Raw genomic sequence first — 72,089 nt, 5'->3', positions numbered from 1 at the left:
ATACTTAACCACTGAACCACACCCACAGCCCCTTTTTTGAATACATGGAGTTGACTTCAGGGGTATTGCCCACTGAGACACACTTAAAGCCCCATTTTGTATTTTATTTACAGACATGATCTCATTTGATTGCTTAGCCCCTAAATTTTGCTGTAGCTAGCTTTCAAATCTTGATCCTTGTATCTCAGCCTCTGGAGCTGCTCAGATAACAGGCATGGGCTACCAAACCTGGCTGACAGCCCTCTTTATATTATATTTTTGGACCACTCTTGCTAACTTCTATAGGGCCTTGCTAAATTTTGGAATTTGGCCTTAAACTCTTATTCATGAATTTTTGGATATCACTTCCATTTTTATTTTCCACAAAAATATGTTAGAAAGCAATTTCTGTATTTTAATACTTATTAACATTTGTTTTAACTTTGAACCTGGTCTTTGGGGATAATATTCCATAAACTATTGAGAAGATTGTTTATTATTTTGAATTGACTGGGATTATCCCCTGGTACTACTCTAGCAAGAAACATTCCATGATGAGTAGAAAAAAAATCACCTACATCATGTATTTGAGGATAACTTGTTGTGTAATGGTTCCTAAAATCCATTCTACACACTAGAAAAATTTATTCTTTTTAATATATCTCATCCTAGTAAAGCTTTGGTTCATATGTTGAAAATGTATGCAACTCAGTACTAAGGGGTGCTAAGCGTGGTGTCTTTGGTAAGAGGGATTATGAGGCTTCCAAATCATCAGGAAGTATGACAGTGGTGAAGGCCTATTATATTTCTGTTTTTCCTTTCTTACACACACACACACACACACACACACACACATGATCTATTGCATATAGTTAGTTATAGACATACCATATAATATATATACAATGTATGAAATTTATTAGTATAAGCTTTATATAAAACATTGTTTTATAAATGTTAAAATTCTTATCTTTATTTATTCCTGATAGTTGTTGTATATTCCCAAAACAATTAAATTAACAGTATAAATGATAATATAGAGTGTATCTTATTTAATAAATTTAGCATATCTTAAGCATCCTAGTGATTTGAACCTTCAACTAAGTGTTTTAAAAATAGGATCTGGCCAGCCATGGTGGTATATTTTAATAATCTAAGAAACTCAGGAAGCTAAGGAAGGAGGAAAACAAGTTTGAGATAAGACTCAGCAACTTGCCAAGACTAAATGTCAAAGTAAAACATAAAAAGGGCTGGGAATGTGGCACAGTGACTAACTATCCCTGTGTTTAATCCCTAGTATAAGAAAAATAAAAGAAAAAAAAACAATATATGAAAAAGTAAAATTTAATATTTATTGAGATAAATGAAAGCTTTGAAATAAAACTGAAAGAATGTACAACTTTTGGGATAAGTTATTAGAAGAAAATATTTCAAAACATAAGAATGAAATTAAAAATAAATTCAGGAGGCATGCAGTTGTCCAAATATGCAAAATCGCAACAAGCACACTTTAAGACAAATTATGATAAAAGTGCCTAATATACAGAATAACTATACAACACAATAACACTGGGTGACTAACAATAACACTGGGTGACTTTAACATAGAACCCTCATCACTAATAGATATTTCAAACAAAAACTAAATAACAAATCAACATAATTAAAATATACAATCAATGGTCTACATTTAACAGACACATATAAAATATTTCATCCATGAATAACTGCATACAATTTTTCTGAGCATCATATTGAACATTTTTGAAAATAGGCAACATGTTAAACCATGAAGTACCTCTTAGAAAATAGTGAAAACGGAAAAAAAAATAATAATAAGTAGCATTTTTTAGCAAAAGAGAGTCCAAAGCAACCCACCCAGGTAATTAGTGAAGAAAATAATCTAACATAGGTTTCTGTTTATTAGATATTGAGGTAAAGTCACATAAAAAGATAAGTTTTGATACTAATTTTAAAAAGTTACTGTCATTTTCTCAAAACTATTAATGATCTTTTACACATAAAAATGAATAGCACTAATTCAACAAAGGTCTGCATCTGTTTAAAAGTCGTCCAATAACTATAGGTTTACATTTGTGAAATCTTGGGTTCAACTACACTCTCTGTAAGAGAGAGGAAGTAAAATCCTCCTTTCCATCTTCTAATTTTCTGTCTGGGTTTCAAAACACCAATTAATTCACCAGCATTGCTTTTTGTCTGTAATTTCACATAATAACAGTGTGGGGTACCAAGCTTGCACAATTAAAAGTACTATATAATTTATTAAAATCCAGAGAAAATTCATGTTTTATTTATCTAGAAAATAAGAACTTCATGGAGATATTATAATTATTTTGGAGAAAACATAAGTTATGTATGATATATTAAGCAAGAAGTCTTTCTTCCAAATTATTAGAATTTATTCTTAAATTCTAATGTAAGAAATGCCCCAAATATAATTATATATCTTGAAATAGTCATCTTATTTTCTTTATGAAGATCCAAGTTAAAATACTGGTAAAATCAAATAATATGCAAAATCCAAGTGTATACCCAATTCCCTCTGAATATGAATTAGCATTTTTTGTCTGAAATAATAAGTGTAAGGAAGAGAGAAATGAATAACTGACAGATATCTAGAATAATATTTTATTATAGATAACTCAAAACAGATAAAATATCAGTATATTCATTAATTAAAATTCTATCATATCAAAGAACAAAATAGATACAACATTATTTCTGTTTTAACATGGCCCTTTAATTTTAATTTTCACAAAAATTTATGGTATGATGACTACTATAAATTTAATATACTCCATGTCTATCACAAAATGAAAAGAAAACAATGTGAAATACTTATGAGTATGAATAATTTTATCATTTTCATATGTCCAAATCTGAGAAACCTGAGATGGTACCAGTCAATAAAGTTTGGGATACATGTGGGCTCTGTAATTTTGGACTGTTTTCATCTGCACCACTTAACATTATGTTTAATCATCATGAACATAAGGTGTCATCTATGTGTTTTCACATTTCTCCTTCAATGAGAAATTTTAAAATTTATTGCTGGTCCTTGATTTCCTAGCCCTGTGTGTGACTTTCTTCTGCCTTGTAGGTGCACTCATTTACCCTAAACTAAATTTCCCCAGCTTTCAGGTTGACTTTTTCTCAGTTACTCATGCAGTTGGAAATCTAGGACCAAAAAAAGAGTAAATTTCACTTTCTTAATGTGTCCAGATTCCAAATAACAGTTTTTCTTTCCAGACAGTTATCAAAAATGAGGGCCCTAATCCCCTGAGGAAAAGAACAGAATGTAAAATGCTAAAATTCAATCAGCCAACTCTAAAACTACTTGGTGCCAGTGTTTGGAAGAAGGAAGAAAGCAGTAATGTAAAGGCCTTCACCACTGCCACTCCTCTGGATAGTTTGGACGTCCCATAATACCTGTGACCAAACACACAACATTTAGCACCCCTTAGTAGGCAAATGTACCCAGCCTGGACAACACCTGTCTCCCTCAGCATGGCCTGAGCATGGCAGTGCAGTTTGATGAAGGGATGAGAGCCTCCAGAGTCCTAGGCTAGGTATCTAGGGCTGAGCAACACAGGTCTAAAGACCTTCTTTCAAAATTCCTGGTGGATGCAAATCAGGGCCTGTCAGTTATTTCTAAAGTGAGCTTTGGGGACAAAAGAAAATATGGCTCCTTGGCTTCAAGCATGGAGCTAGGAAGGCTGGCTCTTAACCAGCTATAACATGTTGAGCTCCAGTCTTGCTACCATTTCTCAGCACAGTATGCTATGTAAATTGTGCAAACATTGACACTAATATAGATACAACACTGCCTTTCCACACTGCTAGGGTTTATTGAATACCAATACATTAAAAGGCCACATCACTTTCACTTGTGCCAGTTCCCTGAATATGTGAGGGTTATGGGTTTCCTGGTAGTTATAATCTAGGTAAATACAAGTTCTCTATTCCAATTTTAATTTTCAATGTCTATAACAATCATGTCACATATCATATTTAACACAATGATATGTAAGTAGGTTAAGGAACGCTGCAGGGCTACAGGATGCTGAGCCAACATTATATGTAGAAACATCTGAGAGCAGAGAGAGTCACTGTAGATGGTCAGATTGTACTTTAGACAACCAGTTGTGAAAAGTAGTCAAAATAGAGGGTCCAACAGTTTCAGTTTCAGAGCATCAGCTTAAAATGTCAGCCTGCAGTGGGCCATGTGCACTCACGACATGTGGAAGAAACAATTCTGTCATGCAATCCAAAGAGGACAGAAATTTAGAGATTTGTCACTGTCATGATTTTCCTGGGCAAGTTCATAATAACCAAGTGACAGGGTCAGAGTGATGATGAGTGGTTAGTCTCAGTGGAATCCTTTTTTTTTTTATGGATCTCGAGTGCACTGTGGCATCTACTGAGGTTCATAAGCTCCCATGTCTGAAGATTCTGATATGGTTTGAAATGTTTACATGCCAATGTGCTCCTGGATTTATTTTGATAAGGTGAGATGTAAGTGAGTTACAGGTTGTGCTTTATGGTTGTACTAGACAGGTGGTGGTTGTTTACTTGTATAAAGAAAGTATAGAGTCATTCTACCTTTTCACTTGTAGTCAAAATATAGTGGCTTGTGGAAAATTATTGCTTTATAAAATGCAGTAATTCAAGTTAAGTTGTAGTCTAAAAACTGCTGTACATATTAAAGTAACTCAGAGTGGGACATACCTGTCCTTCACATGCTACTAGTTGTTATCCTACTCAAGTTCCAATAGCAGACACCTGTAATATGATGCCAGGGAGAGGCTGAAGACAAGGTGTCAGGAAGTCACTTACACTGCTAAAGCCTGTCCTGCCTTGAGTCAGCCAACATTTCTCCTCCAAATTAAAAACAATTTTGTAGCGTTAATCAATAATCTTTTACTGTGGAATGGCAGAATAAACTGAAATGTGGGAATTGTCTGAAATTTTACATGGTCCTCTTCCAAACCACTTCAATAATTTCTTTCTTCTTTTAAATTAACATATAATTTAAACACCATCATATTCACCATATTAAAACATACAATTCAGAGCCAGGCAACAAGCTTCATTCCTATAATCCCAGCCACAATATACTTTCATTGGAGAATGGCAGAATAAACTGCAATGTTCCTGAGAAAGGAGGATTACAAGCAAAACCCTAGATTCATTTCCCAGTAACAGAAAAGTATTTTTAAATTAAATCAAATTAAAAATAAAGAACTTATTTTCTGTTATACTTGCATGATCATAAAATGTTACAAAAATTATTACAATCAAATTTTAGAATATTTTTATTACTCTTCATAAAAACTCATAGACTTAGTGGTCACTTTTCAATTCCTCATATGATCCATTCTCCGAAAACTGAATCTACACTTTCTTTCTGTAGTCTGGCCTCTTCTGTAATCATATGTGATTATGGACCTTTTCACCTAGTTTGTTTTCAAGTTTCATTCATATTGGAAAATTTAGCAATATTTTATTATTTTTATTGGAATAAATATATATGATATTAAATATATTTTAATCATATTTTGTCCATAACTAGGAATTGAATTCAGTGTCAGAATGACTCAGTTACATCCCGACTCATTTTAAGTTAATATTTTTGTTTTGAGATAGGTTCTCAAAAATTCTCCTTTCTTAGATACACAGCTCAGACTACAGGCATATATCTCCATGCCCAGCATTACCCTATTAACCATTTTTCCCTTTATACTATTATGAAGTATAATTAAGGACATTACACATGTTCACATCATTGTGCAACCATCATCACAGTTATCCATTTCTGGAAAATTTTCATCACCTCAAACTAAACACTGTAACCTGTAACTACTATCTTTAAATGTTCTCTACACCTAGTTTCTTGTAACAACCATGCTATTTTCTCTACATGTAGATTTGCTTATTCCAGGATTTTATTTAATTGGAGAGATACTATTTGCTCTCTCATGACTGACATCATTTACTTAGCATCTTTTTAAAATCAAACCTGTTTTATTGTGTATCAGAACTTGATTCCTATTAAGGTAAAAAAAGTACTCTATTGTACAGCTAGATCATAAAATTACATCTTGCCCCCAGTTTAACCGAGAGGATAGAAATAACTGTGGTATAAGCAACCAGGAAGTTTGTCCTCAGGGAACCAGCAGTGGTGTGTGTAAGTCTACACAAATGTGCCATCATGCCAAGGACAGGAAGTTGAGGATACCACACAGGGAAAATGGGCATAAAGTTGGGAATTTATCTGCGCAAGGTTAAGAATCCAGCAGAGAAGAGCTGTCTTCAGGGACTTATGCTAAGTATTTTCACTCTACACACTAGAATTCTTTCTTCCACTGAAGAGTGCTGTTTGCCTATACTTATATGTATAATTTAGTTGTTAATGTCATTTTCATCTACCAAATTGACAAAGAGAAAAATGATATTCATAATTGGTTAAGATAAACTGAAATGGACTCTCCAATTGGAATGCCATTTGGCATTGTTGATCAGGATCAAAAATGTAAACACTTCAACTAGAATATCAGTTCCAGGAATTTGTTTTTTACAAAAATGTGCTAGTGTACAAAGGATTTATGCAAAAGACTAAACAAAGAAGCAGTGTTTGGTGGCAAATGTGTCTCCTTCAATGATTTCATTTTACCGGGCAGCCATACAAAATTATACTCACTCTGGGCTTGCCATACAGACCCACACCACATCACAGGAGCCCTGGCACAGGAGCATTTACATAAAACTCATCACAAGTTTTCAGTAATTATCATCATTTTGACTTTTATTTTCATTGGTCAACTCCAATTGTCAAAGTGATATTTTACAATAAATACAAGATATAGAATCATGAAGTTTATAAATACTGGAACACCTCTGGTAAAAGAAGAAAATACAAAGAAAATTATTCTGCCACACAAGAACCCTTCCTTTACAGCCTCAAGCTTTATTTACTTTTGTTAAAGCTTTCACAACTGTACATCTTAAGTTACATTCTGTAAAAAAAAAAGTTTCCATTTAAATATCATTATGCAAAAATGCTTTGTCTACATTCTTCTGTCAGGTGTTTAAGACCAACTACTCTTTTCTTCTCTATTGTGAGAACTGAGATTTCTCAGAGATCACTTTTGGGGACATATGATAAACCTCTTGGTTTGATTAGATTTTCTCTACCAATGGTGCCAACAGCCAGTATGGATCAGGTCAGTCTTGATGACCAATATGGCTATGAGGCCATGCTGGGAAATGTAGCCACATCTTTTTAGAAGACAAACAGAAGACTGGTGAGATGCTAGTTATGATAACACTTGAGTGTAAAAAGTATCCTGAGAGGATAAGACTAGAAAATTTAAAAAAATACATCAATGTAGAAAACATAATGAGACTTTCTCATTTTATTAAAGTGGATTATAGATATAGCTCAATGGTAGAATAAGCACCACCATAGCCAACATTCACTAACCTACTAACTAAATAAATAAATAGACTAAAATTTAGAATGGGGGGGACTTATATTCATGTTAATTATTTAAGGACCATGAGAGGAAAAATAAATGTATTTTTAATGTTTTGTAACACCAAGATAGTTATATATATTTGAACTTCTACTTCACACTATAGACAAAATTAACATTAACTAAAAATGATAAAATTTGCAAATGTAAAGCTGAATTTATAATTTATTTTGCAGAAAATCTAGATGCAAATCTCATGATGTTGGAAAGGACGGCCATAGAAATGACACTTCTAACACATGCAAGGGAAGAAGTTGAACTTTATTAAATATTAACATGTGAAAGGTAGGAAATGAGTTTAGATTGCATACCTAAAAAAGCCTAGTATCAGATATATATTTGTAAAAATAAACTTTTAAGTCTCCATAATGAAAAGAAAAACAATAAAAAACAAAACAAAAGCTCAATTTTATAAAGTAAGACTTAAATGTAAATATTTATCCAAAGAAAACAAATAGCAAATAAGCCAATGGAAATATGCACATTTTACAATAAAACATCATGTCGTTGTACAAACAGATTAACTTACATAAAATTATACAAAGTGAAATATGCTACACCAGGAGTAACAATGAAGGTTCTTATGGGTAAATAAAACAAAATGTTGATCATTTAAGTAAATAGTGTACCTAAGTGTGGGGAGTGGAGAAGAGATTTTCAGAGGTAATAATAAAAATAGAAAAAGCAAGTTTTATGAATCTGTTACATATGAGAAAGACTATAGCTATTTATGATGTTCTATGTATTCCAAGATAACAAGAGAAAAGTATTCTTAACTTGTTTACCATACAAATGAGAATATTTAAGTTGAAGCACATGAAAATTACCAATTTGATTACATAATATATAAATACATTGACACTTCATCCTGTGCCTACATATCATATTTTTTGGTAAATTTTAAATAATACTTAAAATTAAAACACTCTCCAAAAATTTTCAAAATACACTATCTATATGCTTTACTAAAATGTCAGTCCACTAATAAAAATTTTTAAAAATAAATAAATATCCTGTAAGAATATTTGAGTTCATCAAAGTAAAAATGCTTAAGTCAAATAAAACAACAACAATAACCCTGGCAATAAAAAAGGGTTGTGTTGCTTTTGTAGCTGAAATTTGAAGATTCAATAAGAAATGAAAATAGTTAAAATAGTAAACTTTCTCTTAAATGCATACTTATTTGTGCAAAACTGCAAAAGAGTTTCTCAATCTAAAGGTTCTTTTTGGGTGTTTCATTCCCCACATGGAGCAATTAACTCATTCTACAAAAGTCCTCTTGACTAATGAAGCCTATGCAGGCTTTGCCTAAACATGTTGGCTAAATAAGTTGACTAAATTATAAGATGTTAAATAAATTATAGGAATAAATTTTAAATGACAAGAATTTCCAACAGATAAGAAACTGTACTTATAAAACTTATGTTATTCTCACTTTAAACCATTTTCAAACTACTTTTTTTATTCTTCCTATATCCATATTCTCTCATCCATTCACTCCCCTCTACCTCATCTAAAGTAATCATATTCTTCTCTAGTTCCTCCCCATGTTATTAGGATTTAGCATTTACATATTAGAGAAAACATTTGGGCTTTGATTTGGGGGGTTTTGCTTGCTTCACTGAAGATGATATTTTCCAAGTCCACCCATATATCAGCAAATTTCTTGATTTCATTCTTTTTTTAAGCTAAGAAATACTCCATTGAATATATATTCCACATTTTATTTATCCATTCATCTATTTAAGGACACCTAGATTGGTTCCATAGTTTAGCTACAGTAAATTGAGTTATATAAACTTTGACATGGCTGCATCACCATAGCATGTTGATTTTACATTGATTTGCTTTTGAAAAATAGTGCAATGGCTGGGTGAAATGATGATTTCATTCAGAGTATTCTGAAGCATCTCCATAGCGCTATCCAAAGTTATTGGGCCAATTTGCAGTTCCACCACCAATGCATGCATGTACATTTTCCTCCACATCCTTGTCAACATTTATGGTTGCCTGTATTCTTCATTATTGCCATTCTGAATGAAGTGAGATAAAATTTTAGGGTAGTTTTTATTTGCATTACTCTAATTGCTAAAGATGTTGAACCTTTCCATTGTATTTATTTTTCTGTGAAATCAAACTAATTACTGAATACCTTTTATTGTCATTAAAATCATTCTGAAATTCCCTGAACAGGTCATAAAAGCAATGCATTATAAACATCAAATAAGGAATTCATATATTCCACGATTAAATAGGAAGTAGAGACCACACAATTTTAAATCAAAAACCATGTATTTTGATGAAATTAGTTCAGTGCACCTCAAAGAGGCTTTTTAAGATATTTGAAAGAAAAGAGGCACAGGACTAATCACACACAAACCTGGGATAAGAAGCAGGTTTATTGTAAAGAGCTGCAAGTCTTCTCTGCAAAAAAAGACGGATAGCAACAGCAAGGAGAGAGAGAAACCTCAACTCCTCCTTGAGTGTTATATTTTATAGGCTAGAATCATGGTCATGCACTAATGGTAGCTTTGATCCTTATTGATATAGTAAGCATCTTTGCTGATATAGTAAGCAAGTTTGTTACTTGGGGAAAAAAGGCAGTTTTTCTCTCTCTCAGAGGAAGAACAGGAAAACTGGCATGTCTGTTTTCTCTTCTCAAGGAGAGAACAGGGAAACCAATATATACCCATCTCTGGGACTGGTAAATTTTCTCCTATCTATCAATGAGAGAACAAGGAGAGACCAGCACATCTGAATACTGGAAGGTTTTATCTTGGGCTACATTCTATTTCTTGGGAATAAAAACAGTATTCATGTAGTAGGGGTGTCGAAAAGAAATATGGCTGCAATTATGCTAACAATATTTGAGGTTTATGGTATACAGGTAACTCATGAAAATAATTTCAAAATTCTCTTAGCTAAATGAGCCCCTTTTTTCTAAAGAGAGGCATAAGCAAACACATCAATTTTCACACACAAACACACATATACATGAATAATTAAAACTCTCATGGTATTTAGCCCTAAAATATACTATTGATTGAAAAATTTTCATATTCAAGTCAATTTCAATCAAAACCAAAGTTTCTCAGATGAAGAAGTATGAACAAAATAGAGTAATTGAAGATTTAAAAATCTAGTGTTAATGTTGTCTTCCTATATATTCCCTATACCCATATTCATTTACCAGTAGGTACAAAAAAAGAAATAATTTAACTACAATTTAGGAAATTAATGGTCACAATGTAACTGGAAGTGTAATTACACTACTTGAAAAGATTCAGAGCAATGTCCCACTATTTACAAAATAGTATCCTTTTTTATCTGTTATCTACAAAATTTAGGAAAACTTAATACATGATAATGTTAAAAACATTTAGAAATATTCACTGTTGTATAGTATCAACTACAGAAAAAAATAATAGCTGAAGATATGACTCAGTGGCAGAGCATTTTCCCAGCATGGAGTAGCCCTGGTTTCAATCTCCTCCACCACCACAACAAAAATTCAGATTAAAAATTTTCTGGGGCCGCTGATGTGGTACAAGCAGTAGCACGCTTGCCTGGCATGTGCAGGGTGTTGGATTCGATCCTCAGCACCACATAAAAATGAAATAAAAATGTTATGTCCCCCAAAAACTTAAAAAATATATATTAAAAAATTCTCTATCTTTAAAAAAAATTTTATTAATGATACCTATATTATTGATAATATTACCTAGAGAAAAACTACATTTTTATCTAGTTTTCAAAACTTGAGTGTATTTTTTTAATTTGATATTTGTTACACTCAAATATCTTTTCAAGACTGACCTATCTGCATTATTCTTATATGTATTTCTTTCACATCAATTAAAAATCTTATTAAACTTTAAGCAACCATTAAGAAGTCCCTATAAATTCAGAAATTTTCTCATATAATTCTCATATTCAAGAAATATATGGACCATAAAGATGTCACTGTAGTTTTCATATGTGAACGTTTTACTCAATACAACATATTTTGCTGCAATTTAAGTTATGCATGTTACAGGATTCTCTACAGATAGTATACGGTTTAATACTGGATAGAGTATGATTTTTTAAATTTGAATAAAGTTCTGATATACTCTTGGCAAGTATAGAGCTTCTTTTTAATTCTAAATCTTTGGAGATTTGAAAGGTATGAACTTTCATAAAAAACTTTATCAAATTCTTTACATTTGTAGGGATTAAGCACTACTGTAATATCCTTGAAATTTTAAAAATATTGGACTTTGATTAAAAACTTTGCCATTTTTTTCTTTTGCAATTTGAACTCATCTTTCAGTATAAATTTTCTAGTGATTAATAAGGGATGACAACACAATAAGTTGTTTTTACATTATTCAGAGTTGTAAAGATTCTCTCAAGTATGAATCCTCTCATGCATAATAACACTTGAATTATAATAATAACCTTTGCCATATTCTTTACATTTGTATAACTTTTCCCATATAAGTATGACTTTCCTGGTGTTGGGTAAGGCCTTCTCTTCCAATAAAAGCTTTACTATATTCTTTACATTTTATGGGCTCTTTCCAGTATGAATTCTCTGGTGTCTACTAGGGTTTGATCTTACATGAAAAGCTTTGCCACATTCTTTACTTTTGTATTGTTTTTCTCCAGTATGAATTCTCTGGTGTTTAGTAATATGTGATCTTTGATTAAAAGCTTTGCCACAATCTTTACATTTGTATGGTTTCTCTGCAGTATGCAATCTCTGGTGCACAATAAGGTTTTGCCTAACAGTAAAAGCCTTGCCACATTCTTTACATATGTATGGTTTCTCTCCAGTGTGAGTTCTCTTGTGAACATTAAGGCTGTATGGAACAGTAAAAGCTTTGCCACATTTTTCACATTTCTATGGTTTCTCTCCATTGTGAGTTCTCTTGTGAACATTAAGACTGTATGCAACAATGAAAGCTTTGCCACATTCTTTACATTTATATGGTTTCTCTCCAGTATGAATTATTTGGTGTTGAGTAAAGTGTGATCTTCGATGAAAACCTTTGCCACATTCTTTACATTTGTATGGTTTCTCTCCAGTATGCAATCTCTGGTGCACAATAAGGTTTTGCCTAACAGTAAAAGCCTTGCCACATTCTTTACATATATATGGTTTCTCTCCAGTGTGAGTTCTCTTGTGAACATTAAGGCTGTATGGAACAGTAAAAGCTTTGCCACATTCTTCACATTTGTATGGTTTCTCTCCAGTATGAATTCTCTGGTGTTGAGTAAGGCGTGATCTTTGATTAAAAGCTTTGCCACATTCTTTACATTTGTATGGTTTCTCTGCAGTATGCAATCTCTGGTGCACAATAAGTTTTTGCCTAACAGTAAAAGCTTTGCCACATTCTTTACATATATATGGTTTCTCTCCAGTGTGAGATCTTTTGTGAACATTAAGGCTGGACAGAACAGTAAATGTTTTGCCACATTCTTTACATTTGTATGGTTTCTCTCCAGTGTGAGTTCTCTTGTGAACATTAAGGCTGTATAGAATAGTAAAAGCTTTGCCACATTCTTTACATTTATATGGTTTCTCTCCAGTATGAATTCTCTGGTGTTGAATAAGGCATGATCTTTTATTAAAAGCTTTGCCACATTCTTTACATTTGTATGGTTTCTCTGCAGTATGCAATCTTTCGTGCACAATAAGGTTTTGCCTAGCAGCAAAAGCCTTGCCACATTCTTTACATATATATGGTTTCTCTCCAGTGTGAGTTCTCTTGTGAACATTAAGGCTGGACAGATCATTGAATGCTTTGCCACATTCTTTACATTTGTATGGTTTCTCTCCAGTGTGAGTTCTCTTGTGAACATTAAATGTGTACGGAACAGTAAAAGCTTTGCCACATTCTTTACATTTATATGGTTTCTCTCCAGTATGAATTCTCTGGTGTTGAGTAAAGTGTGATCTTCGATGAAAACCTCTGCCACATTCTTTACATTTATATGGTTTCTCTCCAGTATGAATTTTCTGGTGTTGAGTAAAGTGTGATCTTCGATGAAAAGCTTTGCCACATTCTTTACATTTGTATGGTTTCTCTCCAGTGTGAGTTCTCTGGTGTTGAATAACATATGATTTTTGATTAAAAGCTTTGCCACATTCTTTACAGTTGTATGGTTTCTCTACAGTAAATTTTTTTTGTTGTATAGTAATACTTGTAGTTTTATTAACAGCTCCTTCATAATCCTTATATTTATATTTATTTTCTTGAATATGAGAACTTGAATTAATAAATTTTGAGCATGAATTAAAAATATTTTCACTTTTATCTTTATAAAGCTTCTTTAAATGATCACGAAGATGTTTCCTATGATTTAAAAAAAGATTTTTTATTATTATTTATAGAGAATTTATAGTTTTACAGTTAAAGAAATTATATATATATATTCATTCTATTACTTAGGTAGTGACCTGTCTGAAGGTTTAAAAGACTTTTCATAATGTAGAAGTCTCTCCAAGTATGTGTATGTGTGTGTGTGTGTGTGTGTGTGTGTGTGTGTGTGTATAAACATTTAGATTAAAAATAATAGGTAAATACAAATCATCTCATATTCTTTAAAAGTCTATGCATTGGCACAAGGAGAAACTATTCATTGCATCCTTCTTTGTAAAGTAACGATCAGACTGATTACAGTAAGAGATTTCTTTTTTACTTTTTAATCTCTAGTCAACAAAAATATTGGTGAATATTACTAAATGGTACATTTTGAAATATTCTTGTTACTCCCTAAGGAATAAAATGGACTCCAGAGCAAATTTTTCATTTTTTAGAAAAAGGATATAATTCCAAAAATGCTCTGCAGACAATTTAAAGGCTCATACTGGACCTCAAAATTGACTGGCATATGTGCAGCTGCCCATTACCATCTCAACTGATGCCCCCACATCCCTGAAGTGCCATGTCATCCCTTACATACTATCACCTGCTTTTAGTTGGCAGGGTCCTCTGCAGTTATGGGACCAAGGTTGTAGTACCAACATTCTGCAGCAGCCTCAATGAGGCTACATTGTGATCTGCATCTCAGCTGGGCTTCTCAAATTTTCAGCTAGATTAACTATCACAGTGACTCTTGGTAAAAAAAAAAATCTTTGTGGGTAACTAGGTCACTGAAGTGAGTAGATGACTCTAAATTTTTTCAATGAAATTTTTTTTTGGAATATCCTGGTAATTAGGACTAGGGCATCAGCATAATCTAAAGGTCACAGTACTAAGTTTACTGGAGATTTGTGTAGGATCCAGAAAGTCTCTGGGCCAGACACTTGAAGAAAATCATCCTGATATGAATAAGTACTTACTCTACCACACTCAAAACCACAAAAAGCACAAATGTTTTTGGATTTCATCTTGGAGTCCAATTACTATAGAATATGAGGCAGTTCAAGTCAGATAGAAGTGCTGAAAAATATCAGTGTACTGTGTGTGAAATTAAAAAAAAAATTATGGAAGCCATCTGGCAGAAAAGTCTGGTATTTGCGAACTCAGAGTGAAAATCTTGCTGGTTTGAGACTGCACATCACATGTGATATTCTACCTAGCTCTGTCTATGTTCACCACTACAGTGGAGATGGGATGATCTAATAGACCCACATAGCAACATATCTTCCCAGAGATGGGTGAGTCTTGTCCATATGTCAATTAATATGTCTGCAGCAGGTTTCCTGTCATTGAAATTGCACTTCTTTCAGGGGCTGGGGTTGTGCCTCAGTGGCAGAGTGCTCGCCTAGCATGCTTGAGGTACTGAGTTCAATCCTCAGTACCACATAAATGTAAAATAAAGATATTGTGTCCACTTAAATCTTAACAATATGTATTTAAAAAAATAAATTACACTTCTTTCTTTGATTTATTCTCCTTTAAATAAAAAATTAGCCATTTTCTAGCCATTGTGATTCAGCTCTATAAAATCTATCAGGCACTCCATATCAGGCACTCTGTTTGTGCACTAGAAAATCTATCAGGCACTCCATATTTCTGAAAATAATTTCTGGTTCTGTCTCTTATTTCTTTCATAATAATTTCAGACATTTATTTTCTCAGGTGAGTCATAACCTCCTAATCAAGAAAATACTGTTGCAGGGTGCTGCATGCAACATGACATTTAGTGATTCTGCTGGTGTATGAGCCTTAAATAGTGTTGAAAGTATACCAAGACTGCTTCCAGGGACACTAAAATTATAAATAAATATTCATATTAATAATCTGAAGACTTTTATCTAATGCACACTCATGTACAGATCATTAGAAGTTTCAAAGTACAACTAATTAATCAGTATTTGTTACTGGTTTTATTTCTTTTATTAAAATGCATATTTTCAGTCTAAACATATTTATACACCTGAGTAAACTGGTTGTGTGTTTCTTTTCCTGAAGGTTATTTTAAAAATACAGATTCATAATAGCCTGATGACAGTGTATTTTTATAAATAATCATCATTTATTTGTTTTGTTCATTAAGACAGATTTTTGAACTTCCCTCTCTCCACAATTTCAATTCCTTATTTAAAACTGAATATAGTTTCCATACCTTTCCTTAATGAATTTTTGCAAAAAATATTTTATTTTCTGCTCTATTGAAAATTCTTGGTTTTGATGAGAAGACATACCTGAAAGAAATTTAAATACCAAAAGTATCCATTACTACACTGTGTTGAATATACTTTGCAAATACATAAAACAGAATTGAGGGGATAGGAATAACCAAAGAACAGTATAATTCAAGGCCATTCTTACTCAAGAAATATATGAGCTTTAGATCAAAATTATGACAAAATTTTAAGAACTTTTAAAATTCGGCTGGGATGTGGCTTATGTGGTAGGGTGTTTGCCTGGCAAGCATGAGGCCCTGGGTTCAATCATCAGCCCCACATAAAAATAAAATAAAGATGTTGTGCCCACCTAAAACTAAAAAATAAATATTTTTTAAAAAGAACTTCAAAAATCATCTTAAAAAATCAAAAACAGAGGAGAACAAAACTGAAACTGACTAATGTTACCACAACAATGTTAAATTAAAACCTCCCAGTTTAATTTTTTCATATTCTGCATCTAACTAAAATGTGTCAGAAATATGCTGGAAATATAGCTCTGTTGGTATTGTAGTTGCTTCACATGCACAAAGCCATGGGTTTGATCCCTAGCAAAACACACACACACACACACACACACACACACACACACTCACTCACATCCACAAATCTTTCTATACGTATACTTTTTAAATAATTTGAGGCCAGATTTCTTAAAATTCTGAAGCTCATTTCAAAATTACAATTCCAATGCCACAGCTTTTAAATTATGCAGTTATATATCATTGCATCTGACCTATTATTGTTTATTTTCTAACATCCAAACATTTCCCAAAATTACCATAGTGAACTATTTCAAAGGAATTTTAAATGGAAAAAAATTCAAATGACAATAACAGCACATGCAAAAAAAGAAAAAAATTGACTCAAAGAAAATACATTGTTATTTGAGAATAAGAAAATTCAGAATTGTTAATTAAGCAATGCCAAATAACTGCCTGAAAAATGTTTAATGAAAGATTTAACAATGAAGAAAATTGAACGAAATTCAGAAAAAATAGCAATAGAAAAAGTAGAAATATTCTATACATATTTTTTTAAGAAACAATGTCTGATACATTAGAAATGTGTGGAGAAAAAGAAATCAAATGCTAGAAAATCAATTAAAAGATTTAACATGAAGCATTCATAATCAAACATCCAAAACTCTTCAGATTTGTTTTTGATAGGACTAAACAAATACATTTTATTTACAAAGATACTCATATATGGTTGAGGGTTAATTTCTTAGCAGAAGACTTCCAGAATGGAATTGGAGTATATAGTCATATGTGATGAAAAAAAAAGAAATCAACCTAGAATACTGTAAGATATATAAATGCTCAAGAATTCCCTCACTTTTAGATCTGGTCTAAAAGAAATACTAAACAAAATCCTTCCAATATAAGAAACTGGCAAAAAAAAAAAAAAAAAAGGTAATATTTGAAAGATTTTGTTGAAGAATCAAAAATATGAATATAAATTTCATTTTACTGTTATTATGGTAGATAAAATATATAATTCTTATAAAATTTGAAACAATAAAGCATAAAATTATCATAAATATCTGTGAATAGGTATAAAGTAGAAAAGCAGCTTGACATCAATAGAAAATCATGACAAGTCATGTAAACACACTGATCTATGAAACACAAGTTAAAGAAGTTTAGTTAATAGTAGACAAAACTATAAGACATCAATAAAATTTGCAAAGCTACAGTAGTAAGTTCTTCCTTATCAGGAATTTAAATATAAATAAACTATTATGAAACACTAATCACAACAAAAACATGAACAACAGGAGTAAACATAATAATATGGTAACAATGTCAGATCTAAATCAATGGAAGGTTCTGTTTAGATCTATGATCACAAATAGACTAAAAAAAGCAAAGAAAGGAATACTACACTTAAAGATTGCAAAAATGATAATAATATAAAATAATCAGAAGAAAATATTATATATGGATAAATATAGCTAATCTCTGGACTTAAAATAGTAGTAAATACATATGTAACTTATATTTCCGAAACATAGAACAGAAACACCGAAGAAATTCAGTATCATAAAAAGAAACACAGTAATAATAAAAGACATCTATCCCCAATTAATGTAAAAGAATAAAATAGAATTGGAATACTACTCAGGGATTAGAAAACTTCAAAAAATATTATAAACAAATGAGGGTTAATGAGGAAATTTTCTCAGTAGTTTATGGACCATTATCCAATGAAGACCAGTTTAACAACACAAAACAAATGTTAATAGAATTACATGAAAATTGAAATTTCTTTCTAACATAATTAGTTGAAAATTTAAAATGTAAGTAATAACTAAAAATTTATAAATATGAATTTAAATCCAGTTCCAACAATTTAGCAAGGCCATAAGTAACTTAGAAAGAGGTTTCAAGCTAAAATAAAATAAGGGCTGTTGGCCAGGAATGGTAGCACATGCTGTTAATCCCAGATGTGTGGGAGGCTAAGACAGGAGGATCTAAAGTTCAATGCCAGCCTCATCAAAAGCAAGAAACTCAAACAACAGATTGAGACCATGTCTCTGAATAAAATACAAAATAGGGCTTCAGATGAGGTTCAAGAGGTGAGTGCCCATGACATCAATCCACAGTAACCCAAAAAAGAAGAGCTATGGATTTGATTTAGAGGTAAAACTCCTGTAATACAAAAAAAAAGGCTGTAACACAAAACGTCGTCTAATAAGTCCATAAAATAATTATCAAATGCTCAATATTATTTTTGAAAAAACAAAGTAAGTTATTTTTTCTAAAGTTGTGTAGTATCCAGGGTACATAAATAATTTACATATTAAAAAATTTTTAAAACTGCTTCCAGATATAAAAATAATGAAACTATATTATTAAGCAGTTTTATGTTAACACAAATTTAGATGAACAAGCTACACATAACAAAACTGAAAGTACATCAATAAGACCTCAATTTGATGCTCAAATTAAAACTTATTATAGAACTATTCTTATTATGACAATATTTAATGGAGAAAATGTGGACAGCCAATCAAATGTTCTTTCACATGAGTGCATAAAGGCAATTTGGAATGAACTTGGAAAAATTTTCAAACTTAGCTGTGTACTGGAGACCACGCCTGAAATTCTAGCAGCTCAGGAGGCTAAGATCAGAGCATTACAAGATCAAAGCCAGCTTCAAATGCACGGTATTATGAAACTCAGTGGGACTCTCTCTCTCTAAATAAAATACAAAACATAGCTGTGGATGTGGCTCAGTGGTTGAAGTGTTCCTGAATTATAACCCCAGTTTTCCCTCCCAAAGAAAGTTTTCAAGCTTTACAAGGATAAGAAATTATGTGATACCTACAATGATCAACCTCTAGGATAGTATGCTAAGTGAAATAAGTCATTCTCAAAAACACAAATACCATATGATTCTACTTATGATATTTCTAATGTACCAAAAAAATAGGCCAAAAGGAATGACATCGGGAATGGAAAGATGAGAGCCAAATAAGTACTTTTTAGGGGAAGAAATGAATTTTACTTTTATGTGATACAAAATTTTTAGAAATATCCTACAAAATAATTTGAATCAATACTACTGAACAATAAATTTAAAACACATAAAGGTAATTTAAAGTAAGTTAATGGTTTTGATGAAAATTATAATTTTATAATATATAAAAGATAAAAAACATTGTAAAAATATTTATAATTAAATGCTAAAGTCTTACTCCTAGACAAAATAACAGATTTATCTATATACATATGATAAACTTTCTAGTAATTCTGGCTATTTGGAAGACTGAAGCAGGGAAATGCAAATTCAGCTTCAATAATTTGGCAGGAATTTTCCAAAATCAAAGGGTGCTGAAGATGTAGTTCAGTATTATAACACCCCTGAGTTCACTCCCAAATATACATACATATGTCTATATATGTATTTATATAATAAAATTTAGATGAATTATATGAATAATCACATGAACAGAGCAAACAATCAAGGCACAATATACAAATCATAAACAAAACAGGGGCAATATTTACACATGTAAGTAAAAGCATATATAACTTTATTGAAAATGGGCACATGGTTAACATGTGTTTTTATTTCAACTTTTATTGTCTTCAAGTAAAAAGTCAGGAGAATTTCTATTCAGTTATAGTCACTGATGTGAGAAAATCTACTGACCAACACCGCAGCTACTCTAAACAGTGGAACTCAAAAAGAGACAAGAATTAGAGAAAACATAATCCACAAAATTCTGAATAACTCTATTACTTTAGAAATCCTTTTTATAACACTTTTCTTGTTATAGATGGACAGAATCCTGTTATTTTGTAAGTCTGTTTTTAAGGGGTATGAAATATTAAACCCTGTGGCTCACTTGTACAAGAAAAGCCCTCAGCCACTGAGCTACAGCTCCAGCCCCATAAATCCTTCCTTAAACCACATTTATCAGCTATACTTATTTTATATAGTTACTAGGAGCAGATATTGTGAATCACTGCTATTTATTACATAGCAGAAAAAAATTTCATGTAAAATCCATATAAGTATTCATAAAAAGCTCTGATAAAAATTGAGTGAATAAATATTTAAATTATATTAAAGAAACTCTTCTGTGATATTGATATATTACAAAGCTTTAACCTACAGATATTCAAAAATTTGTGCAGATTTTTCTAGGGAGTCCCCCAAGATAAATAAATATCTGGCATTATGCAAATCCTCACAGGCATTAGAGAGTACTTTTTAAACTTTAATGTAGGGAGATCATTGGAGAAATAGAAGGAGATTAAAGAATTGAGAATCATGGTAGACATAGAGGAGGGTATGCTCTTTAATGAATACAAAAGAAAGAAACCTAGGTTTGGAAAAATAATTTGTTAGATTTTAGCTTCTCAATTAACATTTTAAAATGTGATTTGCTCTTTGACATATGGACATCTTATTCTTTGCTTCAATGATTTCTACATAGTTGGATATAGAGCTACTATCACTTTTCTCTTGAAATTACAAAATTACTCTTTTGAGGGCAAAAAAAAAAAAAAAACAGCCAAAGATGACTTAGAGAAAGCAAGACATGTTTGTTAAAAACAAAATATGGCTCATTTTGTCATTTTTTTGGTAACTGTGCCTGTTTCTTAATGCTATTCTAATTAGAAAAAAAGAAAAAGAAGATATTATAGAATATTCTATTCGATTATTTTTCTTTTTTTTTCTTTCTTTTGTTTTTTTAGAACGAAAGACTAATATACATTGAACGATTTTTATTCACCAGGTTGTGAGCACTATTTTGCAAACATAGGTTAAACATAAAAAGTAAAATTGTGGGGACAAATGCATGGAGTACTTCATACATGGCATACATTAAGGGCGTCTGAGTGGCAGGCCACTCTCCTCGTGCTAGAAATATGAGTGGCAGGCTGCTTAACCTGTAGGCACAGCCCTGGGAATGAGGCCATGTGTTGCAGTCCCTGCACTTGCTCCACAGCCCACTCCTCAATTGGTAGCTGCAAGGATAGTGAGCAAACATTTGATTGGTGTATTTGTGTTTATATATATGTGTGTGTGTGTGTATACACACACACACACACGCACACACACACACACACACACACACATCCATACACGGTTACTGCACAATAAAATCAGACCTGCTTCCTGCTTGGTCTCTGGAAGTCTGAATTAGCAACTCTGCAGCCACACTCTTCTATATCCTGTTCTGTGGACCTCCATGCTGGATGAGAGAGAGCCTACACAGCTGGCACCCAAGTAGGGGTCTTAGGTAAATTTATAAGACAGAGTGTGGCTGCTTACAGAGCAGTGAGGAAGGGGGAATGGAAAACCTACAGAGTTCCACCACAGACTCACAGCTGCAAGGGCTGCACACTCTCTTAAATACTAGAGGTTTAACCTGAATAACAGAGAAGCCCAGGAATTCTGAGATATAAACACTAACCCATGGATACATGCTACTGATGGATGTGATCCTCCTATATGGGACAAGATAATGGCAAATACATGACAAGCTGAAGTGAGACAGGGGAATACTTTACCACTACATTTTTTTCCTATTATGTCAGCCATTCAGCAAAGTATAGGGTGCCCTGCTATACACTCTTATCATATAAAGATGGCCCTGAGGGAAGATGATGCTGTGAAAGACAGGGAATAAAAGATGAGGGCAACAATCTACCTCAAAGCAAGCAACTACAGCAAGCATAGAAAAGCAGATATGAGAAACTACTTCAAAGCAAGAAACCTCAAAATCTGCAGGAGGAAGACAGATGGAAAATGGTACCTCTAGCCTTCATGGTGCAGAAAGAGGTGATGACAAGTAGTTCAAGTATATCTTCTTCTACAGACAGGCAAAGATTATATTTAACATTCAGTCAATGGCAACTGCCTCATTATGAGGCAATGCCAGAGCCAGCAAAAGACTATGACAGTTTAAAATGACCAGGCCACCAGACAGACCCCAGCAATCATCTTCCAGAAACCCATTCTTGGAGGCCAGAGATCCTTTTGAAGACCTATGTAAGACAAGAGATGAAGTGGCACCCACTTTCTCCACAGAAGAGTCTTAACTGGGCTTCTCTATAAATCTTCACCATGACTGATTTTAGGACTGTCAGCAAAAGAGTCTCTGGAAAAGAGTTCCATGTAGATAAACATCCTATTTTCATGTTGCCTCCTTTTACTTGGCCACTGGCCAAAAAGATACCAGCACTCCAAATGCTGGACACGCCCTTACTAGTTTTTACTAGTTTTTCACAAGCATATCCAGTATAATAGTCTGTAGAAATGTGCAAACAAGGCTGGCCTTGAGGTAAGGCTTCGCAGAGATGTCTACATTTTTAAGATAAGGTAAGAACTGGCAAGGGCAAAAGAAAGGGAAGAAGAAGCTCTCCTCTTCTCAGGTGTTGTACTTGAAGGGCTAACTTGCCCAAAACAGTGAAAAAAACCTGCTTTTATATGAACTTCTGAAGACTGTGAACATCTGAGCCTTTCCCCTTACATGCTGCGTATAAAACTCTGAAACTACCTGAACTTGAGTTTCAGGGGATTGATTAACTGAACTAAATGCTGTACTCTCTGAACCTGTCTGCAGCAAAATAAAACTGTTTCCTGTTATTTACACTGCATTGCCTCATTTGTCCCTACAACAAGGTAAGGGAATAAAAGCCTTTCCACTCAACATGGCACCCACAACACAGCACCTTGCAACTTGGTATCCACATGCATTGGGTGCCCTGAAGAAGTTAATGATGGACTAAAAAAGATTAGCCCCTTGCAGATCAAATACTGAAATCACTTAGTCTTGAACTTAGCTGCCCTCAAGACTGGAAAGACCAAGCCACAGTATCTCTTGAGCCTGCAACAGTTTTGATTTGTAAGGCATTTTTCTATGATGAATGTGAACAGCAGGAGGATCACAATCATATCATGAATGTTGACCTCCCAGTTAAAACTTGCAGGGAGAGGGAATCTAGAGTTCCCTTGTGGTACAGGCTAAAGGCCCACCAAATTATTTCTATCTGGTGTGCCTCTGTGTTCTGAGAGCCTCGAGAAAGTTACCAGTTGGGGGAGGTACAGCTTCTATACATGGCTTAAGGTAGAAAGCCACTGAGGACTTGCCACAGTTTATTGACAGGGCAAACAAGGAGGTAGAAGGTAAGGTGTCTCATGAAAGAGCTAGGGCAGCCTTATCCAAGGAATTTATCTGGGATTGACTAAATAAGGAACATAGGGCAGCAGTGACACTGGTATGCAATGACACAATGGATAAATGGATTTTGGCCACCCAGGATATAGGGACAAAAGAAGCTCAAGCATCTTTTCAGCCTCAGACATGGCAATGGCATAAAAGCAGGACTAAAAAAGTGTGTAAATAGCTAGTCAGGTACGGCAAAAAAAAAAAAATACTGCATCTTTTCTCCCTATTGGCCCTTTACAACCTGATGGAGTGAATCCCAAAGAGTTAAGATCTAATGTTTTATGGCAAATGGATCTCACCCATTTTTTTTTTTTTGCTCCTTTGGGAAAGTTACCAAATATTAATGTAATTATTGATGTCTATTCAGGCTGTGGAGTGGACACAGCCTCAACAGGAGAAACCACAAACAGGTCATTTCCCATCTACTTAAATGATTTGGAATCACAAATATCCCCATGTCTATTAAAACAGACAATGGGCCAACCTATACTAGCAAGACATTCAAGCAGTTTGCAATGATTGGCATATACAGCACTTAACTGGCATCCCCTAAAATACTTAGACTCAAGACATCATAGAAAGAACAAACAAGGAATCAAAGAGAATGCTACATAACAAAGGGGTGAAATTGTACCAAGTCACCTAGTGATGCCTTGAAAAGAATCTTATTTGCTTCAAATTTTCTTTCAACTTCAAATTTTTCTATAGAAATAGCAGCCCATAAGCATTGCCCCCTTCCCCACTTGAGGCCCTCCCATCTACCTAAGTTCTCATGAAATGATCCAACAACAAATTCAAGGGATGGTCCTGGGTCCCATCTAACCATGGGTCAAGGGTTTACATATGTTAACAGGAGCCTCACCCCACCTGTGTGCCTGCCAGAAAGTCAAGCCTTGGACTCCCATAGCCACTGACAAAGAAAATTAAGGAACTAACTCTGGAGGAAAAAAAAAACTAAAAAATAAAAGACTCAGTAACACAAATGGTCCTCAAGTAAAGTAAACTGGGGTGATAAGAATGTCTTGTTGAACAAGCCACCAGATTGCCTTTTTTGCCTGATGGTTACTCCATCCCTTTGCCTATGACAATGGTCCTAGTATGCTAAAGCTCACTAGTAACAGTGAAGCCTCTCATGAGGTAAATTGTGGTTTGGTCACTAGGCTACCACCTTTAGCAGTGGCTAATTGTTAAGGGGCTTTACTCAAGCTCTTCCCTAAGAATTCCAACATTATTGATGCTTAGTTATCCATTAAGGAGATAGCCATACCATGGAATACCAGCATTTCTATACCTACTTTGCCCATTTGTTTCTAAGTAGTAGATAATGAAACCTATACTCCAGGCAGTCCCCTCTGTTTTGCTCTTACCACTGAAACTATTGTTCATAAGTATGATAAGTCATATGTTGGGCTATCTCTCACTGAGCTTATAGTTATAGTTAATGCTATCTATACCTATGGCCTCCCCCATGGCAAATGTAAGAAAATCTTACTGCCAACATGGCCAAAAATACTGTTTGGAAAGCCCCCTTCAGATAATCTTAGCATCCCATGGAATCAATGTGTCACTGCCATATCTTATCTCCTTGATAAGAGGAATTTATCTCAGTTAGAAAAACATCTATGTGCCTGGGTGTGAATGTCTAGTGCGTTCAGGTCCCTGGGTAAGGGTCGTGAAGAACTCAGAACACAGGGGATGCAGAGCAAAGGCAGCAAATGCAACTGCATGCTGATGTTTATTTCATAGTTCCTTTTATACACTTCTTAACATAAGGCAAACAATTCTTCAATAACACTTTGCCCACACTGCCCAGGTAATACACTTTTATAAGTACACAAAGCTATATTCAGATTGTTCCTATTTATTTGCTCAGTAAAGCCAAGAGTTCCTTTATACACTTTATCTAATCATCTGAGGCTGCATGTGTTTCTTTTGTATGAACTGTTCCCATGCTAAGCATGCCAAGAGCCTCTCCCTGTTGGCCCAAGTATGCAGAACTTGTGACTTGAGGTAAGGGGAAGAGAACATATTCTCCTCCTAGCTTGGGCATGCCTCAGCTGACCTTTGTCTCAGCCACTGTTCTTACACAACCTTGGGCTTAGGGGGCTTCAATAAGCATACTAAACCTTAACACCTGGGCATGTGCAACTCTCTGGAATGTAACTGATGTGCCCCCAAACCAGATGGGCTACTGCAGCAACTGCTACATGGGACCAGTCATTACAATTTGTATGCAGAAAATCACTATGATATGATGGATATCACACCAATATTACTAGCTGCTAGACCAATCTAATGGGCAGCAGTCAGTTGGATGAATCAGTCTATATTGAGTTCAGACCCTGACCATTGATTTGCCTTTGTGCCAAATTATACCCATACCCACAATGCACAAGCTTCTGTAATGCCACTCTTTGCCATGCTAATAATCAATAATACTTATGGCATAAATATCACTCTTACAGAGATTCTTTGTGCAGCCAATACATCCTGCTGTTTCACAAATTGCCTAATCCCTGTTATGAAAGCTAAATATATATTTATCCTCAGAGTGCCCCAAGTAATCTGGCTTTCAGTGAATCTGTCCAGAGAATGGACGAGTCCATGGGACCTGGAGATGAAGAATCTTTTGAATGAGACCCACACTGGGCAAAGCATGCAATTAGCCTCATCATTGCTGGGATTATTGCCCTGGTAGCCTCCATTACCACCACAACTGCTGCCGCTGCTTTACTCACTCAGAGTATTGAGAATGCTCAGACTGTAAACAATTTGTTTACTGCCATGGCAGTAGTCTTTTCCATTCCAAATGACTTTGTTGCAGTCCCTGCACTGTTCCATGGCTCCGTGGCTCCATGGACCACTCCTCAATTGGTAGCTGCAAGAACAGTTAGCAGACATTGCATTGGTGTCTGCCTCTAATCTGCTTAGCTACTGCCTGAATATGTATATACATGATAACTGTGCAATCAAATCAGACTTGCTTTCTGCTTGGTCTCCAGAGGTATTGATTAGTGACTCCAGAGCCACACTGTCCTCTACCCTGTTCTGTAGACCTCCACATTGGATGAGAGAGCCCACATAGAAAATCTTAAACATTTTCTTTTCTACATCAACAAATTCTCAATCTTCATCATAAAATCAAGAATCTAAAATTATTCATGCAGAATACAAGCTGCCCAAAGACATTCTACAAATTAAATAAATAAATAATGACAGTGGATTAGAAATTCTGAAGGAAGTTTATGCTTACCCACAAAGACCAGGTTTCTATAGACCTCTAACATCACATCACCATATAAAGTCTGCTGATCTGGGTCCAAGCATTTCCACTCCTCTTCAGAAAAATCAATGATCACATCCTTGAATGTCAATGGTTCCTAAAATATAAATGAGTAAATATAGTTCATATCAACTATATTATCATTGACACAGTTTTTTAATATACAGAAGTTCTAATGAGATTTATAAGAGCAGGGTTTCACATAGAAGAGTGACATCAATCATTCAGTACGATACTTTTTATGCATTGCTGGGGATTGAAGTCAAGACTATATGCATGTAAGGCACGCACTATAACAACTGAGTTATATTCCCAGACCCAATAATTAGTTATCAGCAGTGGAATTGGTGAATAAATGTGTTATAATGAAACCCAGAGAGCAGAACCTGTGAAGCAAAATTCTGAAGCAAAAGAGGGTAAAGAAAAAAATTCCAACTTAATTCTAATGTATAAATAACAGTTGCAATAAGTAACTGTCTATTCAAAAAAGTACATAAAAACTAAAAAATGATACTTGAGATATGCATAGTAAACTTATAAGTAATAACAAGACTCATAGGACAGGGGTAACCTCTATGTGTAGAATATACATGAGATCAATTAGACACACAAAAAATTCTAACAGGCAACATATTACTTAAATGGCAGTGTTCAGAACTGTCTATATTCTTATTACTTAAGCAAGCCTTAAAACAAGTACTTAATTTATATATATATTTATACTTTATTTATATATATATATATATATATATATATATATATATATATATATATACTTTTTCAGACTACAATAACACAACTCATTTTAAAAGTAATAAAATTAAAGTTTTAAATATCAATCTATTATAAAACACTTAGGTATTTGGGCATGTTTAAATTACATGACACAGAGTTATAACAAAAGAAGCAATAAAAAAGCAAATCAAGTGAATATAGTATAAATCCCACAGTTCATAAGAAAATTGACACATTAGGTTAAATATTCGAAGATTTGGTGAACCACTCTCATTGTGCAAGTATAACCCCACAACTCATGAGTGAGAGAATACTAAGAAGGTGAGCAAAATATTCTGAAAGATTCTTGCACTTTAATCACCTCCCTGAGGATGTGAAAATAGTCCCTCTTCCAGGGTTTCAATTTTCACCAAAGAGTAAACACAGACCTAGAGTTAGTTTAAGGTTCTGATCTCTGATGTCTTTTTTCCTAAAAAGTTTTTTTTTTTCATATAATAATTTTTTTTATTGGTTGTTCACAACATTACAAAGCTCTTGACATAGCATATTTCATACTTTAGATTGAAGTGGGATATGAACTCCCAATTTTACTTCAAATGCAGATTGCAGAATCACGTCAGATATACATCCACAATTTTACATAATGTCCTATTAGTAATTGTTGTATTCTGCTACCTTTCCTATCCCCTACTATCCCCCCTCCCCTTCCCTCACATGTTCTCTCTCTACCCCATCTACTGTAATTCATTTCTCTTCTTGTTTATTTTCCCATTCCCCTCACAATCTCTTATATGTAATTTTGTATAGCAATGAGGGTCTCCCTTAATTTCCATGCAATTTCCCTTTTCTCTCCCTTTCCATCCCATCTCTTGTCTCTGTTTAAAGTTAATCTTCCTGCTCTTCCTCCTTGCTCTGTTCATAGTTGTTCTCATTATATCAAAGAAGACATTCGGTATTTGTTTTTTAGGGATTGGCTAGCTTCACTAAGCATAAACTGCTCTAGTGCCATCCATTTCCCTGCAAATTCTATGATTTTGTCATTTTTAAGTGCTGCGTAATGTTCCATGGTGTATAAATGCCACATTTTTTTTATCCATTCATCTATTGAAGGGCATCTGGGTTGGTTCCACAGTCTAGCTATTGTGAATTGTGCTTCTATGAAAATCGATGTGGCAGGATCCCTCTAAAGAGCTTTTTTTTAAAAAAAAAATTATGGATTTAAACCAGAGGCACTATAACACTGAGTTGCATTTCCAGAAGGTTTGATCTTTTTTTATTGAAATTTGAGACAGTGACTCACCAAGTTGCTTAGTTTATATCGAAATTACTGAGACTGCACTCAAATTGGCCATCTTTCTTCCTCATTCTTTCACATTTCTGGGATTAATTATAGGTGTGTACCACCACACCTTACTCTGCACCCACTTTTGATACAAAATATGCAAATTTGCACAGCAATCAATGTTCCAAAAACTAGTTATCCAACAATTTAATTCTGATGACCCTTAACAGATGCCAAAAGTTTAGGTTTATTACTATATAATTTCAATAAATTGGGGGTCTCTACAACTACACTTTGAAGTTACACAATCTGATAGAACTAATCATTGAACAAAAGAGCACAATTATGTATACAAGGTTCTTATAAAATCAATAAATCAGAAAGATGACAATAGAATACATGAATAGAAAATGAAAAAAGTCAGAGGAAGATGGGGCACTACATAGACCATTTTAGGAAACACCTGGTTGAAGATATTACCTTCAGTTTTGGTGTTCTGCTACAACAGTGAAGAGCCTAATTCCCATTATAATTTAGAAGGTCTTCACTATTTTAAATATGGTAATTCAGATACTCATTCTGCATATTCCTATTTTCTCATAGAAAATTAGTTGAACACGGTTTTTCATACCTTAATGAATTTATTTTATTTTTTTATTAGTTGTTCAAAACATTACATAGCTCTTGACATATCATATTTCATACATTTGATTAAAGTGGGTTATGAATTCCCATTTTTACCCCATATACAGATTGCAGAATCACATCTGTTATACATCTACGTTTTTACATACTGCCATACCAGTGTCTGTTGCATTCTGCTGCCTTTCCTATCCTATACTATCCCCCCCTCTCCTCCCCTCCCCTCCCCTCCCATCTTCTCTCTCTACCCCATCTACTGTAATTCATTTCTCTCCTTTGTTTTTTTCTCTTTCCCTTCACTTCCTCTTATATGTAATTTTGTATTACAATGAGGGTCTCCTTTCATTTCCATGCAATTTCCCTTTTCTCTCCCTTTCCCTCCCACCTCTCATTTAATGTTAATCTTCTTCTCATGCTCTTCCTCCCTACTCTGTTCTTAGTTTCTCTCCTTATATCAAAGCAGACATTTGGCATTTGATTTTTAGGGATTGGCTAGCTTCATTTAGCACAATCTGCTCTACTGCCATCCATTTCTCTGCAAATGCCATAATTTGGTCATTTTTTAGAGTGGAGGAATACTCCCTTGTGTATAAATGCCACTTTTTTTATCCATTCATCTATTGAAGGGCATCTAGGTTGGTTCTACAGACTAGCTATTGTGAATTGTGCTGCTATGAACATTGATGTAGTAGTATCCCTATAGTATGCTCTTTTAAAGTCATTAGGGAATATTCCAAGAAGGGGAATAGCTGGGTCAAATGGTGGTTCCATTCCCAGATTTCCCAGGAATCTCCATACTGCTTTCCAAATTGACAACACCAATATGCAGTCCCATGAGCAATGTACAAGTGTACCCTTTTCCCCACATCCTTGCTAGCACTTGTTGTTTGACTTCATAATGGCTGCCAAACTTACTGGAGTGGGATGGTATCTTAGGGTGGTTTTGATTTGCATTTCTCTGACTTCTAGAGGTGGTGAGCATTTTTTCATGTACTTGTTGATTGTTTGTATGTCCTCCTCTGAGAAGTGTCTATTCAGGTCATTGGCCCATTTATTGATTGGGTTATTTGTTTTCTTATTGTTTAATTTTTTGAGTTCTTTGTATACTCTAGATATTAGGGCTCTATCTGAAGTGTGAGGAGTAAAAATTTGTTCTCAGGATAGGAACTCTATTTACCTCTTTTATTGTTTCTCTTGCTGAGAAAAAACTTTTTAGTTTGAGTGAGTCCCATTTGTTGATTCTTCTTTTTAACTCTTGTGCTATGGGTGTCCTATTAAGGAATTTGGAGCCCGACCCCACAGTATGTAGATTGGAGCCAACTTTTTCTTCTATCAGATGCAGAGTCTCCGTTTTGATATCAAGCTCCTTGATCCATTTTGAGTTAACTTGTGCATGGTGAGAGAAAGGGTTTCAGATTCATTTTGTTGCATATGGATTTCCAGTTTTCCCAGCACCATTTGTTGAAGATGCTATTCTTCCTCCATTACATGCTTTTAGCCCCTTTGTCAAAACTAAGATAGTTGCAGTTTTGTGGATTAGTCTCTGTGTCCTCTATTCTGTACCATTGGTCCACCTGTCTGTTTTGGTACCAGTACCATGCTGTTTTTCTTAGTAATCTCTGTAGTATAGTTTGAAGTCTGGTAACACTATACCACCTGATTCACTCTTCCTGCTTAGAATTGCTTTTGCTATTCTGGGACTTTTATTTTTCCATATAAATTGCATGATTGCTTTATCTATTTCTACATTGCATTAAGCCTATAAAGAACTTTTGGGAATATCGCCATTTTGATCATGTTAGCTCTGCCTAGCCATGAACAGGGTATATTTTTCCATCTTCTGAGATCCTCTTCTATTTCTCTCTTTAGGATTCTGTAGTTTTCATTGTATAAATTTTTCACCTTTTTTGTTAGGTTGATTCCCAAGTATTTTATTTATTTTTTGAGGATATTATGAATGGGGTGGTTGTCCTCATTTCCATTTCAGAAAATTTGTTGCTGATTTACAGGAATGCCTTTGATTAATGCATGTTGATTTTATATCCTGCCACTTTGCTGAATTCATTTATTAGCTCTAGTAAATTCTTTGTAGAACCTTTTGGGACTTCTAGGTATAGGATCATGTCATCCACAAATAGTGATAATTTAAGTTCTTCTTTTCCTATCTTTATGCCTTTAATTTCTTTTGTCTAATTGCTCTGGCCAGTATTTTGAGAACTATATTGAATAGAAGTGGTGAGAGAGGGCATTTCTATCTTGTTCTGTATTATAGGAATACAGCTACATCAATGTTCATAGCAGCACAATTCACAATAGCTAGACTGTGGAACAAACCCAGATGCTCTTTAATAGATGAATGGATTAAAAAAAATGTGGCATTTATACACAATGGAGTATTACTCGTCACTAAAAAATGACAAAATCATGGCAAAAAAAATCAACTCTACCAGGAGATAAAGACTTAAAAAAAAATCAAACAGTAATCCTAGAAATGCAGCAAAACATAGAGCTAGTTGAACACTTTTACATTCAGTGGTCAGAACAAAATATTGTGACATAATGTAACTTAAAGGTCTCCTTTATGTACAACCCTTAGAACATTGAGCCATCTCATGTTCGCCTAAAAAAACATACACACTATTTTTCTAAAAAACTCTTAAGTATTGACTGCATTAAGGATAATAATTTTTTAATTTGGCATTTTGATTTATTTTTTTGATACTGGGGCACTCTACAAGTGAGGTACATTTATAGTCCTTTTAATTTATTTTTCATTTGAGACAGGGTATCACTAAGTTGCTCCACTAAGCTTCAATTTGTAATCTTTCCACATCAACCTCGAAGTAGTTGTAATTACTGGCAAGTTCTAATATGCCCATCAAGATATAAATTTTTGGGCTGGGGATGTGGCTCAAGCAGTATCGTGCTCACCTGGCATGTGTGCAGCCCAGGTTCGATCCTCAGTACCACATACCAACAAAGATGTTGTGTCTGCCGAAAACTAAAAAATAAATATCAAAATTCTCTCTCTCTCTCTCTCTCTCTCTCTCTCTCTCTCTCTCTCTCTCTCTTTCTCTCTCTTTAAGAAAAAAAAAGATATAAATTTTCTACCCTCCTTTTACTTCTGTATTTGTTCTTCCATCTAAAACCCAGCCATCCACATTCTAATATTTGAGATGCATCCATATCTTATATTTGTTGATTTTCCAGTATTGCAATATATATATTTAGAAAAAAAAGTGCCACTTATTACACATATCTGAATTTGTCCAATCTGATAGTCTAGAAACAGTTCCACAACAATGAAAATTATAACCATGGATAGAATTAAGAACTGACTTAATCATCAGTGGTATTCTTTTACAGTCTAAAAAATTGACGATAGTGTGAATATAATTTTACTCTAAAATTTGCCTGTATCTTTCCTGTTTGGAAACATTTTTTTAACTTTCAAATATTAGTGATACATTGTATTTCATAGCTAATGAGAATGTTAGATTAAAATCAGTCATTCTTCATTTACCATCCTATTTGCTTAAATACCCAAACTTGAGACATTGCACTATTCCTTACAATCGGCATTAAGTAAGTTTTCCCTTCAAAACTTCTGCACAAAATACAATAGGATGTTTTTTTTCCTATTATTTGGTATAATTCATTCTCCTTTCAAATTCTGACACATTATCATCTATATTCCTTAGATGAGTAAGAGGAAATAAGATACAGATCGTCTTTGCCTTTCTATTAAGTTCCAGAATCAATATGGCTGACAAGCAATGTGTTTCTGGGACCTGAATCTAACATTTGGGAACAATAATATTAACATTCCAATATATAATCTATTTAGATAAAACCTATTCAGAATATTCCTGTAATCTCTACAGTATCCACCCAGTCCAACAAGGTGCTTTATTCCCCAACCTCAAAATGCTGTATAGGAAGAGATTATTATACACAGGTTGGTAGTCTCTAGGTAAATCTAAAAACATGGCAGATATGGACTCCTTGAGTAAACTTCATGCAATTCTTACACCAAAGACCAGTCATAGACATGGTAGATATTAAAAAGATATCACAATCTAAAGTTTCTTAAGGAGGCCCTTAACTTACTGCTTATGCTGATGAAAGAAAGAGATGAGAGGTTAAAAGATTGTTTATTTTAGTACAAAGGATTGATCTCAGGAATGCTTAACCACAGAGTAACATTCTCCTTCCTCTTTTATTTTGTATCCTCAAACTTTTGAGCCTCCTACCTCAGCCTACAAAAATTCTAGAATTATTGATGTTCATCTTCACATGTATAATTATGTACAAATAGTTTTTAGAGAGTTTCATGTTATATTTTTTATCTAAAGTAAAAGTGTGCACACACACTTTTTTAAAACAAATTTCATCCATAACTCAGAGAAAAAGATTAATTAAAATCCTGTGTTATTTGAAATGTACCACAGGGAAACATGTTTCATGATATAGTGAATTAGCTGAAAAAAAATGACATTTAGAAAAATCATGCTTACCATACATTTGGAAATTGCACCAACAAAATAAAAAATACCTGGGAAGGAAAAAGAAACTGTAAACCCCATGGGCCACATCAGTTCCCAAATATCAATTATTTATATCAGTGAGAATTCTCATGCATGACCCTTTCTTTCTTTAACATCCACTGAAGGGGTTTGGGATAGTAAACACAGTTAGTTTGGGGCCAGGCTGAGGACATCAATTTTACACAGGACAAAAATGTAGTAACAGTAAACCCCACTATGTGTACCAGTGTTGATATGATATTGAGTTCTATCAAATTTGAACTAGGGTTAACAATTAACAAAGATGACCTAAGGAAAGCCCAGATTTCCACAATTAGTTCTAACTACTGTCACCCAGCTCCTATTATCTGTTTTTGTAATGCCCAGTCCTGTAGTCTTACCAATTCTACAACTAGTTTAGTCCCTGATGGTCAGAGTAAAAGAGCATGTGACAGAGGCCCCAAGGCATCACAAAACCTGAACATGAATTCAGAGATTTGCCTGAGACAGAGATAAATGTCTCCCAAATTTTGAAGCACATCCTCTATTTATTCGATGTTTTTCTGATTGAATAATTATCCCCTCAATCACTCCTGAATGAATAATTTTTACCTGAATAGAAAAAACTACCAAGCCAAGACCCCTCTGTTCTCGAGTGTCAGGTGAAAAAATTTAACTCAGGCTACAGGTCCCAAGATTGGCAGGATCTTGATTATATTCATTTTCAGAGATACCTTTCATTGTGCAAGAAGACCTGGACATATAAGAGGGTTATATGTATTTAATGTTGATTATAATGTTATATCAATTATCAATGACAATAAGATCAGTGACAGAATCACAATTGCAAATGATACAGTGAGATTTATTTTACATCTTTAAGTTGAATAATCTTCCATCCCTGGTTTCATTTTTAATTTTTTTTATGGTTACAGGCATAGACCCCATATATGCATTACTGAGCTATATCCCCAGTTGTTTTTAAATTTTATTTTTTTCATGGTCTCACTAAGTCATTGAATTTTGTCCTAGCTGGTGATGTACATTCTTTAGTCTCATGTGCCACTAGAATTACAGGTAAGCACCAATACACTGAGTTTGTATTTAGGAATTTTGAAGATGTAGGTAGATTTTAGAAAAAGCAGACAATCTTCTACAGAACCAAAGTTCATTGAAAACAAAATGAGAATTATATGTGGAACTACTTTTAGAGGTCATAAGTAAAATAACTGCAAAAAATGTAATAATTTGTAAGTAAATTACTATAATTCTTATAATTTATAAAGTCTCAAATAATTTTCATTAAATTTTCAAATCTCACACTGTTTTCCACTTATAATACTTCTCAATGAATATCAGCCACATTCAAAGAACTCATTAGCTACATGTGGCAAATTGCTGGCAAATTGCAAGTGTATAACTCAGGGCTCTGTTTTCTCTTACTGCAGGAAATTTAATAAATAAGAAAACTACATTTTTATCAGAAGTGAGAAAATATGTCTTTTTTTGCCAATACTCCTCCTTTGAAACAATAAAAAAGAAATGATTTCTATTAGACAAAGAAGGATGCTATGAGATGAGAATTAAAAAAGTCAGGACATACGTCACAACTACTACCTGGCAAGGTCACTAGACCTTTCAGATACTAGAGATTTAACAAATGATGTTACAACCAAGGGGGAAAGATTTACATGTCTTCACATTTCTACATACATTGACATCAAAATTTAGTTGTGAAAGAAAAGATACAAACTTTTTATTTTGCCATTGAGTTTTCACCCTACTGATCTGGCTATGGTTTTCTGGTTCATCTTTTGTCCTAGTATATGCTGTGATTTAAATAATAATAAATTTTTTAATTGTACATGAGTTTCTGTATAACACAAAATGATTTAATAAAACTTTCAACATTACATCAAAGGAAATAAAATCAGTTCTTCTTGCATGCTTACATCTATTCAGTTAACTTGAAATCAGAAAGTCTTAAATTCTGGCATGCTGTTTAAATTTGATATATTTGTTTATGAGCTATCAAGTATGACATACTAAACTGAAAGTGACTAATTCATAATTAAAATGATCAGTTTATGAGTAATCCCAATGTAGACTGGGTTTAGCCCAGCTAAACCCAGTGATTTCAGCAGGGATACTTCAAGAATATGTTCTGCTATTTGACATGGTATCCCTCCTACTGGAATAGAGATTACAGTCCACTGTGGCATTTTTATTCTCATTCACATGGTCTCTTCTCCTTCATAAGTCTAATGTGAGCTTCTTCTCTTTAAGATGGTTGGGTTTACAAAGACAAAAATGGAAAGAATTCATGACATTTTAGGCCAAAGAACAATATCAGTACATTTTCATATTTGATGTATTCTACAGGCTGTAATATATAAGCTATTTTTGATTCTTATCTTGGCAAAAATATTCTGCCTGTCAATAAGATTAGTTATAAATAAACATTGTCAATGTCCTAGATACAGAGAAGAATAAAGGAGTGGAGACATTTTGGCAATTCATACCCTTTTTCTTTGTTTTTTTTTTCAGATGAAATTTATAGGACTCTTCTAAGTTAATAAAATGTTACTAAACCACACATACAAAAAGGCTAGTCAAGTTTTAACTCAGAATCACGACTGCCTTCTTAAAAATTTCAAATTTTTTGCTAGGCCAAAATAATCATGCACCTTTTCTAGTTATTCAAGGAACTGAATAATGACACCTCTGCAATAGAAGCACAATTCTTTCTAGCTACATATATCCCTTCAGTGCATTTACTATTAAAATATTTTCAAGAGAAACACTTGAGTGTTTTTTTTTAAACAAGGGAATAATTTGGGAAAGTAGACACAGGCTATGTTTATGAAATAAAGGCTAAATGATTATTTTTTTCTCATCATAATAGTAAAATGTAAATAAATAGCAGTATATCTGTAACTTCTTCAATTTTGTGTGTGCATGTGTGTGTATATGTGTGTTTTGGTATTTGTAGTCTACTTATAATTTATAATCTAGATGAAACCTAGACCTTCTTTTCTTGAAACAATTTCTTAATATGAAACAAGAGACCCTGATAAATTTACTCAGAAGATATTTTTTTTCACCAACAGTTTGTCTAAATACCTAAGTATGTAAGAAAAATCATTCTTTTCATTTCTTTTATATTTTTTTTAAAATGTCAAGCCTGTTTTCTATAAACTCTCACCTTAAAGTATAAAGTGGACAAATACATAGCACATATGGAAACCACCAGAGGTAATTCATTTTCAACTGTGAACCAATGGTTTCCAGTTTTAGATAAAGTGCACAGTCACCTGTAAGGCTCTTTAATTTCCAAAATACAAATTACAATAAAACATTGTAATCCATATCCATAAAGAGGAAATCAGGCAACAGAGTCATTTTTTGTTTGTTTGTTTGTTTTGTTTTGTTAAGATTTTTTTTTAATTATGTGAAACCAAAAAAAAAACAAAAAGCTACTCTTTTAAATAAACAATGTTTGATGAATGAGTTATAAATAAGATATATGCTCATGACTTTACCCATTCGGGGTCACTCAATTTTCATTCAGGTTTATTTAACAATGAAAAGGCCTGTTATAATCACTTAACAAACATAAAAATCATATTTTGAATAAAAGTTCTGGAAATTGTTGTTGAGAAGTGATTAATATTGCAGCTTAATGCTTGAAATGAGCAAGCAGGAGCATATAGCAACAGAAAACTAAAAAAAAAAAAAAAAAAAAAAAAAGCACCAGGGGCCTACATACTCAAGAACATACTCTATAATGAACTAAACAATTCCCACTATGCTTTATTTAGATTCCACTAAATCCAACTCCTTGAAGTCCAAGCCTTTAGTACATGGATCATTATGAGATAGGTATTCAAACCAGAGCACCTAAATTGAATCATTATCATCCTTTGCATAAACTAAATTTTCATGTTATAACACGAATAAATGCCTGAGAATATTAAAATATTAAAATCTATCATATACAAATTTGGGATTTTTATCAACTCACAAATTTTTGCTCAGATTGTGAGATACATAATCATTTTAGAAAAATAAATTTTAAAATTTCCATTGAAGCATGATGCATATATAAAAACACAAAGCATTTATGTAAAGGATCAGAGATTACTCAAAAGTCAAAACAATTTTAATTAGCCTGGCTCAGAGCATACTAAATCACTTTCTCCATCTGTCATCTCCAAAAGCAAACAAGATCTTATGAACCAGCATAGGAATATTTCATTACCTAAATGTAGAATATATATACATAAAGTAAATATTATTCCAGTTATTCAGATTCAGTACCTGCTTATATTACATGCCATTTTAATTTTTTCTATGCTTTTACCCATTTCCCAACCTAGAACATCCTTTCTCCTCATATATTTATTTTTGGTGAAGTCATATGTACACATCTTGAATGTAACATATATTAATTATACAGTTTTGACAAATAGAATGATAAAAACCTTCACTGCTTTTAAGCACAAAATATATAAAGCATCCCAACAAAACTATTTCCTTTTACATGCAACTTTTTTATTCACAGAGCATGTTACTGCAATGGATATTTAACCATAATTTTATTTTGCCTGACATCATGTTTTATAATTTTAAATATAGCTGCTGAACTATAGAGTATCTGTGAGAGCCAATCAGGGTGTGTGCCTCTGTAATCTGTTTCTTTGTAGTGATGATTAATGTCATATTTTATGTGTGCAATACAAATTGTTCATTTCAACATTCAAGAACATTTGAGTTGTTTCTTATTTTGGACCATTAGCACTACTGGGGCTATTAATATTCTTAAAAAAAAAAAAAACCTAGATCCCTCAGTTTATTCTTCCCTAGTATTGCAATGACACAATATTCCACTTATACTGGTTGCTATGAAGATTATAATTTCTATCTTAAATTTAAATTTAATTAGAGTCAATATTATATGAGTTTACTAAATACAAAATATAATACCTTACCACAGACTGTTTAGTTTACCATATCTTTTTTGGCAACTACTATAAATGTTTATCTATGTATTATACATCTCAAAATACACTGTATAATTTTTGGTTCAAAGTAATTATAGATCATTTAAAAAACTAAGATAAAAAAGTATCATCATAAAATTGCTCATAAATGTCAACCATGGTGGCACACACCTATAATTCCAGTGACTTGGGAGGATGAGACAAGAGTATCCCAAGAACAAGCACTGACACGGCAACTTAGCAAAGTTCTCAGCAATTCAGAAAAACCTTTCTCTAATAAAGTATGAATAGGGTTTGGAAGCTTGAGATATGGCTCAGTGCTTAAGTGTCCCTGGGTTCCATAAAGGGTACCAAAATGGAAAAAAAAAAAGCAAATATGTGATAAAATTTAGGCAGTGAGTTATAATTGTGACAATGATATATCATGTACAGAAATTAACAGATAATACTAAAAAATTATAAAATATTATTAATAACATTTGCTGCAATATTCGAAGATACATTGTTTTGGCATATTTTCTTTTCTATGTGACACATACTCCTAATTATAAATTTTCAATGTCATTATTTATTGGCTCAGAAAACATTTAAAGAGTGGAATATATTATTAATTTTACTGACTGTTTTATTTTCTACAGATAGCTTGATCTTAGCTTTTTAAAGTTTCAGGAAAGAAAATTTAATTGTGGTTTTAATGTCACTGAACACTACACAATAATTTGTGTAGAGACCTAGTAATATAATACCCTGGATGGCAAAACAGACAAGTTAAAGATACAAAATGGTTCTATGTGGACATACTGAAATTAAATCTTGCCTCTCAAATTTTTATCTACACATATAACAAAACATCAAAGAGAACATTCAAGCAGAATCTCACCACATTATTCATATTAATCACCCTTCCAAGCACATATGCTTTGTTGGCTTTTCCATTTTATCTCTTTTTTTCTACTTTTACACAATTTATGTTTGGTTGCACTAAAAATATGCTCTTTAAAAACTTACTTCTCAATTGGGGAAAGAACAAAATTAAGACAGTAAAAGACACATGTAAGCTACAATAGCCCTTATTTCAACAACATTAACAACACTGGTGGGTTAGGGTTTGGAGGAGATTTAGATATAGCAAAGGGGAGGGAGGGAAATGAGTGGTTAGAAAAGATGTATAAATGAGATGGACATCATTACCCTAAGTACATGTAGGAAGACATGAAGGCTGTGACTCTACTCTGTGTACTAACAGAAACATAAAAAATTGTGCTCTGTGTATGTACTATGAATTGAAATGCATTCTGCTGTCATATATAATGAATTAGAATAAATAATAATAAAAAAACATTAGTGGTAATCTCACAAACACTTGTACCTACAAATCAGAAACAAAAAGACAAGATGACAAAACAGAGACAAACATATTCACTCATCACAAGATAAAAGAAACATGAACCAGAAAATGTCTTGTTTTCAATCAAGTATAAGAGAGTGCAGGGAGAGATATGCTAATCTTAAAAAAAAAAAAAAAACATGTCTGATGAGAAAATTTGTTAGAATCAATCCTACATTTTTTTAGAAAAAGTAGTGAGAAATTATATAAAAGATTGAGAGAATTTTTCCCCAGATCACACCACATAGGTCACATTCTCACAAAACAGCGGGTAGGAAAATATAAAAATACTGAAGAATTTGAAGAATTTGTCTTTCAAAGCTATTGCTGTTTCTGACAAGAAGGCAGGCATCTTGCAATTATAATTTATCCTTATGTCCACAACTGGGAAAAATGCTACTTATATTTAATAACTACTACTTTAGTAGCATTCAGTTTGGTCAAATAGTCAATTCAGCTTGCAAAGAAATCCTGGATTTCTATTATTACTATTGAAAATAATCACAAATATGACAACTAAAAATAATAGAAAATCATTCTTTTATAGATATGGGTGGTTTTTTATTATCATAATACAGTATTCATATCAACTTGTTAGCATAGCCACACTTCTTCTAGAAGCTCTAAAAGAGAATCATTCTATCTTCTAGTGGCTTATGATAATTTTTTCTGTGGTTATAAATATATCTCTTCTCTCCTTGTGGTGATGCAGCCTTCAAAAGCATAAACAGAGAAAAACTATTTTTTAATATATAGAACATGGTGCTGCATTCAAACACCACAGAATATGATGCACTATAGATGGCAGATACCCAAATGAGATAATGTTTATACTTCAACAGAGTATTTGAGATATTACAGAAAAGGAAATGTCATACACAGTGGATGAAAAAAAAAGATGTGACACTTGGCTAGCAGAATGAAGCAAGACATGTCAAAGACCCACAAAAGTGAGTGAGATGGATAGAGTGGCATCATATATTGTATCCAGGTGCAGAGCAGAAGACAGAGCTATGTCCATAGAGCAGGTCTTAAATATTTTTTCCAAGAACCTTAAAAACTCTTCCAATCCTGTGGAACTTTGGATTCTCTCAACTAATACTACTAATACTATATTCACTCTTTGTGCCTGTTCTTGATCATTCCCTAATAATTAATGTGCCTGGTGCTTTTTTGAGTACCAGCAAGAGAGAATCTACATGAATAGGTTTTCTCAGCCATTCAATTTTTAAGATATTTCCCTGTAAATTTCTATGGATTTATATACCTGAAGGCCATTTTTTAAAAATTTAGAAAAATGTACACCCAGAGATTCCAGCTACAACATGAAATGGAAGAAAATATTTGCAGAGTACATATTTTGTGGAAAGTGAATATAACAGAATGAATGAGATGTTATTGATAGACCCAACCTGATCTTTTCTTAAATTTGAGAGCCATCTCACCACAAAGCCAGGAAAAGATAATTTCGGCTTTACTATAAATTACTGCAAATTCTGAACCTGCTTGGAATGCATGCCTGTGCCTTGAACTCACCCATGCCTGGCTCTCTGACCAGATAGCAGCCATCTCTGAAACTTTAGTGATGCCTCACAAATTTTCGCCTTCCCTGGCCAGATAATGACCTTCTCTGAGGCTCTAATGACCTTCATAAATTCTGATATTGGGGCCAGCAAAAATATAAACTACCATTTGTGTTATGGTCATCAGAGTTTTGTTATCTGTAACCCCCGTTTGTGTAACTTTCTTGGCTATAAAGCTGGGCTGCAGGAAAGATGTGGCTGCTGTCTTGTTCCCATGGTTTGGGGTGGGAGAGGCAGCCTGGCCAGTCGATATAATAAGCTTGCTTTAATTTGATTTTAATTGGAGTCAATGGTCTTTTCTTTCATCCTGGACTAACAGTTATATTTGTGAAAAAAAAAAAAGACATACCAAAAGATTAAATCACAGTCAAAATATCTCTAAATGCACTTAACAAAAAATAAAATATTCAACTTTTGTAAGAGTTTAAATTCCTACCACTAAGGCAACTTAATATTAAAGCCAATTTACTATGGCATACCCACCAGGAAGAAAAACATAAAATAGAATGGCAAAACATCTAAAAAAGACTAAAAATTACCAACATCTAATGGATTAGAATTGTAAAACCCTTCCATTGGCCATGTAAAATCTTAGAGACACTTTGGATATTAGTTTCGTACTACCAACTTACGCATACATTCTACTCTTTGACACCAAATTATTCTTATAATGTTCCAATAGGTAGCTGCAACTGCTGCTTTCACCAAACTAGACTGCATCTGACACCTCCTTTTATCATCTAGGCCCCCAAAGTCAGGGCCCTGCAAAACCAAGATTCCAATGGGCCTATGCCCAGTTCCACAATAATTCCAGAGAAAAGCATAAAGTGGTATAATTGAGATTCAAAGATCTGAATGAAGAAAAAGTGTAAGAAAAGGTAAACTGAAAAGGACATAAGAAAAAGTGGTTAGGGGTAGGAGAATAGATCTGAGGAGAAAGAAGAAACTGCTGAGGATGTATAAGGTGCAGAGATGAGAAATTTTGGATCCTAAGTGGGAGAAGACAGGAAATACTGTGACAGCATAATACTTATGCCCTTGTTCTCATTTTTGGAAATTCCTAAAAACCAGAAGTTAATGGTGTAATTAAACAAGTATGCCACACACATGATTCTCTCCTTTTAGAGCTCTAGTAGAATGCCACAAAATTTTTTTTCTCTAGACTTGTAATTTCTTTCTCTCCAAGTACTGTTCATCCACCTTATATGTACTATGTCTCTACTTCCTGACCTGGTTTATCTGAGCTTCCTCAGATTTTCTCCAGTAACCCCTAACCACAATTTTTCCTTTGACCAATTCCACAAATTTTTATGCTCAGATAATTTCTCATAACTAAACTCCTAATGCCCCAACCCTGACATTCTGAGATGCATTGTTTTTGTATAATTAAATAAATTGTATAATTAAATAAATAAATGATCCTAGTTCTGTTTTTATTTTGTTTTGTTTTTCAAAAGAATAATACTTAAAAAATAGTTGGAAAAAAAGAATTGAATTTTCCACAAGGAAGATTGAAGGATATACTGAAAGTAAAAGGAAATGAAGATATTTTCTTAGCATCAATAATGTTCTATTTTTTGATAGAAATAATGATTATGTAGTATATTCCAATTGTTATAATTCATTGATCTGTATAATTTCAATGCTGATCCAGTATTGGCCTTGTTAAATAAGATCAGATTCATTTCATGAAGTGTGGTGGGAAACAGTATAAGAGAAAGACTATAAAAGGGTACTAGAGTGCTGGGGCTGTAGCTCAGTGAACTAGGTCTGTAGCTCAGTGGTAAAGCACAAGCCTTGCATATATGAGGCACTGGTTTTGAACCTCAGCACCACATAAAAATAAATAAAGATACTGTGTGTTCATCTACAACTAAAAAAACAAAAGGGCACTAGAAAATACTTTGGGGTAATGCATAAATTAATTGATAATTGATCTTGTTTTTTTGGATGTGTTTATATGTCAAAACATAAAAGTATACAGCTTAAATACACCTTAAATAGGACTGGGGATATAGCTTTATTGGTAAAGTGCTTGACTCACATACAAAAGGCCCTGGGTTCAATCCCCAGAACCACAGAAAAAAGAAATATGTGATATATTATGTCATTTAACCTGAAAAATGTGTATGAGTTGAGATTAAAAATAAATCAAACTATTAAATAATAACATTTAAAATAAAAGTAAGAATTACATAGCTAAATATCAATCTCAATATTTTGACAAAGGCAATTTTCTCAAAAAAAAAAAAAAAAAGAAAAAATACTAACCCAAGGAACAAAGTTTGTAACCATTAACAGTGAAATAGCATAAAATTACCAGTAATGTCAGATGTTGCATTTAGAAGTCAAATTAAATTAAAAGAGCTCTGAGAAGATTTATAAGTAAAAATTTTATATTATTTACAAATTTTATATTATTTGTAACTTGTATGGTACATATAATGATTTCTAAGTTAATGATGCAGATACATCATGGAATATGCATTGTATGGTGATTCTGATATTTTAAAAATGATACAGCATACTGACACTATCTTAGGTGCTATATACCACTACATGCATAGGTTATAATTTAGACATTAGTGCACATGAAAGCCATCATTAATAAAAACATTTTGGCACATATGACTATAGGATTAAACATTATAGCATTTAGTATAGACCTCATAATGAGATGAATAATTAGCCCTATACAACTAAAGGCAGAATCCTTTAAAAGAATCTGGTCATTTAGACAATAAAAGAAAAGAAAAAACACTTTAATGCAGTATAAAAGAATAAAAGGACATCCTTTCAAAAAAATAAAACTGCTGAAACAATGGGCTATCTTCCTAACAAATAATGCCATTTTATTCTTTTCTGGTATGAATTAATAAATGATTCACTGTAAAGAAATACTTTAATATAAATAAAAATATAAGATAAGTCAAAGTTTTTTTTAATAAGAAAGATATTTAAACACTGTATATAGTGGTGCATGACTCTAAAATGTTATATACTTGGAAAGAAAAAGTAGAATAATTGCAAGGCCAACATCAGCTTATGCAACTTAGTGATATGATTACACAAAATTTTAGAATAAAAAAAGTATGAATGTGGCTGAGTAGTATGGCACACCTTTCCTCAATCATTCAAAATAATAAAATAATAATAATAAAATAAGGATGAAAAGACAGAAATGTCATTATTTGCTTCCAAACTTAAATACTACCTTTAAAAAATGGGAAGTATTAAAATAAGACATATTTATGATATGATATATTTAAAGGGTACAAACTGAAGCTAGAAATTGGAAAAAACTAATTGCCTCCTCACCTATGAAAAAAATTCTTCAAATATAAAAAAGGATGGAAGGAGGCTAAGACGGGATGATTCCAAGTTTAAAGCTAGCCTTATCAACCAAAAACACAGATGTCAACGAACTACCAAAAACACAGATGTCAACGAAGAGAAGGTAAGAGCTATGCATGGTGGCACATGCCTATGCTCCCAGCTGCTTGGATCAATGAGGAAGTAGAATTGTGAGTTTCAAGCCAATCTTAGTAATGTAGAAATTTCCTAAAAATTAAGTGGGAACCTATCTTAAAGGAAAACATTAAAAAAGAACTAAGCATATGGTTCAGTGAGGAAATATCTCTGAACTCAATTTTAGTTTTAATAAAAAAAAATGGAAGTGAGTTCAACAGCCAGTTTATAAGGAGAAACATAAGGGTTTGATAATCATAGAATAGCTCAATAGCTTTAGATATTAGAAATGGCAAAATCAAAGCACATTGTGAGACAAAATTAAAAAGTGTCAATAAACACATGGAGCAAATAAATCTTCATGAAATAAAAAGAAAGTAAAATTTTAATTTCTTTGAAAAAACTGGATATTGAAAATACATGATCATTACCTAGCAGAAGAATATGATTATAAAAATTACTTCATATCTGAACCATGATAACATATAAGGAAATGGAATCATTGGTCAAAACAATTGAAAAATAGAACATGAAGAAAAGACAATAAACATTGAGTAAGATATAAGGAGAAAATAGGTGGGTTACAAAAAAGTTCAAAACCCATTTTTTATAATAATGTATCCAGTTAAAATTATATTGTGAATCATCAACTAGTTTTATGTAGATTTCACATATATATAATGTTTTACATACATATATTCAAAAATATGTAGAGTAAATCACAAAATATGCAAATAAATACAAAAAAGATCATGAAAAATTTGACCATGCACACCATTTGTGTACATGATAAAAATAATCATTAGCAAGATGTAAAATTCCCCCTAAATCTAAAATATAAACCCATTAAAGTGTTAGCATATTTTACTTTTAATGGAAGAAGAGATCAGAGCAAAATTTCTAAAATTTATATTAAATGTTTTATATATGTTTCACTCCCAAACTCTGAATTAAATGGGAAAAATATTTTGCAATAATAAAATGGAAGAAAACATAATTAAAAGCAAAATCCAATAGTTAATGTATATGTATATAAAATTTATGTATTTTTAACAAAAACTGAAAGGCCAACATAAGTCTAAACATCTCAAGAACAATATTACATGTGAATGAATGACATGGTCAAATGTAAAGGAAGACTGTCTTGGAGGCAGAATTCACTAGTGTAGTTTGTGTCTACAATCTACAAGGCCCTGGGGTTAAATCCAGCAACAAAATTAAAAGGCATATTTTAATTGAGAGTGATGTTGGGAATATACAAGAATAGGAGCTTCTGACTCTCTCTCAATCCATAGATATATTTAATACATATATTATGTTTCAAGTCACTCTAAGGCAAACTATTAAAAAAATAGTGGAGAGATTTATATATATGCATAAATGGAAACATATCTGCCAATCGATGATTTTAAAAAGCTAGCATAGACTTAGGCTTTAGTCCAGCATTAGAGAATATGCTATATAATCGAAATAAAAAGTCCAACAGCCAGTGTCACCCTGCAAAGAGTAAGACTGAGAGCATATATATGACACTCTAAATAGTTTTTCTATGTGTGCTTTCAGTCTTAATTTAGTTTTTTCTGAATATCTACACATTCATAAGTGCTAAGATGATTGAAAAAGTGATAGTTATCTATGTTCTGTCTAGGACATCCATGGGCTTTAACTCCTAGGATTAGGAGAAAGAAGTTAAAACTCAAAGAACTTGGTTTATGCCGTTATGAGTGTTGAGCAAACAAAGAGCTCCAATCTCAGGCTTGCCCCTGTAAAAATTCCAGAACTGCCAATTATTTCCAGAATAAAAAATTTTCAGCACTGAGTGTCTTATCTCTTATTATATTTCATTCAATGGAAGAAACTAATTTTCTCATGTATAATAAATACTCTGCAAAACAATGGCAAGAGGCTTATGCAGAAGGACCCCAAAGAGAAGGGAATAAAGTTTACTGATCACCTGCAAATCTCCCCTAGATCAAAACCCAGTAATTTTCGATTGATGTGCAAGATTCTTGATGGGCTGCTAAAATCCCAAGCAATAGTGCAGAGAAGAGGTTAATAAGAAAACATGTCTGTTAATCCCCAGGAAATGTTTGCAACACACAATCTCTGTTGCTTCATGACACACTGGACCCTGCAATCTTCAATCAGGGATTTGATTCACAAGTCAAACAGTGAACAATTGTATACAAACCACAACTTTTAGAATAGCTTTTATCACCAGGTGTGGTGGTGCATGACTATAATCCCAGCAGTTCAGGAGAATGAGGCAGGAGGATTGATAGGAAGCCAGCCTCAGCCACAGCAAGAAACTAAGGAACTAAGTGAGCAGGACTCTAAAGAAAATAAAAAATAGGCTTGGGGATGTGGCTTAGTGTTTGAGTGTTCCTGAGTTAAATCCCTAATTGCCATTCCCCAAAAAAGAGAGAAAGAACGGATTTTGTCAATAAGCTAATAATAAAAAAGACTCAAGAAACTAGAGGTACATAAAAAAAGAAAACTCTGTACACTTTTGGTGAGAATAAAAGTTTAGCAAATTTATTTTTTTTTAATTTTAAATGTTGTGTTTTAAATGCTTTAAGTTCTAAAGCATTTAAAATACAACTAACATATAACATGGTTAAGTTAATTCTGGGTATATTAATTCTGGGTTAAATTAATTTGGACCATGATTCTAATTCAAGGAGTTAGAATGAGGAAGTTAAAGAAAAAAACTGCATGCCCATTTTTATGTAGCAGTATTGTCAGTAGTTAAGAAAATAAATAAAGTGTCTTTAAATAAAGGATGTATCAGGAGATTTTTTTAATCTGCAGGATGTACCAGGAGATTTTTTTAAACTGCAGGATAACTTCTACACCAGATTTCAGACTTCTTTCTCTTGGAAAGACAGGACACAAAGACACAAATACACTCCAAAGTATACAGACATGAGAGCTGTGGGTACCTCAGAAACCCCTGAGCTAAGAGAAGGGATGAAAGTGACATGAGGACACATTATCCCGTCTAGTCTACAATGGGGAATCCCCACTGAAATACTTTCCAATAAGGTACCTGTATCAATGGGAGAAAAAGAAGGGCCAGGAATGAGCATTGTTTATTACACAGAGTCAAGTGAATCTTTTCTTTCTTTCTCTCATATAAAATACCCACCAACAGAATAAAAAAAAAAAATCTCATAAGCAGTACCATCCAGTGTTGGAAAATAGCTAAAAATAATGCATCTATTTGAAATATAATGAGAAACCGTTTATTATTTTGTTGAGTAATAAAGTTGGCATTGAGAATGTGAACAAAAAAAAATATATAGGATATGTTCTGAGACCTGAATAAAAAAAAAAAAAAGATAATTTCCCAAACTGTGAATTTGAGGCCCTGCTTCTCAGAAAGTTTTGGAAGGAAAAGCAACTCAGTCTCCTATATATCAGCAAAATTTTATGCAGATAAAATGAAAAAAAAAATACACCTGGATTTGGGATTCTCTCCTGATGATTACAGCAATCATTACCACACAATATGGGGAGGTATCAGGCTTTCAGAACAAATCTGTCCACTTGAGCCTCAGGCCATGATTGAAGATATCATGAATGAACAGAACAGAATTTCCAAAATGTCAGCTGCTGATATATTTCTAACTTGATTGGCCAGAAGAGACTTAGAAATGAACTGCTCCATAGAAGGATTCATTTTTGCAGTACTAGAGACTTTGCTGGGTAGTTCCCATGTATAAAAACCAGTTCCAGCCACAGCCATTGCTGTTTGAAACTTCTCCCAATTTGGCTGCAATTCCAATCTACAGATACAGTCTCAAAACTCTGCACAGCCACTATTCTCTGGCTTTCATTGTGCCTTACATTCTCTTTATAGATTTTGTATCCTCTATGTGGCAGCAGAATCTGGGTTTCCTAAGCATTGATGAGGAAGCCTACAAATGAATCCCTATGAATGCCAATCCCCAGAGATAAAAACTGGATCATATAGTAGAAGCCACACATTTCATACTCGTTGTATATTGGATTGAAGAGTTCTCACCCAAGAGCCTCTGGTTGTAAAAGTCCTGTCCTCTGAGTCTGAATCCACTGAGCCTACTATCCAAGTGACAGTACATAGCATCAACCCCAGAAATGAATGAGGCCACAATGAATTAGGATTGGCATTTTTTTGGGTGCATTTACTTTTCTTTTAAGGTGATTACATTTGAGTAGAGACAGCAGCTTTTATAAAAATAAGGTTTCCCTAAAGTGTTGGAATCTAGTCTGGCAGTAGGACATTTAAATTTAGCCTTGTATATAGGGTGATATCAATATGTATTATATGCATACATATTGTTAATTATTGAAAATAATAATAGGCAATATATATATTTTTAATTTAACTTTTCTGATCTATTTTTCTGAGAAGACAGCTCAAGCTATCAACGGGGAAGCAGTCCCCTAATATCCAATATAAGTAAAATGCGAGGCAAACGTAAAGTTTTAACTTTCTTAATATGTAAACTAAAAAAAAAATACAAGACACAGTTGAAATTTATTATAATCACAAAAATGAATATATCAGGAATACTATCATTACATGAGAAAAATAAAATTTCTAATTTCAAATATATATATTTTAACAACTACATCCTCACAACTAACTCTATTTGAAGCCTCCAGCACATCTGAGTTCAGAGTGGTCACATTCCATTTTCAGAGTTATAGTTCCTCTGATTTTGGGGAGTCAAAGAGCCTGGACCCCTGGATTCCATACAGGAGGTGTGGTAATACACTTCTTAATCAATATTTCTCTTTAAAACTAAAGGAGTGAAAGTGCCCTCAGGAAGAGCAGAGAGGTCAAACAAGGTAGTGTCCAAAAGGAGATGATTGTTTACCATCTGATGCTTGATCCAGATTTATTCCCATTTCAGATGTCAGACAACATAAAAGAGAAGAGAGAGTCTCAGGAGTTGAAGGCATCATGCCAATATATCTTTCCAAAGCCTTCACTGTAGAGCTCAAATAAATTAAAGACAAAGATCTTATTTTGCAACTTAACCCTTGACCTAATATCTAAGCTGTAATATCTGTTTCCTAATTTGGTGTAAGATCTGTGAAAGTTTTAGAACCAAACTAATGTGTACATGTCTGCACAAGTTAATACCATTTCAATAAAGATACAGAATTAAGTTAAAAGAAAATTAGTATCAATAAGATGACTGCTGTATTACAGAGAATTTCCTCACAAAATATGCAGAATTCTGATTTCCACTTATAATTGGTATATGCATCACTGTACAGCTTATTAGATCATGATTGGGCTGGCTTATCTATTCATGAGGGCTTATCTCTCTCTCTCTCTCTCTCTCTCTCTCTCTCTCTCTCTCTCTCTCTCTCTCTCTCGGAGTGTGTGTGTGTGTGTGTGTGTGTGTGTGTGTGTGTGTGTGTATGCGTGTGTGTGCATGCGCTTTGAGTTGTTGATAGATCTTTATTTATTTATTTATATGAGGCACTGATGATCAAACCCAGTTTCTCACACTGATAGGCAATCACTCTACCACTGAGCCACAACCTTAGCCCCCTTATCTCTGTTTTGTTTTGTTGTTGTTGTTCTTGTTGTTGTTGTTGTTTTCTGGTGGAAACAGTTACCTGGTGACTGCTGAAATTCAGAGTGTGAGATATCCTCATCACACAAAGCACCTTGATTCATCTGCCCCTCTAATATGGGCTTTATATTTTGGACATAGTAGTGTTTGAAAAGCAAAAGCAAAAGAAATATAGGTCTTTGGAATGTAGTTAGCAGACTAGATACTTCATAGTTACAGATTTCTACAACCCACAGAAATTAAAGAAATGTGAGGCATTGTGGAATATGCCTGTAATCCCAATGGCTCAGGGTAAAGCATGTGTGCATAACCTGCAGGGTTCTGAGTTACAACCTTAGCAACACACAAACAGGCAGATGTTAATGGAAGAAATGATACTTAAAAATGAAGCAGAATATTAAAACTTTGGATCATTCTTCCACCCATAAACACACTTAATATTATAAGGGTTTCTTTCTAAAGTCATAAATGAGTAGAAAGATTAAGATACATTGGACAACTTAGAAAATATCTACATTAAATCGGCAGGAAAATCTGAATTATACTAGGCAATAGTTCTGTCTTGAGCAAAGTACCATATTTGTGACCAAATATCTAATGGACAGAATGACTCTCACTAAAGAGAAATGTGGGAGAAGTGATACACATGTATCTAAGGCAAAGAAAATATGGTGATTTTCTAGGTATCAAAAATGTATTTCTAACTGTTTCATGAGCTGGGATCAATGCAAAGAAATAGACAAATATCAAAGGTGCAAGTTTATCTCAAGACATCAAGACATTTATCAGCATATTTTCTCAACTGTTTTTGCTGGCAGTATTGAAATGTGGAAGTAAAAGTGTAAAATACAGTAAATCATCAATACCCTGAGTGAGATTTTAACACTTCTGGAGAACTACCTCAACCCTGCTAATAACAGTAATAACTCCACAACTACCAATTGCTCCTAAAAGAAATTTGTTTGTGCACTGAGTGTTTCAAATTTAATAAATTTTGTTCAAGTTACTATGTTCTGAAGTTTCAAGCTTTAGTTGGACAGGTGACTGAGCATGTACAAATATCCGTAAATTGCAAACCAATGAATTTACATTGGTTTTTTTAGAACTTTTAAGGACTATGATTTCCAACTGTAATTTACAAAAGGGTTTAGAAAAAAACAAAAGATTCCTGTTTATTCCCATGAAATCTTTACACAACACTCCTACACGGGCTACGTCATATAAACTTGCCTCAGGGATTCAATGCATCAATCAAATAGATTTCCTGCAGCCTGTGCATTGCTGTTGGAATAGCTATTATAATAATCTAAAATTGTCACATGTGGTGACACATGCCTGAAATCCTAGAAGCTCAAGAAAATGAAGCAGGAGAATTGTTAATTAAAACACAGCCTCACTAACATAAAAAGCTCCAAGCAACTTAGTGAGAGTCTGTCTAAAAATGTAACATAAAAAGGACTGTGGATGTGTCACAGTTAGTTGTAAGCATGCCATGGGTTCATTACTCAGCACCAAACCAAACAAAATCAAGCAAATATCTGAAAAATAACAGGGATTCCAAAGTACACAAATATGTAAAAATGTTGGTGACAATATAAACTTAATAATTTTTTTTATAAAACTGTTAAGGTTTCTTAAAAGCCCCCCACCCCCAAATTTCACATAATCCACTAGTAATAATTTAGGGTAACAGTACAAGGTTGTACATGCCTGTACTCTCAGTAGCTTTGGAGGATAAGACAGGAGGACCTCAAATTAAAGACCAGTCACAAGAACTTGGCAAGGTCCTAAGCAACTCAGTAAAACCCTGCCTCCAAAATAAATAAATAAATAAAAGTGTTGGGGTCTGGGTATGCAGCACACAGGTAAAGTTCCCATGGGTTAATCTCCAGTATTTAAATAAATAAAAAATAAATAAATAAATAATTCTTGATTTAAAAAATGCCATACAATCCAGTAATAATAATTCTGGGTATGTATGTAAAGAAATTAGAATCCGTTTGCTAAATATATTGCTGCACTTCTATTTTTATTGTATCTTTATTCACAGTAATAAAAGGAAACATATGAAATGCCTTTTAGATAAAAAGTATATGAGAAAATGCTTTCCAGCTGCAGAGCATCCAACTAGTCCCTTCAGAAGCTACACACTTAAACTTCATACTGGTCCCTTACAAGGAAAGACTCACATACTGGTGTTTTCTAAATACTGCAAGAGATTTGGTGTTTGTGGGCACCTTGTGTTAGACTGTTATAAAACTCAGAACTAGGTACATATGTGAGGTCAGAATGAGAACACAACACACAGTAAATTCTTCAGTGGGGAATCTTAACTCAGACACTGTGATAATGGAAACTAGGGTTGGAGATTAAAACTTGATTCTCTATTTCACTGATTTCTAGGTCATGGATTCAATCCAAACATATATTAGAAAAGAGTTAAGGCTACTGTTTAAAATCTATGTAAAACAGGTATTAAAAATGTACCAGGGGCTGGTGTGTTGGTGCAGGTCTTTAATCCCAGTTGCTGGAGAGGCTGAGGCAGAAGGATCAAAATTTCAAATCCAGCCTCAGCAAAAGTGAGTTGCTAAGAAACTCAATGAGACTCTGTCTCTAAATAAAGTAAAAAATAACCCTGGGGATGTTTCTCAGTAGTCAAGTGGTCTTGAGTTCAATGCCCAGTATCCCCCTTAAAATGTACCAGGGGACTGGGGCTGTAGCTCAGTGGTAGCTCATTTGTCTTGCACAAGAGATGCACTGGGTTTGATTCTCAGCACCATATATAGTAAATAAAATAAACCTCTATCAACAATTAAAAAACTATTTTTCAGATAATGTACCAAGTTAATGACATGGCCTTTGACCTAATTTACTGTGTATTTTAGCCCTTGAAATTGAGTTGTCCAGGCATGGAGGTGCATGCTTGTAATCTCCTGAAAAGCCAGTATCAGCAATGGTGAGGTGCTAAGCAACTCAGTGAAAAACTCAGTGAAACCCTGTCTCTAAGTAAAATACAAAATAAGGGTGGAGATGTGGCTGAGTGGTAAAGTGCCCCTGATTTCAATCCCTGATTTCCTCCCCCCCCAAAAATGGAGCTGGGGATATAGATCAGCTAGTAGACTGTTTGCCTTATAAGCATGAGGCCCTGGGTTCAATCCCCAGTACCACAAACAAAAGAAAGAGAGAGAGAGAGAGAGAGAGAGAGAGAGAGAGAGAGAATATAAGAGAGAAAGATTAACCTTGCATGTAATTTTTTTTTTAATTTTAATATTTATTAATTTTTAGTTTTTGGCGGACACAACATCTTGGTTTGTATGTGGTGCTGAGGATTGAACCCAGGCCACACGAATGCCAGGCGAGCGGGCTACTGCTTGAGCCACATCCCCAGCCCCCTTGCATGTAATTTAAATTCAAGTTAGTCCTACTTTTATTTTCCTGCCACACCAGGAGAAAAAAGTTTACTGAAATGTTTGGAATGTTTCTATGGGTCATTTTAATAAAATTGTCTGAACAAAAAACAAACAAAAAACTCAATTGAGAACCAATTAAAGTGCTTAAAAATCCTTAATTGGGACACATAAATCTCATTTAACAGCGATTCATTCTTTTTAATGTCACCTAATTTTATTCTGCTTTCTTCTCATGTGAAGAGCTCAGAATGAAAAAAAAAATGTTTTTTAAATGCCCTCCAGTTCTTGATGAAAAACATTACAAATAATGCATCCATTCAAAATAAGACATGGTAAAATAATAATTGATAATGCTGAAAGTGGAGTTTGAGATAAACCAAAATTTCTCACTTTTCCAATTGCATTTGGGTGCTTATCTCACAAATTTTGAAAAATAGAACTCCAACCATGTGGGATGGGGAATGTTACCAGAAAAAAACTAATTTTGGTGTGTCATCTTAGAAGTTTACTGTTCGTTTTGGGCAGAACATGGAGCAAATTAGTTTAAAATAGGCGTTGGAAAAGGCATCTTGACTACTATATGGTTTCACTTTAATTCTTTCTGTGACCCATCCTCCTTTCTGCAACTTCAATCAGGAAAAAAGGATTTTGTTGAAGGTGTTTCCACAAGTGAGCTTCAAGGTATTTTGCATTTGAATTAGGCCTTAATGGTGCTCATTAATATATCTTCTAGTTAGCCTAATACATTTCCCTTAGCCTCCAGGTGTGCTTTAATGAGGCCCATTAACATGATTACACAGTCATTTTACTATCAATTCTATTTTATACTTATTCACTGTGAACAGAAAACCCTAGATTTGGATGTGTGAACAGAGAGCTAAAAAACTAGGGGTTTATTCTCACACCTAAGAAGAGCAAAGCTGAAGTTCTGGATTTCAGATTTTTGTTCTGGATTAGAGATACTGCTTCCCCTACATTTACAAAGCTCAGGAGTCATGAGGAGCTTGAGTTAAAAGCCAGCAGCAGCAACTTAGTGAGGCCCCAAGAAACTCAAAGGGACCTGTCTCTAAATAAAAATACAAAAAAAAGGGATGAACACCTCCACGTTGAAGTCCTGGTACCAAAAAAAAAAAAAAAAAAACCACACACACACACACACACACACAGAAACAAACAAAAAATCTCATGTGCAACAATCCCTAAAATACACAGCCTCTCTCATGCATAAATACAACAAATGGAGTTGGGGTTCTCTCCTGATAATTATCCCAGTCTTCACCACACAATCCAGGGACATGCTGGACTCATAGCACATAGATGCCCAAAAGGAGATTCAGAAAGAAGCTGAAAACACCATACAATTATGGAACAAAATGCCCAGGTTTTCAACTGCTGATCTAAGCTTCACAGGAGTAGTCAAAGGGGGGTGGGGTGGGGGGAGGGGAATGAAGACTTTAAAAAACAGCCTTTACCTCAGAGCAAAGCCTGTCCAATGAAGGGACATGACCTTTGTTTTTGGGAAGACCCACAGAGCACTCCTAGGCACATTCCCACCCGGCTAATTTGTTTATCTACAAATAACAGGAGAGATGTTCTGTGCCAAGTGTCCCAGACTCAGTCAGGCTAGGTGGGGATCCACAGTAATCCCCTAGCAGCCACCAGTCAGCATGAGACAGGGAAATACCTGGGATGCCAGATGACCCACCCAGTAGTTTATGGTGGTTGATAACATGTTAGGAAACCATGTAATTAAGCACGAACACCCCTCTTGGCTTAAACCAATCAGTTCAAATGAATCCCCCTCTTGTATTAACAAATTTTCCCTACCCAACTTGTTCCCACCAGTGAATTTGCTAATTATATTTTGTAAGGGTCCGGCGGAATGTCAGAGAAAGAGACCACACAAGAGACTGGCTTCATGCAATTGACAAAAGGGGATATTTATTGAGGATCTATTCCAGCGCGCTGGGAGTCTGTGCTCACTCAAGGAGGGAGAGCAGCCCAGAGCCCAGAGCAAAGGTCAAGCAGAGCTTAAATACACTTTTTGGAGAGGGCAGTGGGCTTTGCATACATCAGAACAAATCATCATAAGGGGGGGGGGGGGGGGATTGAACAACAACTCTGAGACGCGATTGGCACATTCAGGCGGGGGTGATCGGTCATTCGTAGGCAGGTTACACATTCAAACTGATTGGTTCAGGCCCTGTGATGACTGCACAGGGCCCTAGGCTAATTGGCCAGTAGGGCGTTGTTTTAACTACCTCAGGAATTTCAGGTTCTGGGCGTAACAGAGGAACTTAATAATACCTAATCTTTTACATTCAAGCTTTCCAGCTTAGAAACTTTACCCTTTCAGTTTTAGAGTTGTTTTTTGATTGTCCCACGGTGTGTGATGATTTGCTAAGAGATGCTATGATGTATGTGAAGTCCCTGCTTTCCCCAAAGAGTGTATAAAAGTGCTGCAAACCCTGAGCTCGCGGCATCTCAGCATCACCAGTTGCTGTGTTGCCATGGAGAACCGAGCTAGCTTGCAATAAACACCTCTTTGCTGCTTACATCCATCTTGGTCTCTGGTGGTTTTTTGGGGGTCTTGAATTCCAATATAACAGACTGAGCTCCACAGAGACACCCTCTGGCCACAAGACTCTTGAGAGGACCATGAGGAGTCTTTAGCCACAATTCCGCGTTTCTGCCATTGCCACTCCAGTCAGTTTCAAACAACCTTCCTACCCAGTCTGAAGATAACAAGGCACACTTACCATTTCCTGGTTTTCAGGATTCTCAGAGTTCTCCTGTGAGTTGTTTTCAGCTTCTGTGTAGCACAGAAACCTGGGCTCCTTATCCAAGATGGAAAGCCTACAAAAACACTGAAAGAATGGTGGGCTCCAGACACAAAGGGAACAGACGACTGTGGAAGCCCTCCTCCTGATCACTGGCTGTGTGAGGATTGGACAGTTCTCACCTAAGACACTGATTTGATGAGGCTTCAGGCACTTCCTCCAACCTGAGCCAATTGGGCACAGAATCAAAGTTTGAATGACAGACTGCTTCATTTTATTGTTAAAAGACTAAGAATAGGGGTGGTAATATAGCTTACTCAGTAGAGTTCTTGTTTTTCTTATATAAGGCCATGGATTCAATCTCCTGGACAACACACACACACACACACACACACACACAGAAGAATAAGTAAAGGACTTTGGGGACTGGAATTATGGTTCAGTGGTAGAGTGCTTCCCTAGCATATGTGAGGTACTGGCTTAAACACCCAGCACCGCATTAAAAAACCAACCAACAAACAAACTAATAATGGTATTGTGTCCATCTACAGCAAAAACTATTTTAAAAAAAAGGACTCTGTATTTGACTTGTGCACCCTTACTACAGAAACCCGTAAACACTTTTTAGTATATAATACATACATATATGTCTTCAAACAAGATAAAAATTCTCCTGTGATGGGTTTTCAAGTAAATTATATTACAGGTATGATTCACAACCCTGAAAAATCCCCACCATCTATTATTATTATTATTATTATTATTATTATTATTATTATTATTATTATTATTATTATTTGCCCATGCAAAATTATGATGAATTTACAGCTAAAGAGAAGTGTATATAAAAAATAAAATATTAATAATTCTTTTGTTTCATATTTTCTTACTTAGTTTGCAATAGTAGGAATTAAACTCATAAGCCTCTATCACTGAATTACATTCTCAGCACTTTTTCTTCTTTGTTTTACGATAATGTCTTTCTCAGTTGTCAAGGCTAATCTCAAACTTGTGATTCTCATTCCTCAGCAACCTGTATCACTGGTATTGAAGTTCATGACCCTTCGCCAGGCTATTTTGTAATTTCCTTAAAAGTACAGTTTACACCTAATGGTACATGTCTGTAAGTCTAGTGAGTCCCAAGAATGAGGTAATTTCATTTTATTTTTATTTTTTATTTTTTAACCCATAGTGACTAAGATGCAAATATTTGCTTTTAGAGATTACACAGCACAACCATTAAATCATATACTACAGGGTCTATTTCTAGTGAATGAAAAAAGCATCAGGTACATAATGTTGTGTTGCAAAATCACATAAAATTTGGTTTCTTAAGAGTAGCACAGTAATGAGTATGTAACATATTCAGTTATATATGTATTCTAGATCATGAAAATAATATTAGTATGACTTCAGCACATATGGTTTCTGAAGTTGCAACCACACAGCAACTGAACAATGATCATTTGCCAGAATGTTGAGCTTGTCTGGGTACCTACCACCTGGAGATGGCTTTTAGAAATCCTAGGCAGAGGTCTTGTGTTCTGTTCATATGACTTTGCAGCATACATTTTGCTAAGGCATAATTGCAGAAGACTTCAGATGTTTAGATTTTATGATGAGGGATCCTACAAGAGTGGATTTTGGACAGTCCCATGATGCCTACAGATATGCTGTCTTGCTAATGCTTCTAGCAGGTTGTTTTTTATTATGCATTCAAGGTTATAAACACCCTGAATCAGTATATATTCAAGGTCATAAATATTTGCTTTTCAGAATTTATTCATTATGTAAAATGGTTGTAATGATTTTTTCATAAATACACACTCTCTCTCTCTCTCTCTCTCTCTCTCTATATATATATATATATATATATATATATATATGTATATATATATATATATATACTTTTCAAGTAAATTATTTATATATATATATATATACTTTTCAAGTAAATTATATTACAGGTATGAGTATTATATGCAAGAGAACCCCTGACTGGTTTGTTTGTATCTCTGTATGGTTTATATGTATATAGTATGAGGCAGGATCTGAGAGCTGAAAGGTGTGTGCTGTCTGGGGATATGGCCACCTCAACATAAGCATGAATACTATGCCTTATATGTCTCATGTACTTCAAACACTAGTGACCCAACTCTTGCTTCCTGGATCTAATCTGCCTCAAACCAACTGACTTAGTCTGTAGGATCTTTTGCAGGTGAGAGATACCTGAGCCCTGATATATTAGTAATGATGGTTGGGGAATGGGGAGCACCTATGGCAATCAAGAAATATATAACACTGAGATGCCACAGTCCTATTAGAATGGACCCTATGAAGAGTTGAGATATGATGGGATGCATTTCCTTTAAACTTAAAGAAGGCTTCTGATTGCATTCTGGGTTTAACAAGAACCTATCAAGTTGAACTGTCAATGACAATTTGAAGCCTAGGCCTCAGCCCCTGGTTATGGAAAAAAGTAGTAGCAGTGGCACTGATGACTTGTACAAATAGCCTATGGAGTTATGTGCATCGTTTAGGGCCCCAGAGTGAATGATTTCTATTGATGTGACAGCAAAAACTAACACAAAGCTAGGTGTGGTGGTTCACACCTGTAATCCCACCTGCTCAGGAGGCTGAGGCAAGAAGAACCCGAGTTCAAAGCCACTACCAGTAAAAGTGAAGTGCTAAGAAACTCAGTGAGATTATGCTTCTATATAAAATACAAAAAAAGGCCTGGGGATGTGGCTCAGGGGTTAAATACCCTGAGTTCAATCTCCATTACCAAAAAAAAAAAATGACAAATGTGTATGAGAAACTGACAGAATTAGAAAATTTCAAGACAAACAAGAGGCCTACAAAGCCAGAAAGTAGAGGAGGATCTGTGTACTTTAAAAATACCCATCAAATATCCCCATAGTGCTGTTTTAGTCTAAGGAGGAGAAGAATTAAGTCCAGCAAATACAGTCAATGGTGATGCATAAAATGAAACAAGAGCAGTCAGTGGCTTCATTGAACTACTGGAAGGGCCGGCCCAGGTATCCAATTTCATCATATTTAACCTATCAAGTAGAATTTCTGTACTTATAAAAATAATTAACAGAGAGAGCAAGAGATCCCCTGACTGCTTTGTTAGTATGTCTGTATGGTTTAGAGATGAATAGCATTCTGTGTAGTGCCCTGAAAATGGAGAGGTCAGTACTGTTCCTTACAGCAAAAGTTATAAAATACTCAATGGAATGTTTTTATAGGGCCAAATGTGACTGAGTATATTAGAAGGTGGCAGGGTTTCCAGAGTGCTGAACAAGGTCATAAACACATTGATTCAGTGTATATACTCAAGGTTATAAACATTTCCTTGAGTTCATGCACTTACTTAGGTACAATGTTGGCAATGTGCCTTCTTTGTCTGACTTGCAGTTAAAAAAAGAAGTTCTATAAAATAACTTAGGGGACTGAGGGCTAGAAGCTAGAGGCTGGCTAGAGATTATTGCTGCCTTAAAATAAAGCAACCCTACAATCACGCCTGCTCCTCACATCTTCTTTTAACTGCTTGAACCCTAAACCTTGTTTGCTGGGGCTGAGCCCCTGCAGAGCAGCTACAGACCTGAAAATCATTTGTAATTTGATGATAATACAAACCCTTTGATTTAAAGCAAATTCCAAGGAGTATCATGTTTTTTGTTTGTTTTGTTTTGTTTTGTTTTTGTTTGTAGTTATACTCCCAGGTAGGATTTTTATAGTGGAGATTTGTGTATCATTCATTTTATAGACCACAGACACTGCTATATTATTTTCTCCCCTTAATTTTCTTCTGTGGGTTTTCATATTTTCAAATAAAAAAAAAACTCTCTTTTTTTTTTTTTTTGGAACAGGGATTTAACTCAGGGGCACTTGCACACTGAGTCACATCTAAAGACCAATTTTGTATTTTATTTAGAGACAGGCTCTTAAATAGTTTCTTACCACCTCACTCTTACTGAGACTGGCCTTGAATTCATGATTCTGTTGCCTCAGCCTCCAGAGCCACTGGGATTGCAAGGATGTGCCACTGCACCCAGCTTCAATTTACAAGACTATTGTAATACAGATACAGTCTTCTGGTTGCAGTATCCATAGCATGTTACTTTATTAACATGCCTGTAATAAAATATGACTGATTTCAAATATTTCCTTTGATAAGAAATTAAAAACATATTGTTGTTTCTTGATTTCTTCAATTCAGTTCTCAGCCTTTCCCAAGTATACTTCAAGTTCATGCTAGAAGTTTCATAAGTCTTTGTTTAAACATATTATTCCTATGGGGGGGGGAATAAAACAGTACCAAATGAACACAAATTCTGCCTTTATTTTATTTATTTACTTTTTTTGTAACTTTTGTGTATTTAATTCAGGGGTGCTTAAATACTGAGCTAAATCCCCGGATTTTTTTTTTTGTGTGTGTGTATGTGCATGTGTTGTTTTGGGTATTAAACCCAGGGCCCTGTGTGTACATGAGGCAAGCATTGTACCAATGGAGATATATCCTCAGTCCTTTTTCTCTTTTTTCTTTCTCTTTTTTTCTCAAAAGCTTTTAAATTTTTTTTATTTATTTTGAGACAATTTCTTGCTGAGTTGCTTAGGGCCTTTCCACATAATTGAGACTAGTTTTGAATTTGTGATCCTCCTACTTAAGGCTCCCAATTTTCTAGGATTATAGCCATTAGTCACAACATGTGGCTAATCCTGTTTTTTTAAATAATTGTTATTATTAACCTTCAAATAGAATAAAAAAAGAATGTTGAATCATGTGGTCTAGAGAAGATAGTTCTACCTGTGGAGTCAGGCTTATTTAGTTCTGAATTAAGTTTCTTAATAACTGTGAGCCTGCCGAGTGTGATGGCCCATACCTGCAATTCTAGTGATTTATGAGACTGAGTCAGTAAGATTGCAAGTTTGATAAAAGCTTAAGCAACTAAGAAGGAAATTGTCTCAAAATAAAAATGAAAATATAAAGAAAGAATCAGGAAGATAAATCAGAAATAATAATCCCCTCAGTTTAATTACCAATACCTGTCCCCACACACACTACTGGTGATGTTTTAAAAATGTTCTTTGACACTGAACAGCAGTATTGGCCTCATCTACTACAAAAGGCAGAATGATACTGACTGCCAAATTATCAGCAGTTCTTAACCCTCATCTGTATACAAAAAGTTGGTAATGTGCTTTTTTCTTCTACTCTAGCAAAAATGCAGGATTTGTGTCTCAAACTTGGATCAGGGCTCTTCTTATTTTATATGGTTAATGTTAAGCTGTGCTATAAATATCATCTATCAGGTACTCAGTCAGGAACCATTTTGAATGCTTTTGCTGTTGCTTTAAGAATGCCATCACCTCCATGAGAAAAGCCCACATTAGTTTAATCATGAGATACTCTGTGAAGGAGAATCAGGGTGATTCTTTTGGCAGCTAGATCACCCTATAATATTAAGTAATCTTATCAACCATCAGCTAAACACATGCAGCAAAAGTATCCCACATGTACTTAGCCTAAATGATGAACAATTGAAATGTAAGCTAGTAAGTTTAAAGTAATTAAAAACACATATGCCTACTGTATGAAAATGTCAAGATACAATCACATGTGCTACAGAAATGATTTGGAAAACAGCAGATATCTTATAGGTAGTGATTTCATTTTTTCTATTTTAAGATTCAAGTTGAATTTCTCACTATATGGTATTGAATTATTTAGAAATAGGTGAAGGCATCTTTGCCTTTTATTTGTGTTAATATTCTCACAGTACCCATTAGCAAAGAAAAGAAGACATCACAACTCTGACATTAGGCTAAGAATCAATGGAAAAACAAATTTTTCATTAATATGTTTATACTCTAGAGTCTGGGCTACTGAAAAATCTCATGATCTGACTCTCCACCTAATGAGATACAAATTCTTTGTGTTTACAGTGTGATATCTGAAATTAGAATGGATCTATCGTCAGCATCAAGTGAGAAACTATGCCCACATTTGTACATTTCTAGACTGAATCTGCCAGCTGTCTCAAAGTGCATCCATCATGTCTCCTTTCCTTTGGCTCTGATGAGAATATGTCCAGAAAGTGTATTCCACCTCCTAGGACATTAAAAGTAGTGGTCCAGGACTTTTACCTCACTGAGGTCAAGGAATTCATAGCTCTCAAACATGAAATTTGGATGCAGTAAACTGAGATATGCCTGAAACTTCAGGTAAATAGTGAATATTAAGATGATTTTCAAAAATACATATATTCATTAGTAAATTCTTATGGTCAATCTATGATAATATTCTGGATAAAGTGGCTTAAGTTATTACAATTAATTTTACATGTTCTTTTTTAACATAAATAATAGAAACAGTACAATAGCACTTGTGCCTAACAAATACTTTGATGGACATTGCTGTTTCAATGCATGGATTACAAATTGAAAACTCAAAAGACTTCTCCCTAAAATCAGAGAGCAGAATTTTGAATAAAATTCAAGGTATTTTTTTATCATGTAATGGGGAGGGGTTACCAGAGATTGAATTCAGGGGCAGTCCACTACTGAGTGACATCCTTAGCCCTATTTTGAATTTTATTTAGAAACAGAGTCTCACTGAGTTTACTTAGCACCTTCTGTAGAGGGTGGCTTTGACTCATTATTCTTCTGCCTCACCCTCCTGAGTTGCTGGGATTGAAGGTGTGCACGACCATGCCAAGCATCATCATATTTTATTTATGATAAATATATACTAAACTATAACTCATGAATTGAGTTGACCTTGTATACAGTCATAAATGCAAATGCAAGGTCATAGTACATTTTTTAGTTTTATTCATTTTATTTTCTTAATACATGATATTGGAATGCATTAAAATTCTTATTACACATATAGTGTACAATTTTTCATATCTTTGTATTCAGAGTATGTTCACTCCAATCTACACATTATACATGTACTTTTTTGTGCATTACAATTCTTATTACACATATATAGCAGAATTTTTAATATCTCTGTTTATATATAAAGTATGTTGTCACTCAATTCGAGTCTTCATCCATGTACTTTGGATAATTATGTCCATCGAATTCCACCACCATTGCTAATCTTCCGCCCCTGACTTTCCATCTTATCCTTTTGTCCTAATCCTCTCATGCTTCCCCTCCCTACCCAACTGAGTCAGTCTCCTCATATCAGAGAAAACATTCAGCACTGTTTTGTTGTTGTTTTTTTTTTCTTTTGTCACAGACTGGCTAACTTCACTTAGCATTTTCTTCTCCAATATCATCCATTTATTCTCTTTAATGCTAAGTAAAATTCCATTGTGTATATATGCCACAATTTTTTTTCCCATTGATCCACTGAAGGGCATCTAGGTTGGCTCAACAGTTTAGCTATCGTAAATTGTGCTGCTATAAGCATTTATATGGCTGTATTAATTTTTTGGGTAGTGTCCTAGGAGAAGGATAGCTGTGTCAAATTGTGATTCCATTCTCAGATTTTCAAGGAATCTCCATACTACTTTCTGCTGAGGGCCATTGCCAAGTAGGAATGATGCATTGAAATCCTTGCCAGCGTACCCCATGTTAAATGGACTTGCCTTGGAAATTTGCTGTGACCTTGCTTGTGTGACCCTGCTCAATGATCAGGGTGGATCCAGGATTAGGGTGTATCCTGCAGGTTTGAGGAAGTATCCCCGTCCTTGGGTTTAGGGTGTGCCCGGGGTTTAAGACTATAGGAGTTTTAGGGAAGTTGAAGGTTGAAGATTATTCCTGCTGGGAGTAGGGCGTGCCTGCTGCCTGAGTTCCCACTGAGTTCTCGTGGAGAGGAAGTATTTAGGATGAAAATTGTGCAGGAGATTATTTTTCCCCTGAACCTGTGTGGAGGCCGGTGTGAGTTCGAGATTAAAGAATTGCTGTTTGAAAAGCTGTGTGGTGCCTCGTGATTCTGTGCCAAGCCGAGACATTGGCATTTGGCAACTTTCCATATTGGCTATACCAATTGATCATAATACTTTTTTAAAAAAAATAACTGAAGCCTGAGGCTGTGCATTCAGTTCACAGTTACAGAAAAGAAAAAATAAGAAGTGGTGCATCTGTGCATTCAAGTAATACCAAGTACTTTAGAGATCATGGAAGGAGAATTCAAGGCTAGCATGAGGAAATTATTGAGAGTCCATTTCAAAGAAAGAAAGAAAGAAGTGGTCATGGGCATTTGAGCATTCATAGCAACATCCCCATTAGATTCAATGCCAGTATTTAAAAAAAAAGCAGCAGCCAATAACTTGTCATTTTATTCTGATTCATCCCTTGGTTGGATGCAATGAACTCAGAACGTATGTTCAGCCTGGGACAGGGCCTGAAACCATGTCCAATTACACACAGCCAGTGAATAGGGGATGGGATTGATTCCAAAGTCTGGTGCTGGGTTAGTATGGCAAGTCTGCCATTCTTCACATTCATTTCTAGGTTCCTTCTTCTATCCTCAGGAGCCCCATGCTTCTGTGCTACTCAGATGTTAAAGAACCATAGGGAGAAGTCTGGGCACTCTGAAAGCCAGAAACTGGTAAGTGTGCACTGGTATCTTGAGATTGTCGGAGATTGTTTGGGTTCACAAAGCTGGTGATACTGGACATTATAAATGGTATATGGGGACTCCTCATTGTTTTTTCAAGTGTCTGATGGCCACAGTGCTTTTCTGTGGCAGCTCAGCTCTTAGTTCAATCAGACCATTCTAGTGGAGTGTAGATCAGTAGCTAGACACTGGGCATCCTGTCACATCACTTTATGGTGTTTTTAGTCTTTTTCTGAAACCATGTATGGGCATCAGTGTGCCATAGCCCAGCATGTCCTCAGATTGTGTAATAAAGACTGGGATGATAATGGAGAAAACCCTAACTTTATGTACTCTGTTTAATCATAAAAATACATGTGGTTTGTAGGAGCCCCCATTTTTTCTTCCTTCTGAGCTCCCCAAATGTATGGAAAGTGGTATCTCAAATTCAGAAACCTGTCTTCCAGCCTAGCTCTCTATAAGTCCCAGGATACATTCTTACATTTCCAGAATTCTGTTCATATTCCCTTTTTTAAGGGGAACTGGGATATAACCAAGGAACACAGAAATCCTGAACCAAATCTCCAGATCTATTTTGTATTTTATTTATAGACAGAGTCTCACTGAGTTGCTTAGAAACTTGACCTTGCTGAGGCTGACGTTCAACTCATGCTCTTCCTTCTTCAGGCTCCCAAGACATTGTGAGATTTCAGGTGTGGGCATGTTTACATTTTTAGTGCTATCATTCTGTTCACATTTTTATTGCTATCATTCTGTCCTTCCTTTATCAATTATTTTTCCATGTTATATTTAAAATGAATGCAGTATTTCTAAGTTTAATTTTTTTCAAGAACTGAATGGAAGTGTTTAAAATTTTGGTTTCCCTTTGTGATCATTTTACGTAGGAGAAAATAAAGACAAGTGCAACCTGACAATTTGAAAAAATAATAACAAAAACCTGTCTTTCCTTCCTTCACCTTCCCAGGAATAGACATTTTATTACAACTTCTGATTTGAGATTTTTCCTTGAAGATTAATTGTATGATTTGTCCTCATTCCAACCTTCCATATTTGAATAGTTCTGGGTTTCATAACTTCCTGAAAAAAGTTTTGAATACATACCATGTTTAAAGTATTTGGGAGTGCCTAGGGATTATAATTCCATGAGACTTTTTCTTCTATATTATAGTATGAAGTATGCAGTAGAGGCTCTCAAGAGAATATTTGGAAGCCCTTCAGGTGGAAAGGATCTTTTAGTAATACAAGGCTGAAACCCTCTGGGAAACTGAAGTAGTGTGAACACACTCCTTTAAATGCAGATTTTTTTTCAATTAAGACATAATGTTTTTAGACTTATCACTCAAAACAGCAGGCTATGAGATTATTAGAAGTGATATGAAAGAGGAACAATGAGACAATCTGAAGAGAGACAGTGTCTCCTCATAGAGATGAAAAGAACAATGTGGCTATATGCACTCCAGTTTTATTGGGGATCTAAGAAAATTTTCTAAAGAGTCCTGCCCCAGTTCATTTCTTGAACTTGGACAGAGAGTAGAATAACATAAAAAAACTCAATACTATCATGGAAACTTTAGGTTAACTATGCCCATTCTCACCATTTCTATTTGAATTTTAAAGCACAAACTATTGTGAATTTTATGGATAAAAGGAACTATTCTTATTTCCTGAGATCTGGTGACAGAGTCAAAAGTCTCCCCTTTGGTATAACACTGGTTGCTCTTATAGACATTATATTGGGATTGTATTTATCTTGCATAAAATATTTTGTAGAAAAATATGACATGTCTTATTCAGTTAAGCTAGGCTATGTTGCAGGTGAATTGCTTCTTGAAAACGAAAGTATGGCATCAAGTTATTGGGCCCTTTTTATAGACTTTCTCTTAACCTTCTGCTTCTACTATTCACAACTTTCTGTTCCCTCTTAGTAATGTTCCAGTCATATATTTATTTGTTTGCTTATTTTTGGTACTGTGTATTGAAACTTGGGCTACTCAACCACTTAGCTAAATCACCAGCCATTTTAAATATTTTATTTTTTGAAGGTGTTTATAGTCTTGTGAGTTAAAGTCTTGCTGAATCACTTAGTGGCTCACTGAATTTCTGAAACTTGCTTTGAACCCATGACCCTCCACTTTCAACCTTTAAAGCTGCTGAAAATTCCCAGCCTACCCTTTACCCTGAAGGTACTTCAGTTCTTTGCCAGGTTTTATGAATAATTCTACAATGAAAATGGGAGTTCAGTGTCTTCTATAACAGGATGACTTCAATTTCTTTAGGTACATATCCAGAATTACTAATACTGAATCATTAGGCATTTTTAGTTTGAATTTTTTGCAGAATCTTAACACCATTTCCAGAAACATCTTTATTCTACGTATATTTGCAAAAACATTTGTACAAAATCCATGATAATATGAACAGGAGTACCTACTATCATTTAGATTTTTTTTCTTTTTTACTCCTAAGTATTTATTTATTGATTGATACTTATTTATTTATACTTACTTGCTTACTTACTTACTTACTTTATTTAGTTGTTGGCAGACAAAATGACTTATTTTATTTTTCATTTATGTTTATGTGATGCTGAGGATGAAATCCAATGCTTTGAACATTGAGGCGAGCATTCTACCACTCAGCCAAAACCCCAGCCCCTAAATTTTAGATTTTTATCTTAGCCATTCTAACAGCACTGTATAGGCTGCAGAAAATTAGCTAACTAACTAAAGCATTAAACTTCTAATATAATTTTGTTATATTCTAGATTGTCAAGTAGCCAGATGAAGAGTGTGCTCTAAATCTATTCTGGGTTAAAATAGGGATCTGTGATTTCTAACCCATTTTTTGCACTACTCCTGGAAATTTAAAATCTTGGAAATTGTTATGAACAATAAAAATCCAGTTGTTTCCAATATATGGAGATTTTTTACATGCTTAGTCACCTTTGCTTCTAGAGCTTGGAAGTTTAGGATATATCCCCTTGAGCAGAGAAGATAACCTTAAAAACTCAGTGCATGGACAAACTTATTTTGGAAACATTAGGTAGGCCTGAAATTATTAATGGAGTGGGCAAGAGTAGGTTGTGGCTCAGGAAGTGCTCAGCTCAGCTGTCAATTATTCTATCAGTGGTTTGCTGAATTTTGCCCTATTAAACATGTAATTGAAGCCAGAGAAAAACTCATGTTTTGGTAGCAAAACTTGGCCAAAATGGGTTTAGGGATACTTAACACCTTTGAGATGCACTTTCTCTGCCCTAATTGCAAGTGATGGAACACATGGAAAGACTTGCTTAGCCATAGAGGATTACCACTTTGTCATTTTTGGTACTTGCATATCACTTCTTCTCTAACCAATGGATAAATTAAGATTAAAATCACAGAACATTTTACAACAAGGGTATACATGATACGAATCCCCTTTATTCAAGGTGACATTGATTTTGGGAAAATTTCTTCCAAATATGTGGTACTTCACTCAGAAATTCTAATACCCATGTTTACCCCAGCTTTTTCTACTCTTTCAGAAGACAGGTATTTTCTCAGTTATTTAAGGTATCTAAGCTGCTCAACTCATTTATGACTTTGTCAAAGAGAAACACATACCATGAGTATATGTTTATATATGAGGGTCAGAAGCCTCATATTCTGCAGTATTTCTGTTGTGGTTTTGATGTGACATTGTCCCCATAAGTTAACAGTGAGACAATGAAAGAAGGTTTGTAGGAGAAAAGATTCGGTTGTAGCCTTAACATAATCAGTGAATTTATCTGTAAAGGACTTAACTTCATGGTAACTGAAGTGGCAGGTTGTGGCTGGAGAAGGTAGTTATTGAGGATGTAGCTTTGGAATTATATTTGCATATACCCCAAAATCAGAGGGTCTTTCACTGATTTGTGATTACTATGTGAGCTACTTCTTTCTGCCACACACTTCTGCCTTGATGTTCTGCCTCACCTTGAGTCCTTATGAATGAAGCCAGCCTTGTACGGAATAAGATCTCTTAAACTGTAAGCCTCCAAATAACCTTTTTCTCCTCTACAATTTATTATTGGGTTAGTTAGTCACAGTAGTGAAAAGCTGTCAAAACAAATTTCATCATCTAACTGTACAAGTTCTAACCTTAAAATCTACTATTTGTGATGAATTTAAACCCAGTACTTTAACTTGTTCTGTACACAAACTCTCAGGGAACTGTTCCCCCAGCACTAACCACTAATTTTAAATTGTATTTTATTATCTATTTACATCTAGTGTTATTTTTCATAGGACTAGATGTAGATCTTGCTCTTCACAATACAAAAGTTTACATGTTTATTCAATCATCTTTGTGTTTGGTTTGTATCATGACTTCTGGATCTTTATTATTGTATTACAGTTTTAAAATATACATCAGTTTCACTTAATGATACTACTATTCATTTGCTTTTCTATAGCAGAAGTTTTGGGGGTATTTTATACATACTTTTCTTCACAGATTAATTTAAATTAATTTAATTTAATTTTTTGCTTTACTCTCTTTCGGCATTGAAAGACAAGCATACCAAATTTTGATGAAAATATTATAGGTTACATTGAGGAAAAATTATTGTCTTTGGAATGCTGAGTTTTATCTAAACACATCATGTGTGTAATTGAGTCTTTATGTGCTTCTGGAAGTTTTTATTTTTATGTAAAATGTACATATTTTTTATTAAAACATGTATGTAGAGTGTAAAGTAGTACACAAATGTGACATTTGTAGAATAATGATGTGGTGTTTTGTACTGTTAGTTATACTGAATGTGCTGTGACAAAAATGTGTCTGAGTCATAGTAAACTTCCTCCTCACACTTTACTATTTATCTTATGTTAAATAGACTTTTTTTTATTCATCTTCCAAATTTTAGCTCTATAGAACAATACTAATGTATTTTTATATGTTCCTATGTTATACAGAGACAGATATTTCTATAAGTCAATGCTACTGGTGGGAAATTATTATGTGTATTAAATAGCCGCACAGGTTATAAAAACAGTTACCAACTTATACGCCATCGGTAGTTCATGATAATTTTTTATTTTACATCATCATCAATACTATTTATTTTTATGTTGATGTTATTTTAGTTTTTATTTCTCTAATTTCTTAAGGTGTTGAGCTTTTATGAGTATTGAACACTTCAATATTACCTATATAAAGAGGTTATTCAAGATGCTTGCTGTTATTTCTGGGTGTCATTAAATTTTTTATTAAGTATTTGGTCACATGTGAGGTCATTATTTTGTCTCACCTGTCACTTTGTATTTTTAATGGTGCCATTTCATGAATTGGTTATTTTAATGCACAATGTGTGAATTAAAAAAAAATTATTTGGAGATGGACACAATATCTCTGTTTTGTTCATTGATTTTTATGTGGTGCTGAGGATGAACACAGTGTCTCACATTTGTGAGGCAAGTGCTCCACCACCGAGATACAGCCCATCTCCAATTTATGAATTTATTAACACTTTGTTTTGTGTAACTTTTGGAAAAAAATAATTCTTTTTATTTGTCATTAAAAACTAATGGTGTATTTCTATGCAAAATTAGACCCCAGTCTTATTGTTGTTTTGAGAGAGGGGCTTTTTAGTAACACAAGCACCCCATTGTTTCAGAAGTTTCTTTTAGAAAGGATATCATTTTTCTACTTATCAGCAGTGAAAACTATCATTTATCATTGTCTAGTTTGTGTCTTTTTAAACATTTTCTTTTTTCAGCTCCACAGGTCTATTTATTCATAACATTTTAACATGTATACTGATTCCTCTAAGTTTATAACATATGGTAATCTGTGGCATAATGATTTTTTTGGTCAGTGATGAAAACTATTTATAGTGATAGCTACAACTTATAGCCTAGGCTTGTAGTAATATAAAATCTAAATGTCAGTTTGATGTTTGAAAAAATAACAATATCACTTTGGAATGCATTTCTCAGAATGTACTGAAGAAGATGCATTTATACA

General features: G+C 34.0%; 1 protein-coding gene across 1 annotated transcript; it reads right to left on the bottom strand.

The window, feature by feature from the left end:
* Positions 1–11,765: 11,765 nt before the first annotated feature.
* LOC144367617 (uncharacterized) lies at positions 11,766–71,137 on the bottom strand. Its single transcript, XM_078024695.1, is given in 5 exon segments — positions 11,766–12,087; positions 12,090–13,876; positions 16,095–16,173; positions 27,102–27,228; positions 71,123–71,137. Coding segments are annotated over 5 exon segments (2,106 nt in total). The 3' UTR covers positions 11,766–11,989.
* Between the last annotated feature and the right edge of the window lie 952 nt (positions 71,138–72,089).

This window comes from Ictidomys tridecemlineatus, chromosome 10 (assembly GCF_052094955.1).
Source record: "Ictidomys tridecemlineatus isolate mIctTri1 chromosome 10, mIctTri1.hap1, whole genome shotgun sequence".
NCBI lineage: Eukaryota > Metazoa > Chordata > Mammalia > Rodentia > Sciuridae > Ictidomys > Ictidomys tridecemlineatus.
This window is presented reverse-complemented; position numbering and strand designations above follow the sequence as displayed.